The sequence below is a fragment of the Nansenia antarctica genome (genome assembly GCF_963989245.1).
Source record: "Nansenia antarctica genome assembly, chromosome: 4".
In the NCBI taxonomy this organism is placed as follows: domain Eukaryota; kingdom Metazoa; phylum Chordata; class Actinopteri; order Argentiniformes; family Microstomatidae; genus Nansenia; species Nansenia antarctica.
The window spans coordinates 9,050,295-9,111,242 of record NC_137689.1 but is presented as its reverse complement, the minus strand read 5'-3'; the positions used below and the strand labels follow the sequence as shown (position 1 = coordinate 9,111,242).

Sequence of the window (60,948 nt, the reverse complement as noted above, 5' to 3'; positions counted from 1 at the left end):
CCTATCATTCATTCACACCCAGCATTTGAAAGAGGTTTACCCCAATCTCTGGACAGCTCTTCGTATTGCGTTAACCCTACCAGTAACTGTAGCCAGTGCAGAGAGGAGCTTTTCAAAGTTAAAACTAATTAAAACATACTTACGATCCACAATGTCCCAGGAGCGTCTCACTGGCCTTGCGATTCTCAGTGTGAATCATAAAATAAGTGAGAGAATCTCATACAATGATGTAATCAATGATTTTGCTGCTATGAAGGCACGTAGAGTCAAGATCTAATATATAGGCTACTGTGAGTTATATATAGGCTACTGTGAGAAATATACTGTGATTCATATTGAGAAATATACTGTGAACTACTGTGGGCTATACTGCCAAATCAGCGGTGGCTGGTGAGTTTTATAATTTTGTTATTTATCTATTTTCGATCTATTTTTATCTCTTTTTTTTGAAAGTGTGAATTTTATGTTTATATTTAAAGAATATTTAATAAATCCATATTTTTGTTGCAATTCTACCTGGACTGGATATACGATTTTGTTGGTTTGAATATTTGGATGTGCGTCAAAACCCCTGTCTTGCCTGGACGGTGGTTACAAAATAGTTTGAAGCCACTACAGGCCAAATTGAGATATCTGCCTAACTACTCTCCTAACACTGCTGATTCACTGTGCATTATTGCCATCAGCCTATCAGAATGCTTGTTACATTCCAAAATCACTATCTGCCCAAGTCATCTCTTTGACATAGGCATTGTTGACACTACCTACTAGGATGGCCCAGTGACCAGGTGATTTTTTTTTTACTACGAGGGGGGTGGGGGGGCATTTTCAAGATCTCGCCTGGGGCCCAACAGACCCACGGGCCGGCCCTGCAGCTACATGATGTATAATACTAATAATAACCTTTATTTGTAGAGCACTTTTCCTGCAAACATTGCAGCTCAAAGTGCTTTAATCATTTTATAATCATCATTTAATCATTTAGTCATTTAAAGGCAATATTTAGTCTTGACTTGAAAATATTTGCTGAGGTTGCATCCCTAATGTAAACTGGCAGTGCATTCCACAATTTGGATGCATAACATGAGAATGCAGCCTCACCAAATCTCTTCTTTTGTGGTACACAGAGAAAACCAATCAGAAGACCTGAGAGCTCTGTTGGGCTGATATGCTAGCAAAAGGTCTTTCAGATATTCTGGTACTGTGCCAGTGAGAGCTTTATAAAGATGCAGAAGGATCTTGAAATCTATTCTGAACTTATATGAGCTCGTTATATGAGCTCGTCTGCTTGTTTTGGTTAAAACTCTCACTGCTGCATTTTGGACTAATTACAGCTGGCCAATAGCTTTCTGAGAGAAGACCAGAAAGGAGACTGTTACAATAGTCCAAAGTTCCAAACGTGTAATAACAAAAGCACGCATTAACACTTCTGCATCAGCTTGCCGGAGAAAATGTCTAACTTTAGCAATATTCCGTAGATGATAAAAAAAAAAAAGCATTTCTAGTGATAGATTTGAAGTGAGGCTCAAAGCTTAAGTCAGAATCTATAAGTATAATCAACACACCTAGATTCTTAGCTTCATGTTTGCAGTTTGAAAGCAAGGTTCCCATGATATTCGACACATTTTGTCTTTTGGTGGTTTTTGGTATCGGCTACCGGGGTTGTGCATTCGGTCCAATTGTATTTGATACATGCATGATTGATTGACAGCTATCGGAGCCAATCAGCCCCCAGCTCAGGTGAATGACTGTTAATAGCAGCGCCTTGTCAGCGGGGTTTCCTCGCCATCACAGCACGGGTAGTTGGGGTAGTGATAGTGATTCATCCAGCAGAAGGCAGCAGCATCAGAGTTTCTTAAGTGAAGAAAAACCTCCAAAACGACCCTGTGAAAAAGCAGTGAAAGTTTTCAAAACAAAACAAAGAGGTTTGGTGTTCTGTTTCATGTGTAAAGGAGTATGATGTTATGCAACGAAATGAGAGTGTAACCATGAGCTAATATTGTGTTCGTCTCGACTCTCCCGTTCCTCCGTCGAGGCCATGTGCTGCTAACTAACACGACCTGGGTCACTCCGGTTGGCTATGTTCGTAGCTTAGGCCAGTGACCTAGATATCCATTCAGATAACATGAACATAGCCACAAACATGTTCAGTTATTAATGTTGGGGGGTGTAAACGTGGTCGCGTCTGTCTGTCTGTGATTAATGCAGTTTGAAATACGTCTCGTCGCCTCGCAATGAAGCTAGCTAGCCTCGACGATGACCTTTCTAGAATATACAGTACAGGCCAAACGTTTGGACACACCTTCTCATTCAATGCGTTTCCTTTATTTTCATGACTATTTACATTGTAGATTCTCACTGAAGGCATCAAAACTATGAATGAACACATGTGGAATGATGTACTTAACAAAAAAGTGTGAAATAACTCTAAATATGTCTTTTGGCAGGGTTAGAGGAGATGGTTAGTAGTAGGGGAGGTTGTATGTATGTCCAGGGGGGGGGGGAGGTGGCAGGGTTAGGGAGGTTGTATGTGTGTCCAGGGGGGGAGGGGGGGTGGCAGGGTTAGGGGAGATGGTTAGGGGTAGGGGAGGTTGTATGCATGTCCAGGGGGGAGGGGGGTGGCAGGGTTAGGGAGGTTGTATGTGTGTCTAGGGGGGGAGGGGGGTGGCAGGGTTAGGGAGGTTGTATGTGTGTCCAGGGGGGGAGGGGGGTGGCAGGGTTAGGGGAGATGGTTAGGGGTAGGAGAGGTTGTATGTATGTCCAGGGGGGGAGGGAGGTGGCAGGGTTAGGGGAGATGGTTAGGGAGGTTATATGTGTGTCCAGGGGGGGAGGGGGGTGGCAGGGTTCGGGAGGTTGTATGTGTGTCCAGGGGGGGAGGGGGGTGGCAGGGTTAGGGGAGATGGTTAGGGGTAGGGGAGGTTGTATGCATGTCCAGGGGAGGAGGGGGTTGGCAGGGGTCTATTTTAGATTCCTCAAAGTAGCCACCCTTTGCTTTTTTGTTGTTAATAAAATAAAAATGTTTTGTTGTTAATAAAATATATAATAATAATATTATATATATATATAATAACATATTATTATTAACACATATTATATTTAATATTATTATTATATATTTTATTAACAACAAAAAAGCAAAGGGTGGCTACTTTGAGGAATCTAAAATATAAGACATATTTAGAGTTATTTCGCACTTTATTGTTAAATACATAATTCCTATGTGTTCATTCATAGTTTTTAGAGATGCTCCGATCAGGGTTTTTGGTGCCGATCACCGATCACTGGAATCAGTGATCTGCCGATCCGATATCACCGATCACCGATCACAGCGTCGAAAATGGCAATTGAAGCATTCTATTTATTGTGTAGCATTATTTATGTTTTTAATTATTCTTAACACCATTGACATTGTATATTAAGTATTCAAATGAAATTAGGAGATGAGAAAGTATCATGAATTGACAACCATCTGTTTTATTGAATTCACAACCACCTGTAGCTTACTTCAGGAAAAACAAATAAAATGTGAAAATAAAAATCATAATAAATAAAATGTACACTGTCACATCAAATGTGCAACATTCCACTCGAATGAGAGGAACTAGGGGCTCTTAGAGAACTTGGAGCTTATACTGTAGCTTTCCTGAGGAACAATAAACATACCCAAACTAAACTGCAACATAAACAGGCTATAGCCAAATATAAAATACTGTTTCAAGTCAGTCAGTTTCAAGTCATATTTAGGAGGAGATAAGACAGCAAGTCAGCAATAATCAATAAAACAAAAAAACAAAACATTTCACCTAAGGAGATTTCAGACTCAAACCTTACTTCTGATTAAGCAGCATCACTGTCAGATTAGCCTTGAGAAATACAAGCATCTCAGCGTTTTTGGCACTCAGCCTGTTCCTCTTATCATCTCAAATATGTCCTGCTATGCTGAAAAGTCGCTCGCTATCTACACTTGTGCAAGGTGCACAGAGAAAGACCTAAAACTCTCGCGCTAATAGTTGTTGTTGCTATGGACCTTAGTCTAGCTTAGTGACTTCCTGCTCGCGGGGTCACATGACGTCGCTGAACACTACCTACACTACGCTCGTGAAGTCGCGCTGGAACTCTGACCAGCACTCGTGGAACACCTCTCGTCCAATCAAAGCACTCGGTCCCTTTATGACGTCGAGCCCAGTGTGCGCTTCGGCGCTCTCGGAGCGAATCGACGAACGCAGCAAATGCCGTATGATATTCGTGGTATTGAAAGTCCTTGCGTGCGTTCCTCCGCGAGGAATTTCTTTTGCGCAGACATTACAAACTGCATATTTGTTGTCTCTTTCCGACACTGTGTAATATTTCCAGACTGGCGACGCCATTTTGTTAACTGATCGGTCGTGTTTGATCGGCCGTTTTGAGAACTCCGATCAAGGCCATATCGGCCGATACCGATCGGCGCCGATCAGATCGGAGCATCACTAATAGTTTTGATGCCTTCAGTGAGAATCTACAATGTACCAAATAGTCATGAAAATAAAGGAAACGCATTGAATGAGAAGGTGTGTCCAAACTTTTGGCCTGTACTGTAAATAGATATATATTTCATATATCATTCATCATATCGATGAAATCAACTATCTAGGCAAGGGGTCGGCCATAGACGGCGACCCTGGAGCAATTAGGGGTTCGGTGCCTTGCTCAAAGACACGTGGCTGACCGGGGTTCGAACCGCCGACCTCGCGATCATTAACCGCCGGCTCTACCTGCTGAGCCACTGCCGCCCCTAACACTAGCTTGACAATTGTGGAAGCCCGTTCACCTATTCAAAATAAATGCACAGGATATAACAGAAAAACATTTTAGTTTTTTCGTGAAATTTAATTGACGTCGGATGCCTTTTTGTTTGGATTTTCCCCAGTAAGTAACATTAACCATTTTCTTTTCAATTTTAACTTAACAGACATTGCATGTGAGAGCCATCTGGAATGGATCCAAAGAAGCCTCAGTTCCCAGGCCACACCAGTACTTGGCAGCAGCAGGCGAGGGGGCGTGGACGCCTGTCAGATGAGTCCGCCATAGGAAGAGGTGTGCCTTATGGGAGAGGTGTGCCTTATGGGAGAGGTGTGCCTTTCCCTGTGTGTGAGCCTCCTGTCGGCTTTGCCAGGGGCCTCCCCCAGCCATCCAGAAATGATGGACTTGGTCGTGCCAGAGAGCTGCCCCTCTCCACAGCTGAGCCAACGGTAGGGGTTGCAAGAGGAGCTCCCCTACTTGGCCTGGCGCCTCCTCCAAGGCAACCCCCTCCCGGTCAGACCATCACACACGATTTACCTGAAGAGATGCCAGGGCTGCAGGCAGTAGTGAGCCAGCAGGTTGGTGATGTTTAACGTCGGGCCGGTCGTCTGATTGGTGGTCTACTGATTATTCCCCGTAGCTCTCTCACAAAGTATTCTAATTGTGTGGAATTGACAGACCATTCATTCATTCATTCATTCATTCATTCAAGATGCGTGGGCATCTCCTCGACCTGGGATCGCCTCTGGTGTCCATGTTCAGAGGAATGGGCATAGAGCCCTCGCAGGCCTCGTGGGCCCGGGGAACACCGGCAGTGGGTGAGTATATTAAAGACTAGAATGAAGTGTTTTTGAATTAATTTTATTTATATACATTTTGTTTTTGTGCGTAGTTTTTTTGTTTTGTTTTGTCTCTCACTCGAGAGTCTGGGCTGGGTGGGTGTTTAGGGGTAAAAAAAAAGAAAAAAAGAAGGTGTTCTAGTTCTCTGTTCGAACACCAAATGGGGGATAAAGAAAAAAACGGTGTTCATTTACTTATTTTGAAGTAAATTCTATAACTCGTATTTGACATTTGTATATTCTTATACCTGACTTATATGCTTCTATTCTCCAATAAAACCAAAAAAGACTAGAATGAAGTCAGGCTGGGATGTGGTTATCTTCGACCCCCCCCCCCCCCAACCCAGAGTTAAAATGAGTACTCCACATTGAATAACATTTGAATATGGAATCTCCCATCTCCTAAAGTCTCTTTTTTTTTTTTACAAATCGTATTATTGCAAACAATCATTAGCACGTGACAAGAAGTAATAGCAGTCTTTGTTTACATTTTTATTTTTTATAATTTTTTTAATAAAGAGGAGTGATACTAAGTTCTTTGATATGGTCTAATAGGGGATCCCAGGTAGTGTGGAAGGATTTCAGAGATCCTTTTAATGAAAATCTTAACTTCTCCATTTGAAGGCATTGTAAGACATCCCGTATCCATTGATCATGTGTTGGTGGGGAAGCTTGCTTCCATTTGAAGAGAATAGAACGTCTAGCTAGTAGAGTAGTGAAGGCAATGACACGGCACATAGTAATGGGCATATTCTCAGATGGGGGGAGGCCGAACAGTGCAGTCCTAAAGTCTATTATTGATGTACAGAGTCATCTTCAGTAATCAGTCAATTCTCTTGTGTCTGTGGTTGTGAGCATAAATGTGAGTTAAATGTGTAAAGACTCAACGGTACGGCTGCTTGCTGTGATTACCAATGTTCCCAAGCTCTAGAACGGATGAGACTGATGAGACTGAGTGCTGAATCCCCTGTGGTGTATTCTGCTGTTGTTTTTGGGTGAAGGACGGGGGGTGACTGGAGATTTCGGGGGGGCAGAGCTGCAGCCCCAGACAGCCCCGGTCAGTGTCACCAGTGGCCCGGGGGGAGACGGAGCCCCGGAGGAGGTGATGGGGAGAGGCAGCAGGTAGGGAACGGGACACGGCTGCACACGAGCTCCAGCTCTGCCTAGCCGTCGGCTGACTAAGGCCAACGCCTCACGCTGTGTTAGTCCGGGTGACGCGTTCTACCAGCACCACTGCCTGACGTCCAAGGACCTTCATAGCGCGAGGCATTGGCCTTAGTGCAGAGTGCACCCTCCTACAGATCCCTCACTTCATTTCTGCACTTGTTTCTGTCGGAATTACCTGTAGAAAGTTTCTTGAAGTAAATGCGCAGGTAATCGTTCCGTGTGATCGTTATGCTGTATGCCCGCCTGCCGGAAATGTTACCAGCTATGTGTTGTACGTTCACACCCAATCGGGGACGGGAGGGTGTTTTAGGACGTTGATATTGGACCTGAGGTCTGTCTGTTTACAGCTTCCTCGGCCGAGGCTTTGCTTCTCAGACGGTGGGCGTTGGAAGGTCGGCGCTGCCCCCGTGGGGTGTTGGGAGAGGGCCTACTGTGCCGCCCGCTCTCCCCCCTGGTCCAATGCCGTCTCCATCCTCCGCCGGTGCCCCTCCGCCGTCTCCATCCCCATCTCAAGAGGCTTCCATGCCTGCAGGTAGACCGCCGCCCAAGGCAGAGCTGAAGATGGAAGCGGCTCGGTAAGCAACCGTTCACATGGTAACAACCAATACTGTTAGCTCAGACCGTATCAGGAAGTAAGTGATATTGCTGTCATTATGCGTGTACCGCAAATTGAATTCGTCTTAGGATGCCAAGATCTAAAATGGGATGTATTGTTATTGTTATTGGTCTGTATGTGTTTGTTTTCTCTCTCTCTCATTGCAGTGAGCCATTGCATAAGACTGGTGTGCAAGGAACTCCACTGCCCATCGCTTCAAACCACATCACCGTCAGTTGCAAGAACGAGGCCGTCTACCAGTACCACGTCACGTTCACGTAAGCATTACGACCAAAACTAGCCTCTTGTTTATCCAATTGCAGGTTATATTCAGAGGACAGCGATTAGGAGCTGAGTAAATGTAACTTTGGCCTGCTGTTGAGGAGTGAAACGTTTTTCTCAATTTTCGTCCCGCTTCACAGTCCGAACGTTGAGTCCATGGGTATGAGATTTGGCATGATGAAGGACCATCGCTCAGTCACGGGGGAGGTCGTCGCCTTCGACGGCTCAATCCTCTACCTGCCTGTGCGGATGGATGAGGTGTGTCTAATAGAGGTTTTCTATGACACCTGGCTGATTCTAATTGTGAATATGCACTTATAAGCCCTAACGAGGACAAACAGCACCCGTTCTGATGTTAACCCGCGGCCCCTTACAGGTGGTTCACCTAAAGAGCGAGAGACGGACTGACAACCAGGAGATCGACATCAAGATCCAGTTGACCAAGATCCTAGCTCCCAGTTCTGATCTGTGCCTCCCGTTTTACAACGTGGTGTTGAAGAGGTACGGAAAGCGCAAGCCCTTAATCCCATTCATGACCACTGCACATTGACATTTGGAGAGACCTTGTCTGGGCTTTTTTGTTTAGACAACCCCTCCTGTTGTCCTCTCTGTGGGAGCCCTGTTTGTTCTCGAAATAGAATGATTATGCTCGCTCAATAGCTTCTACAAAAAAAAAAAAACTGTTTTACACAAAGCCAGACTTAGATTTAGAAACGATCCATTTTCGGACAGCTCCTCGCCAAAGTAACTAATTATACAAATTATTATTATTTATTATTTCTATGTGTAACCATAGGAAAAAAAGGGATGTCTGTACCGAACGTTCAATTGAGCTTGATTGAATTATGTCTGTCCCGTGTGTGTGTGTGTGTGTGTGTGGGGGGGGGGGGGGTCAAGGGTCATGAGGATCCTGGGCCTGAAGCTGGTGGGGCGGAATCACTATGATCCGACCAGCGCGGTCATACTGGGGAAACACCGGTAAGTACTAGTAATGAGTTTGGACTTCAAAGAAACGCATTTTAAACTCTTTTTTTCTTTCTTTGGTGTTTTTTTTCCCATGCTAACTTGCAGCTGACCCTCTGTCCCCACAGGCTGCAGGTGTGGCCAGGCTACTCCACCACCATAAAGCGCACGGACGGAGGCCTGTACCTCGCAGTGGACGTGTCCCACAAAGTGCTGAGGAACGACTCGGTCCTGGATGTCATGTGAGCAGCACCCTGCGTCTGTCACGGCCTCCCTCCCTGAAGGGGTGGTCACATTGGGCTTACCGTACGACCAGAGCGCTTGCCAAGACACAATGTGCTGCAGCGAATTGTACATGATACAACTTTTCATGGAAGTGATGCATTTTTACTCACAGTGCTTAGAATGTTCATCCACATTTAAACACACATTATGCCTTGTCCCTGGGCATACAGACCACACAGTCTTGGCACATTCACTGATACAGTCATATATACTCACTTCATATATATGTTTAAACACAGGCATCATTTTCAATCTGTGCAGTGGCACGGATTTAGACACAAGGATAGGATAGAATAGGATACAACTCAAGGATACAAAGTCCTTGGCTTCAATCACTTTAAGCCCACCTACGGGGCTTGTAGCTTGTAGATAGACTGACAGGTGGATGCGGTAAGACAGTGAGCGGTGACAGGGGGACTCATGGGCCCTTCTGCTTTGAAGGAACGTGATCTTCCAGCAGAGCAGAGAGAGCTTCCAGGACGAGTGCACCAAGGAGTTGATAGGCAGCATCGTCATCACCCGCTACAACAACCGCACCTACCGCATCGACGACATCGTGTGGAGCAAGTCCCCCAAAGACACCTTCACTATGGCCGACGGTTCCCAGATCAGCTTTGTGGACTACTACAGGTAGGTCTGACTGTTCCCAGATCAGCTTTGTGGACTACTACAGGTAGGTCTGATGGTTCAGAGATCAGCTTTGTGGTCTATACAGGTAGGTCTCTCTGACTGTTCCCAGATCAGCTTTGTGGACTACTACAGGTAGGTCTGATGGTTCAGAGATCAGCTTTGGAAGGACGAGTGCCATGCCACGTTTGAATAAAGTGTTTTTCTTTTAAAATTATTTTTAATATATTTTTAATGTCCATCAATCAAGCTTTATTTATATAGAGCCTTTCGTGCAATACAAGGGGCTTAACAGTAAAATGTAAATATGACAGTACAATTCTAATACACAATAAAGTAAACATGAACAACAATACAATTAAACTACAGCAATACAGTCAAAATGAACAATACTACAATTAAATGCAGCAATAAAAATAAATAGTCTAGTGTATATTCTAACCTGCTTTCCTTCTTATCTCAACAGCAAAAACTATGGCATCACTGTAAAAGAGGGAGACCAACCCATGCTGGTCCACCGCCCAAAGGAAAGGTCCAAGCCCGGAGAAAAGGTCAAACTATCGTCCTAGTTCACATGAAATGCAAAGAAGGGCACTAGATTTCTGTACCTCAATGCAGCTGTTGTTATTGTGCTACATACTCATGGTGTGCAATATTCATCTCAAACTAGGATTTGGATCACAACATCTAGACTTTATACAGGACTCGTCTAAATTCTTAAAAATCAATGCCACCTACTGTCTGTGCTGAGTATTGAACGTAATTTCAGCATGTGTGGGCTTTTCATACCTCTATTGTATTAGCACATTTACCTCCTAGACAGTGGTGTAGTCTTCGTGATATGCAGGACTACGCCGTATACCCACTATAGCACTATAGGAAAGGCCAAGGATTTCCGTATAACCACTTAAAAATGTGTGAGGATACGTAACAGCGTTTTGTGACAGAACTTTCACACTTTCATTCATAAAATTCACCCCGTCTGTGTTATGACTCACTTGGCTTTTGGACCACTGGGACTGACTATAGCGTCATATATCATCAACGGGGGGGGAGAAATGCGACCTGAAATATGTCAAAATGCAGCACTATCATGCACAGATCAGCCTTATAACATGTAATGTTAGATATATAACGTTAGACAGAGAGCGCAGATTTATTTATATGGCGTTCCGGAATTAACGATATGAGGCTGGGAGGGAAAAATCACAGTATACCCACTAGAAAAAAACTAGACTACACCACTGGTGCTAGATAATGTTACGGGAACCTATGTGTCTTACAGCAAGTCATAACCCGCGAGATCCTCCTCCTGCCCGAACTGTCCTTCATGACGGGGATCCCTGACAGGATGAGAAAGGACTTCCGGGCCATGAAGGTAAAGTCGTCGTGTCAGCCGCTCAGGCTCCGCCTGGGGTGGTGTCCCTTGACCTCCACCGTTCATGAAGCCCTGTTCTTTTTTTTCTTTTTTTTCTATCACTTGAGTTTTTATTGGGTTTCAGCATAGACATGGACAGGACATCATATCTCCATCTTAAATGGTAAAACAAAGGGTAAAGAAACAAAGCATGGCCCCTCAACAGAGGGGTAAAAAAGTGAAAAGAAAAAGAAAAGGGAGAAAAAAGGGAGAAAATAAGAAGTCCGGAGGTGTTTCAATAAACATGTTACTGGTAATATATTCTGAATGGGTATTAAATTAGAAGATGTCACGTTTCATATAAATGTTCAATTTTTCCCCAGTATTTTTCAAATATATTGATTTTGAGTCTCAAAAGGTATGTCATCTTTTCCATAACAAAAATGTCTCAGACAATGTCCAGCTACTGTTCCTGTATGAAGCCCTGTTCTTAACACAGTCATTGACGGTAACAGTAACTCGGCCTTGCTTTTGTGTACCTAGGACCTGACCATGCACATCAACGTGAACGCTGAGCAGCACACCCATTCACTGAAGCAGCTCCTGAAGCACATCAACACTAACCAGGAAGCCGAGACAGAGCTGGCTCGCTGGGGGCTGGACGTCAGCCAGGACATCCTGGTGGTGAGACCTCCACACACACACACACACACACACACACACACACACACACACACACACACACACACACACACAACCTCCTTACTCTCTGGCCCTTCTGTCATTCTCTCTCTTCTGTCACTCTACTGTTTCTCTGTCGTTACCTGTAACTGTCTGTTCACCAAGCACAAAAAGCTGTACTCCACAACCTTTCTAGAATCTATAACAGGGTTTCCGCGGATCCTTAAAAAGTCTTAAAAAGTCTTAAATTCATGTATATAAAATTAATGCCTTAAAATGTCTTAAATTCATTACAAATGTCTTAAACTGGTCTTAAATACTTTACCCAAACGTCTTAAAATTGTCGGGGCAGGACTATTTAATTTTACTTTTTCTCGCGGCATTTTTCTATTGAGCAAACGTTTAATTTCATTGAGTAGCGCGCAGACTCCTCCCCCTTGCGTTCCTTTGGTTATAGTCAGCTGCAGTGCTTGCTACCTAGCATTAGCCAGTCTGCGAGATGGGGAAGTGCAAGTTCAACGAGAGGTGGCTTGACGACAGAAGATTTTGCGATTGGCTTAAGTCCACCGGCTACCCAGAAGAAGCAAGATGCACTGTGTGTAGGAAAACATTCAAACTCGGCACCATGGGCATTAAGGCGGTTGAGAGCCACCTAAAAAGCGAGAGGCATAAAACGGCTGCTAAAGGCCAACAGCAGACGCCAGGAATCTCCCAGTTCTGCGTGTCTGCCCCGGGCTCAGCGCCCCAGACAACGGCTGCCGCTGCTAGCAGCACTGCTAGCGATCTCAGAGCAACGTTTGGTGGAACACCTACACTGAAATCGGAGATTGTGTGGGTTCTCAATACAGTGGTAAAGCACCAGTCCTACTCCTCCAACGAGGGGATTGGAGATATCTTTCGGATTATGTTTCCCGACTCCCAAATCGCCACTACATTTGCTTGTGGAAAGGACAAGGCGTCATACATAATACGTTTCGGATTAGCTCCTTACGTCAGAAACGAGCTGATCGCGAATGTGAACGAGTCAGTTTTTGTTCTAATGTTTGACGAGAGTTTGAATCATGCCACAAAAAACAAGCAACTCGACGTGCACGTGCGGTATTGGGTCGGCGATCAAGTGGAGTCGCGTTACCTGGGCTCGCAGTTCATGGGACACGCTAAAGCTCAAGATTTACTGCAACACTTCAAGGTAAGTGCATTTTGTCAATGACAAAGTATTAGCTTTACATTAATTTTGGCAGATACTGGCAATGTCATGTAGATTCAGTATAATAGTAGGCGTACCATAGGGAATGATGCGGTGTAGTCTAGTCATTTCCACGTTATAGAGAGCCACAGAGAGGGAGAGGGGACGCGGGAGCGGGCGGGGGGATGGTGGGGAGAGAGAGTATCTAAGGGCGTAGGGAGAGGGAGTAGATGGATGAGTTATAGTTTGTTAACTGAGGATGTGTGCAGACAGAATGTTAAAGTACATTGAACCATTGGCAATCATGCTATTATTATTGTTATTATAATCATCATTATCATCATCATTTATTATTATTGTTATTATTCTCATCATATTCATGTCATTCTCAGGAGTGTGTGGAGAGACTGAACCTGAGGAACATGGTGTCCATCTCCATGGATGGACCCAATGTTAACTGGAAGTTTCTGGAGCTTCTACAGCAAGAGCATGCTGAGCAGTATGGTGGTGCCCAGCTGGTTGTTGTGGGTAGCTGTGGGCTCCATACCCTACACAACGCATTCAAGTGTGGATTCTCCATGTGGCAACTGGAGAAGGTAAGATGATTATAACTATGAGAAGTAATCTTTCATTTGTCCCACAAGGCAAATTGGAATATTACAGCAAGTGGACACTTGACAGGATTTAAAGAGAGCATGAATTTACAGATGTTTCATACTATTAACTCCTAAGTTATTTTTCTAAGGGTTTATGCAATCAAAAGTGTCTGCACACATTATGTGTACAGTTCAGTCATTCTGTCAGTTTAGTTCTGGTATGTGTCTGTGTGTGTGTGGTCTACTGGGGAGCGCTGCTGGTTGAGCAGTCTGATAGGGCAGTGAGGAAGGACCTGCAGTATTGCTCCCTTACACACTTTGTGTCATTCCCCATGAGAGATGATGGCTAATTCAGCATTCTCCTCTCTCCCACCAAGGTGTTGAGAGCAATGCACTTTGTTTTCCACAATACACCAGCGAGGAGGGATGACTTCATTGCCCTCACCAAATCCTCAGTCTTCCCATTACCATTCTGTGGCCATCGGTGGATTGAGAACCTGCCAGTTGTGGAGAGGGCTATAGAGGTAATTAAAATCTTGATTTATATAGCACCTTTCTAAACAAAGTTACAAGGTGCTGCACAATGTATGATAAAATAGACATGCATGATAAAATAATACATACACATGGTGGAATTAAAGGTATGGCCATCACTGGTGAAGTATGTGGATGCAGTGAAGACAAAAAAGTTGCCAAACCCTGGGACAGCGTCATTTGACACCATCGAAGCAGCCCAGGGAGATCCGCTCATCTTGCCCAAGCTACAGTTCTTCATGGCCATCTCAAGGACCTTCACTCCCTTTCTCACAAAGTACCAGACTGACACACCAGTCATGCCATTCCTTGGCAAAGATTTGGCTGACTTGTCCAAGGTAATCAAATTAATAATGAACAATCAACAACAAAAGCAAAACAAGTTGAGTGTGTGTGGGCATGCTGAATGTGTGTGTGAGCAGGGAGAAATGGCAGATGCTACTGGGTGGCTTGATTAATTAAACTCGTCCTTAGTCAATACATAAAATTACTGAAAGATTATGTTTTGGCTAAGTAAAGGTTACTTATCATACTGTTATTGATATATTGCATATGTGATATGATATTATTTTAAATAACTATATAGAAATGCATTTCATGGTTAATGTGGTTATCAAAGGTACTTGCTTTACAATCATCATGCATTTTCTTGTTACCCTTTCAGAGTGTGCTGAGGCGTTTCGTCAAGAGGGAGCATCTCAATGACATCACTCCACTGCAGCTGGTCAGGCTGGATGTCGCTGATCAGAAGAGCTGGGTCAACCCGAAGGAAGCCGACATAGGCCTGGGTGCTGAGGCAGCCCTCAAGGTAATTTAGATGTATTACTTAACTTTATATCAAATGATGGTCCATATACAGGCAGGAGAGAATACTGTGTTAGGCCATTCAGTTGTATTTAAAACACATTACCCATCTGTCAGGACCTCCAGAGAAAGGGGACCGTAGGGGAGCTCACTGCCCTAGAGTTTAGGAAGGACTGCATGACGGGTATGTCAAATATCCTAAAGAAAGTCCAGGACAGGAGCCCCCTGAAGTACCCCATCGTGAGACAGATGGCATGTCTGGACCCCACAGTCATGTACGCCAACCCAGACGGATGCCAGGGAAGAATGAAAAGTCTAGTGCAGAAGTTACTGCAAGACAAGCAGTTGTCTGGAGGTGTCTCTGCTGGTATGAATAGTTAATAGAAAAGCTGGAAATGTTGTCCCTGATTATTAGCCAATGGACAATTGGACATAAGCCTGTCTGCTAATCAGGATTAATCATGTAAATAATATTTCACATATTTCCTTTCATCTGTTTTGTTATAGGTGATGTGATTATCCAACAGTTTGGGAACTTCCTGTCTGTTGAGGCTAAAAACGAGCACTTCCTGTCCTTCCGGCCCATGGAAACCAGGCTTGACGTGTTCCTGCATGGCTACCTCAGCCAACCCTACCCTGAGCTCTGGGGTTTCTGTCAGAAGCTTCTTCTCCTATCCCATGGGCAGGCGACAGTCGAGAGAGGCTTCTCCATTAACAAGGAGGTGGAGACCGTTAACATTCAGGAGGACACTGTCATTGCCCAGAGACTGGTCTGTGACTATGTTGCAGTTTGTGGGGGGGTTGCCAATGTCCCTCTCACCAAGGAGCTGCTAACTTCGGTGGGATCAGCAAGGTCAAAGTACAGAGAACACCTAGACCTGGAGAAGAGGAAGAGGCAAAGCGCTGCACAAGGGCAGAAAAGAAAAGCAGCAGAAGAGCACATCATCGAGCTGAAAAGGAAGAAGCAAACTCTTCTAGTGGTATCTGATTCTCTGGAGAAGGATGCAGACAAGTTTGCTGAGCAAGCTGAGGGGAAGTCCGGCACCTTGATGGCTCAGCTCATCACAAAGTCTAACGTCCTCAGGAAGAGATACAAAGAAAAAAATGTGTGATTTGAAAAAAATAGAGGCAGAACTGGAGAGTAAGGCCACAGAATTGAGGCTCATGCCGTGAGTGTGTTAAGTAGATGGGGTTTTTTTGTTAGATGTTTCCGACCAACTAATTGCACTTTTAATTTAATTAAGTTATTGAACCAGAGCTTTTATGTTCAATAAACAAAACAAGTAAACTTGAATGAGTCTCATTGATTGACATGCTATGCTTGTATTGTAGTACAGTGGAATCCCCTAACCATCGCATATATATATTTTTTCGGTCTTAAATTCCATTTAAAGTGGCATTAAAAAGGTCTTAAAAAGTCTTAAATTGAACTTGCTGAAACCTGCAGAAACCCTGTATAAAGCGTAATGCCTTATTCAGGGTTCCCGCGCTGGTCTTAAAAAGCCTTAAAGTCTAAAATCCAACAAAGTTAGTTATTCAGTTATTCGGTCTAAAAATGAGGTACTAAGTCTTAAAAATGAGATCCTGCAAGGAAATCAGTCCGACCACATCTATTTATGCAGAAATTAATCAAGCTGGAACCAAAAAATAATCAAATTCGCTTCCTTTTTTGTCTGTATGGCAGTGAAATCCCTAATTTCATCACCTCAAGGATGACACAAAGCGATCATATGGGGTTGCGAATAGGTCTAAAATTCTATTTAAAGAGGTCTCCAAAAAGGTCTTAAATTTGACTTGTAGGAACTCTGTCTAGGCCTAAATGAAGAAGTCAAAGTCAAAAGTCACTTTATTGTCCCATCACTGGGAGATTTGTATTGGGCTTGCACCCCACAGCAGCCAACAAAGAGCAACAGACAATACAGAATGTTAACACACAAACAGAAGGCAGCCCTGATTAAAACAGGAGTGGAAATAAAACGATAAGCAAGATATGTTCACATTCATCTGGTGCAGTTTAAAAGTTTCGACATTGTTTTATAAGCTCCCAGACGATAAAAATAATGAACAGTAGTCTTGCTAAAACCATCATCTCGTTACCACACAGGTATGAATACAGGCTCACACAGCGTTAAACTGCTAAAAACACGATAAAACAAACAAACATCTAGGACGAGGCAGCCCGGGTCGCTACAGAGCAGCGCCACCGGAAGTTAGGATCCTTAGAAAAGTGAAGGAACTGATGTAGACGAGAGGGGGGGAAAACTCCTCCCCTAAAGTGGCTTGTTAGAGGGCTGTCCTCCTTAATCAACTAAAAGCAGTGTACAGCGAGAAGGGTAAGAGCTATTCTCAAGAGTCCCTCCCCGCTGATGATAGACAGCTGGCAGGACTCCAGAGGACTTTCTGACATCTCCTAATGGATCAGGACAGCTGCTGAAACACAAACACCTAACGAGTTACAGAGGACTCTACGGTGAAGGCGAAAGAGCGTTTATGCATAGCCCCTGACTCCTAATCCTTCATGCACATATGCACAAATCCACAACCTGGTTTTACGAGCACCTGGGACTGATTTCCCACTTGAAACATTTAATGCACACAAACTCGCGACGAGCACCAATGTCGATCATTCGATACGCTATCGATATATCACAAATATAACTCTCTCCTTCCTCTTTATTATCATGTAAACATTGTTGGTCGCAAGGGTGCATGAACATTTCCCCGGCCAGTCAACCATTAAGCTCACAGAACAGACGTACGTAACCGACTGGTAGAAATACAAATGTAAGTTGATTCCTTTGGTGTTCAAAATGTATCCTATTTGCAAAGATGGGTTTCTAGCAAACTTTAAAACTGCACACATACACTGGCTCCCCGCTGGTGGAATGAGCTTCCCACGGCTGTCAGAACTGCAGAGTCACTACCCATCTTCCGTCGTAGACTGAAGACCCATCTCTTCAGGTTACACCTTAACTGCTCCTCCTGAGACATCTACTGCCCCCCAGCACTGCGTCTCCTGAAGACACCCGCTTTTCCCCTCTACTGTGTCCCCTAAAAACTTCTATTGACCCCGTTGTACTGTTTCTCTGTTTCTCCAGTGTCTATATAAAAAAAAAAACGTAAGAAAAACCGAGGTTTAGAAGAAGGTGATAGAAGAAGGTTTTCCTTCTATCAATGGCCCCGGGCCTGAGCTGGATTACTTTTCCTGCTACGACTGGTGGATTGATGATTCACTTGCTTAGTCAAATGTATTGATTGTAAGTCGCTTTGGAATAAGCCGTCTGCTAAATGCCCAAAATGTAAGAAATGTAAATGTAAAAAGCATGGGCATGTGAGGTCTTTAGCTGTTGTCAGCATTGGGCTGCGACTTGCTACCGAAGCACGACTTGCTACCGAAGCACGACTTGCACTATATACTAGAAATGTTTTGTTCTAACTAAGTAAGCACCGGCTGAGGAAATGCAACTACAATGATGGACACTGACATGGAAAGTTTCTATCACTAACACAGACCCTGAACCTTCTCTTTGACCGATTTTAACACTTCTCTTTTTTGCGTCAGACTACAGGAAGATCTCTGCCCTTGGAGACCATCTGTCTGCAGTCTGCATCCTTCGTCACGGGCGCTGACGTCAACTGGTCCAGGGAGATTTGCAGGGACGCTTCCATCAGCTGTGTGAGTCTAGGGTCGACCACTGCGCTATCCTGCCAAGGGACTGACTTGTGCATGCGCCGCGATCTTTATCAGAGTTGATTAAAGATGCTCCGTGCCGCCGCGATACGTGGACCCCTCAAACTGTTAATCGACAAAACAAGAGAAATTGAAAACAGCCTGAGGGCCTCCCTGTCACACAAATGTTTTTTTTGTTTATTTGGCTTTCTGAGCGGTAACTCACTCAGCCTGATTAATTGTGTCTGTATCGCTCTCTCTCCTCATTTCATGCTGTCGAGGGCAAATTTCCATTACCGTGTGTGAGTGGTTGGTTTCTTCAGGCTTCACTGATTGCCTGGAGCTATGTCTACCTCTCGGGTTATCTTGGTTGTCAAATGTAGAACAGCCATCAGGTGAGATGTTTATATACAAGTACGTCCTCCTGTCTCACCTGCACTTTTTTATTGCCACCGTTTACAGGTTATTTTTTTCTGAGTGGGGCAGTCCCACTCATATTTGTCATTTCATTGGACAGAGATAGTGAAGACAGACAGGAGAGTAAGGAGAAGAAGGGTATGTCAGCAGGGCATGGGTCTGATTCGAACCCAGGCCGACATGGGCGCATGTGTGCACTGTAGAACCGTGGTGCTACTCCCCAGGCCACTTTCTTGTCTTGTTCAATGTATTATTTGTTTCAAATAAGATAGAAAAAGTGTAGAGCGTTCGGTTTTCATCCGCTCACTGTCCTGGTCCGTTTGTCTCTCAAGATCCCCATGCGCTGCTGGGCCATCTTCTACCCCCCCCGCTGCGCCGACCAGACGGAGGAGCTGGTGGCCACCTTCGGGAAGGTGGCGGGGCCCATGGGTCTGCGTCTGGACCGACCCATCCGGGTGGAGCTGAGGGACGACCGCACGGAGACCTACGTCAAGAGCATCCACTCCCAGCTCACCAGACAGGTAGGCGGGGGGGCCGACAGGCGTCTGTCTGTCTCACTCCGCGAGGGTGTCGTTCATAACACACGGACGGTAGTGCCTGCCGACTTGAGACAAGTGTTGTGAAGTAATGAGTTTATTGATTTGATTGAGTTTATCGTACAGAACAAAAGCCAGTGAGTGGGGTGGTTCAGGTTACCATAGTGACTGTATTCATGAACTTTCCCTCTCTCTCTCTCTTTTATCGTGGCGCGTTTCAGCCCAACGTGCAGATGGTGGTGTGCATCATGACAGGCAACAGAGACGACCTCTACAGCGCCATCAAGAAGATGTGCTGCGTCCAGAACCCCGTCCCCTCGCAGGTCCGTCACGCCTCTCACCACTGGGATCACCACAGACCCAAACCCCTTCAATGTTCAAAGCAGGGCTCACCACAGACCCAAACCCCTTCAATGTTCAAAGCGCTTAAAGTACTCGAATTTGACGCTCAGAAATTAAATGTAAGACCTTGAAAATCTGACAGTTTCTCAGTTGGGTCTCGAAGTTCGAAGTTCCCCGGGTTCCATGAGAATTATCCTGGAATATAATTTCAGATGTTGTTGTTTTTTTTGCGAGCAATATATAACCACTTCGGTTTTGTTTCCCGCTGTTTCAATTGACGAGTGCTCTGCTGCCCTGTTACGCATGCTGTCGTCGTGGTAATGTAGATAGACAACATGGAGTGCGATAACAGAACCACTACATGGATGTAATGTGGGCTTGCTTCAAGGAGAACTAGAACATAACCTAGGTGAACAGGCCTCCATCCATCTGTGTAGGCACTACTTTGGTTTTAAATCCAGCAAGAACATACACGTTTTGATCTGTATTTGAAAAAACTATAATTAGACAATACTCACATTCTTCTTCTTACATATGTAAGAAATAGAAAATAAAAATGTTAACGCCAAAGAGCACATTTTGACACTAGAAGCCCGGCCCTCCTTACTAACCAACGTACCCAGGTTTATGTCTGGAGCCTGCCATTCCTTAGTGTATCAGTGGAATCATTGCAGGGGTGCAAACTTGTCACCTTTCTGCTAAATTAACAGTTTTCACCTTAAAATAGGTCATCCATGTGAATTGTGTCGATCTGCAAAAAAAATATTTTGGGTGGGGGGGGTCTAAGTGTCATCCAAGTCTCATGATGCGCGAGCTAACTAATCTTCCTGTCTGCTGAACTCCACTACTGTTGAAATAACTTTTAGCTTCAGGCAGCTAGGTACAATTCCTGACAGCGTGGAGAACAACAGTCACAGTAAACTGTTTTCGAAGTAATTCTGCAGGTGTTAAGGTCAGGGCTGCCGCTACTTACACGCGCCTCATTGTTAGACCACCGTTAGTGCTAGCGATATCCATTTAGCACTATTAGTGCTAGCACTACCCCCCCCCCCCCCCCCCCCCCAGGAACCTCTAAGGTTAGCCACGCATTGATCATTTTCTTAGTTTTCAGGCAAAAGTGTCACCTTTTTGGGCCATCACCAGTTTGCACCCCTGCATTGAATTCGGTCAATACGATGTTGCAAATAATGAACTGGCGGTGTCAGGTCAGGACTTAGGAATCATTAGAATATCATTTTAAAGAGCTTCCATATTGAATATAACATTGACGGACATCGTTGGTGTAACGGTAAATAGCCTACTGTAAAAACAACAACAACCTGCAGTCAAATGTGACGTCTGGAGTGAAACTAATGTAATTAGCGTTTGGAAACACCGGTGTGATGAAGGGCGCATGGCGGTTCTTCACATGCTGCACTGGGTTTTATGTCATCGCTTTGATCATGCAAATAATGATAGCCTGTCTGTGTTGCTGTTGAGGTTGAAATGGGTAAGCCATTCATAACTGTAGTGTCAGCTTCAATTCATCATCATGAGGGTCAAAGCTAGACTGAGAGTGCAAGCGGTCCATTTGCGCCTTTTGGGAGCAGGCGTTAACCACACCTCAGGACGTGACTAGGAGAAGTCGGCGATCAAAAAAAGCTGTGGTAGTCATGGAAATGCCTCCCGTTTTCTTTTTTCTGTGTGATTTTTGACATTGGAATAATTCTATTATGTTAAAAACACGATTGGGGTAAAATGGGGGATGGAGGAGGGCATGGGCTTCACAATGGCAGAGTTGTTTTATTATAGTCTCACCTCGCACCCGCGGGCGTCCGTTTGGTATGATGTGTTAAAGTAGTCCTGTGGGATTTGGATAGTTAGTTAGATGGTTGTATAGTTTGACTGAAGCGGTATATTTTCTACGATAATTATAAGAATATAATAAATGACAGATGAGAAAACGGTCTCCCATCACAGTTATATCCTTTCAGATAATAATAATAATAATAATAATAATAACTTTAATTTATATAGCGCCTTTCAAAAAGCCCAAGGACGCTTTACAGGGGAATGATCGGACAGACAAAACAGAAAACAAACAAAAGCAAAACTGAAACAATGACTAGGGGCCAAAGGCCTTGGAGAACAGATGAGTTTTGAGGGCTAGTTTGAAGGAGTCCAGGGTGGGGGCGTTGCGGATCACTGTGGGGAGGGAGATACAGTATGTGTAATGAGGGAGATATGTGTACGCCGATAATATGCATGGAACTTTTCCTGGATACATGGTGTACAGGTTTTTCGCCCTTGCTTGCTTGCTTTGCGCCGGTGGTCCTTGGGCCTCCCCTTGGGGGCCCCCGGCTGCCCGGTGTGCTTGGTCTGTTCCGCCGCCGGGTCACCTGCTTGGCCGTCCTTGTGCGGGGCCTTTGTGATCTGTGCTTGCTTGGCTGGGCCGGGTGTGCTGGTGGTGGGGCGGGCTGGGTGTGTGGGGCGGCGGGGGCTCCCCGGGGGGGGGGTGTGGGGGCCCACCGCTGGGTGCTGGTAGGCCAACTGGCTAGTAGTCGCTCTATGTATAGAGGGCTGCAAGGGAATTTTCCTGGCTACATAGTGTACAGGTTTTTACTTTTACTTTTGCCTGCTTGCGGCTCTGTCAGTATTGATTGATTGATTGATTGATTGACTGAGAATGTTCATTATGTGAAGCGCATTGAGTTGCATCTTGTAAGAAATGCGCTATACAAATAAAATTTGATTTGATTTGATTTGATATGTGAATGCTGGGAGTAGGGGCTAGGGACAGAGACTGTACACAAAACCAAATGTTTCTCAACTGCTTGTTCAGTCAAACCCAAAGGTTTAATCACTTGTGTTTGTTCACATTGTGTAGGTCATCAATATCCGGACCATCTCCCAGCCTCAGAAGCTGAGGAGCATCGCTCAGAAGATCTTGCTGCAGATGAACTGTAAACTTGGGGGAGAGCTGTGGACTGTGAAAATCCCTCTGGTGAGTATGAAACTCGTATTATGCTGGGTGTCCACGAAGGTGACTATGGTAAGATCAATCAATCAGACTGTATATATACTATAATGCAGGACAAGTAGGTAAAAACAAAGAGATATCAAAAACACAACAAGATAAAAACAGAGAGATATTAAAAACGATATTAAACAAGATAAAGATGTTCTGTAAATATTAAAATATTAGTTTTTCTGTGACAAAAGACGAGACAATAACTGAACGAAAATGCACTGCTCAAAGAAATGAAGGGAACACTTCGAGGATATGCCTCCCCAGATCGTCACTGACACACCAAACCGGGCATGCTGGATGATGTTGCGGGCAGCATAACGTTCGCCACAGCGTCTCCAGGTGCTTTCACGTCTGTCACATGTGCTCAGGGTGAACCTGCTTTCATCTGTGAAGAGAACGGGGCGCCAATGGCGAACCTGCCAGTTCTGGTGTTCTCTGGCAAATGCCAATCGAGCTGCATGGTGCTGGACGTCCCACTAGAGGACGTCTGGTCCTCATGCCACCCTCATGGAATCTGTTTCTATTTGGTCAGAAACATGCACATGAGTAGCCAGCTGGAGGTCATTTTGTAGGGCTCTGGCAGGGCTCCTCCTGTTCTTCCTCACATAAAGGAGCAGATACCGGTCCTGCTGCTGGGTTAGCCCTGTCCAGCTCTCCTTGTGTAATGGCCCATCTCCCGGGTATCTCCTCTACGCTCTTGAGACTGCTGAGAGACACAGCAAACCTTCTTGCAGGGCTTAAAGTTCTCCGGCACGGTGCCGGATTTCCGGCGCGGGGGAATTTTGAGCAAAAATAAATAAATAAAATCACATGCTTTTTGTGTACATCGTAATTTAAAGAGTCATCTTCAGCAAAGAGACAGTTCCGCCTACCAATGGTATCACATTGCTCAAGCCAACCAACGACTTCTAGCCAATCGGAGGCAGAGTAGTGGGGCGGGCCTTAAGAAGTTTGAATGAGTGTAATGTTAGCTTGTAGAGACGTTCGCTTTTAGCAGCCCGCTATCTCGCTAACTTTAGTAAGAGTCTATTAAAATGGAAGCCAAGTTTCTTAAACCTGGCGAAGACACAGCTATACTAGAACGAGGAGTAAGGAATAAATGGCGCTGGGCATGGATAGAGGAGAGTAGCAGGGTTTTTCCTGCATAGAGAACTATGAGGCGGCTGCCTCCGTCCCAGCTCTCGACAAAACTCTGACAGTCGTATTTTCTACAAGCTTCATTTCTAACTGCAATTGCGGCATTGCGCCGACGTGGTGGCGGGGGCGCTGTTTCACAAATAAGTTAGCTTTCGCGTTTGCTAGCGAAACAGCTGATAGTTGATGTTGACTGCTCAAGGAGAATACATATTTGAAAGTACAGAATGCCTGAGAGCCTTATATTGCATTATATTACATTATATTTTGAATGGTCATCTGGTGCCTGAATATTGTGTTTTCCTTTACATATATAATGACATTTCCACCATAAATTGATGGAGAAAGGGCACAAATGTGACACGATCTGGTGGAATGACCAAAGAGGGGGCAACGTCATTTTTCAGTTTTTTACATATGCTTAAACTACAGATTGTAAGCTTTCAAATGATGCATCATACATTGAAATTGGAAACAAATTGAAGACGACATGAGTATTTGAAAGTTGCTACACCTGAAATCACTAAGCAGAGAAAATCCCCTTCAAAGATGTTGTTTTTTTCTCACCTTCACAGCCAGGTAATGGGCGGTAACAATATCTGGTTAACTCCACCCCCAACCACTCAGCTGTCAATATCTGTCAGTGTTACTCACTGGGTCAGACAGCTACAGTATAGCTAACATTATTACCTAGCAAGGTATTACCTAAGCTAATTAGCCAGCTTATCATTATGGAGGCTTTATGGTTGTTGTAACTATTATTCTTTTAATGAAACAAAAAAGTATTGAATCAGAATATGAATTTATTTTACAGTACACAATAATACAACTCTTTGGCTGTGGTTCTTCAACATTAGCTTTGCAGCAACATAATCACATAATCACAACAATACCATCATCACAATAATCACAAGTAAATAATGAATGAATGAATGAATGATCTTTATTGTCATTGCTATAGTACAGGTACCAAACAACGAAATTTGGGAGGGGGGGGCTCCCCTGGTGCTAGGAAAAAAAAAACTAAAAACAAGAAGGGAAAAGAGCTGGTTTACATAAATAAAGGCTATGTACACTATCCACTATACTATACAAATAAAACACTGTGCTGTACTCTATGCTATGCTATACATATCCTAACATTTCCTATTCTCTGAACCTTATGTACCCTAGGGTTGTCATATTGCACATAGTGTTATTGCACATTCATTTAAAGTGTCGCAGTTTGCAGGTTTGAAATGTTCACAGTTGTGTTTCAGTATTACACTTGATTTCAATCTAGTAGCTGGCTGCCATCAATTTGTCTAGATTGTCCAGGGCCTAGAACCTAGGTCTTTGCTGTGTTCAGGGCCTGGATGGCCCTGGGGTAGAAGCTGTGCTTCAGTCTGTTTGTCCTTGCGGCCATGGTCCTGTACCGCCTTTTCGAGGGCAGCCGGGCAAAGTGTTCGTACCCAGGGTGGGTTGGGTCTCTGGAGATCTTGGAGGCCTTCCTGAGACAGCGTGTGTTGTACAGCTCTTCCAGAGAGGGGAGGGGGGCGCCGGTGATCTTCTGGGCTGTTCTCACGACTCTCTGTAGCGCATTTCTCTCCGCGGTTGTGCAGCTGGAGAACCAGTTGCAGATGCCGTAGGTGAGGATGCTCTCCACTGCGCCGCGGTAGAAGGCCACCATTATCTCCTGCTTGATGTGTTCCTTCCTGAGGACTCTCAGGAAGTAGAGCCGCTGTTGTGCCTTCTTGATGGTGGCTGCTGTGTTGTTCTTCCAGGACAGGTCTTTGGGTCCTGGGTCTTTGACTTGTTCAGCAGCAGGTTGTTAACCTTGCACAGCCTAGGGCGTACTAGGGCGTGCTGCCACTAGGGTGTGCTGCCACTAGGGCGTACTAAGGCGTGCTGCCACTAGGGCGTGCTGCCACTAGGGTGTGCTGCCACTAGGGCGTACTAAAGCGTTCTGCCACTAGGGCGTGCTGCCACTAAGGTGTGCTGCCACTAGGGCGTACTAAACCGTGCTGCCACTAGGGTGTGCTGCCACTAGGGCGTACTAGGGTGTGCTGCCACTAGGGTGTGCTCCCACTAGGGTGTACTAAAGCGTGCTGCCACTAGGCTGCAGAACAGACTGTCCTGCCACCGTGGTGCCTGGTGGCTCGGACTGGAATAATATTGCTGAAAGTTTGACTACATTCTGGATGAGCTGGAGTGCTTTGCTGCGAGGCACAAACTTAATTCCAGATTCACCCCAGTCTGACGTCATCCATGTGTTGTTGTTTGTAATGAAAAATCTATATTTTAAAGTGAAGGAGTTTTCTCAATAGAAACACCTGATGGTGATCGGGGTTGACGTCCACCACGACACCAGCAAGAAGAACCGGTCCGTCATGGGCTTTGTCGCAAGCCAGAACAGGTAAATAGGATATAACTTAATTGTCCGATTCAAGCCGGAAAATGTTATTTGTTCTTACTTAAGACATAATCATATTGACCCATACAAAGGATACAACATATCTAGGAACATACACAATTACTTTTGCCTTTATGTAAATTATGTTTTTACAAGCCATTGACATTCTCCTCAAATGACATAGCTACACACTAAGGGTAGTGAATGCAATTAAAATGGTTAAGAAAGCCCTTCAGACTTATTTGTGACAGCAACTGGTAGTAGGTAGTCGTGGGGATTACTCAGCGAATCCACTGCATTGCAATATTTTGGCGAGTGCGTCATTGATTTCCAACAACGTTGAAATTGATTTACATTTTTCCAGAATAAAATTCCGAACATTTTGCCGGTTGTCGAGTTGTTCCTGCGTTCACCAGCTGCCGTCACATGTTGACATTGTCTCCTAACCTTCCTCTCACAGCCTGATGACCAAGTGGTACTCCCAAGTGACATTCCAGAAGCCCAACGAGGAGATCATCGATGGATTCAGGGAGTGCCTGCTGGCTGCGCTGGAGAAGTACTACGAGGTAACCATCACAAAGTCTCATGGAAGTCAGTGTTTGTGTATGATAATAATTATTATGTATAGAAAACTAGTTGGGTTTTTCTCGCTTAATTTCCTAGCATAAATGCCTGATGCAGTATTTACTTTATAATCTTAGAAGTGTCATTTGTCTATATGCTCATGGCGGGAGGAGGGGTGCTCTGGCATGGTTCTACAACCATAGTAGCCGCATGTGGCTGGAAAGACAACGGTAAGCAATAGCACACGCGGCGTTAACAAGGAGGACAGGGAAGGATAGAAGCCATCGATGCTGGCCAGCTTATTGATAAAAAAAGATGCCAGAAGTGAAAGCTGCCATTACTTTGCTTATAAACTTGCTAATACTTGACTCACAATCCTTATTATAGCGTGTGTACAATGAGTACATTGCCTTTGGAAGAGAAGTTGGAGATAAAACGTTTAGGGCCACACATAAAGTGACCCGTACATCCAAAGAGGAATGGTTTGACAAACAGAGACGGCTAACGGTTAGCACCTCGAAACATGTACTGCTCTGTTTCCCGTGTATGCTATTGGTGGAGATGTCATGCCAGATTATGTCCGCCTGCCAAATAAAAAAATGGCATGCTAGCAGGTGTTTTCATATAAAATGGCCATGCCAACATAAAAGCTATGGCTGACTAGTGAGCCCGTATCAACCTTAATGCTATTCAAGTGCAATAAGACTAGATAAGTGCATAGCAATGGCATTCGAAAAATATTGATTACATCAGACGGACACTATTTGGCCAGGTCAGACTTAATCTGGCATCTGTTTGGCCATTGGATGTATTCAAAGACATGAAACATCTGTCAGAAGAACAGAAGCATGAAAGCTCTGCGTCCGATCTGAATAGTGCCATAGATGGTGCATATCGCCATAGCATCGCGGAGCACAACAAACAGACCTAGGAGAATGTGTATGTTCTGGGCTGTATGTTCATAGACCTCCCTGTTAATTAGCCTAGCCTACTTTGCGTGTGTTAACACTAGGACCGCGGCGGATCGCGACCTTATTCAATCGCGATGAGGTGTGATTCAGCACTATGATAGTTTAACATAGAGAAGAGTGTACTGACGCACAAAGATCGCTGGAGGGCGATGTCACACAAGGCCGTCTGCCAGGCTCCGACGCCTTTTCCCAGAATGCATTTCGCACCGGCAAGCAGAAGGCGATTTGAATCCTCCATTTTTTTTTCAAAAAAAAAAAAGCTGTAATTTTGCCTTTACAAGTGTTACCATGTCATTTTATGAAGTTTTAATATGTTTTCAGGTGAGAAAGTACCAATATATATTCCCAAAATGTGTCCAGTTTATCAAAATAACCCGTATATCTCCTCTGACGATTTTCGTCGTCGAATTCGCTAGCATGCGTTCGTAAATTTGCCCTGGAAATCTGGTCAGCACCCATGGAATGCCTCTTGTCCAATCAAATTACCTGGTCCCTTGATGACGTTGAACCCGGTGTGCGCTCCGGCGCTCTCATAGCGAATTTACGAACGCACCATGCGGTTTCACTTTCATTCATAACATTATGATACTAGACTAGCACATATGATACTAGACTAGCATATATGATACTAGACTATGATACTAGACTAGCACATATGATACTAGACTAGCATATAGGATACTAGACTAGCACATATGATACTAGACTATGATACTAGACTAGCATATATGATACTAGACTAGCATGATACTAGACTAGCATTATGATACTAGACTAGCACATATGATACTAGACTAGCACATATGATACTAGACTATGATACTAGACTAGCACATATGATACTAGACTAGCATATATGATACTAGACTATGATACTAGACTAGCATATATGATACTAGACTAGCATTATGATACTAGACTAGCATATATGATACTAGACTAGCATATATGACACTAGACTAGCATATATGATACTAGACTAGCATATATGATACTAGACTAGCATATATGATACTAGACTAGCATATATGATACTAGACTAGCACATATGATACTAGACTAGCATATATGATACTAGACTAGCACAAATGATACTAGACTATGATACTAGACTAGCACATATGATACTAGACTATGATACTAGACTATGATATTAGAGATCCAGAGCGCTGTTATAGAGGATGACAATATCTTTGGCAATATTGAATCTGTTTCAATCTCTACAATTGACAGAGTGCTTAGGAGAAATGAAATGCGCATGAAACAACTGTATAATGTGCCATTTGAACGGAACAGTGACAGAGTGAAGGAGATCCGTCACCAGTATGTACCTCGTAAATAAACCAGAATAACTCGTTTCTAAAGTCAGTTCCATTCACTTGATATAATGGTTGAAGCATGGGGGATGGTAATCTTATTCTTCTTGATTGTCGCAGATCAGCCAAACAAAGGATTTCCATCCCCCACACCTCCCAAGGGGAGCCAAGCGGGTTTCAAACACGGCTCTCAAGCTTATAGCAGTTTTAGGGGCTGACAGGCTGACATTACAGGCACGGCTAAATTCAAAGGATCTAAAACAATTGTGGCTTGTTTTTCAATGAAGCCAACAAGGTCTTTGAATTTAGCCCTGCCATGACTAATCTCAAGTATATTGCAGGCAATAGACCTCCATTTATCCCTATACTTGTAGGGCAACTTAGAAACAATAAGCCTGAGGTTTGATGGGCTATCAAGCTCTTCCAGATAGTGCAAGTCTTGCATGGCATTGTTGCATCCTCTCAAATACAGTGCATAGGCCTGTAGTGACTTTCCATCTTCAGCCTTTATGCTTGGCCGGTTCAAGGCTTTTTCCATGTAGGCACTGGTTATCTTGATTTCATTTCCAAAGTTCTTTTCAAGTAGCTTCTTAGCTTCAGCATAGCCTCTGTCTGGTTGCATATGCATGCAGCTACGCACCAAGTCTCGTGACTGTCCAGTGGTGTACTGTTCCAGGAAATAAAGCCTGTCTGGATTGCTACTTGTCTTGTCCTCAATACAATGTTCAAAAGCACGCATAAAGGGTAGGAAATTCATTGGGTCTCCATCAAATGTATTCATTTCCCTCACAGGAAGTAAAGCAAGTTTCTGCTGAGTAAGAAGGATATCAGCGATGTCATGTTTTTGCTCTACATTGGACATGGTGTCTTGATTGATAAGATTATCGATTGTTGACTGATTATTCATTGTTGACATTTGATCATGTTCTCTTTTACTGTGCAATGTGTTAGTAGGCTTTGGATGCTGCCTTTGAATAACAACCTTTTGAAGTGGGGTTTTAGGCACTGTTCCTATATTAGCATATTCAACCGGTGATTGTTCAAGATTCATAGACACAGATTGTCCCTTTTGCATATCATCATAATAGGCATTCGTGTCATCATGTTCTTTACACATTACATAACCAAGATTTATTTTGCAATCACAACAATGTCAACACAATCACAACAGAATCTTATTTAATCCAATCAGGTTGTATATATAATCTATATATATAATCTATATATTGGTTTCAATATACCTCCATAGCAGTCTACAGTCTAATTTAGCTATATCTATAATTACATTATGAGAACATCAGTATTTTTACGCCTTTGGTTGTATTGTCTGAACGAACATTGATTGGGAGACATACTGTACAGTTTATCATTTTCATAACTGTCTGCACATATACATATCTTATTTTGATTGTTATTGTAGCCTATATATAAACACAAATATCAGTCTTATGCACTGTGTCTCATTCAGCACTGAAGCCTGAATTTGAGCACAGTGTGTGCCCCCTTGCTACCTCTGCTGATATAAAAGAGAATTGCAGGCTTGGAGAAAAAGATGGCAGCCACAAATACACAGACACACACAGAAATACTGCTAAAACGCTTTATACTAACTCGATTTTGAAAATGTAAAAATGCTGGGTGGTAGAACGCACATATCTAGGAAAAGTCATGAAAGGAGGGTCCTGAAATGTGATCGAGTGCAAAGGTAGATTTTTTTTGGTACTCACTGGTGCTGTTTAACACCTCACGGCTGTTCTAGTGTTAATGCTTTGGCTTTTGTAGTGTGTTAAAGCCTCTGCTCTGATGATATTTGACATTTAAAGAAATACAATTGATAAAAACGTTCCTACATGTTAACAATGTGCTCCATGCTTGTATTTCGATAAAGCATGCGAATTATTGAAGATATAAAATATGAAAATAAAACACTGAAGAATAGATGACGGGTCAAATTTAAGACATTTATTCCCCCATAATTATTTCGGTCATGGACATGATCGAACAAACTCATACATGTGGTCACGTGACTTACACAACTTAACATTACGTTATGTCTGACTCCAAAAGACATTTCATGGTTAATAATGATTGACAATGCTTTGCTCATCCCTATGTGACAGACTCGATCATATCGGATCCTAGATTCCATTAAGAATACTCAAAATGCTATTTCACCATGCCCTCACGTTAAGATAAATCGGCTTGAGTAAGTTTACACTCAGGCCAGTAGCTGAAACTGCTGACTCTCTCCGTCTCATTAACAATGCATGTGAACATTAGACATTGATGGTAAACTCTGTGATAACTCTGTGATAACCTGCTGATGTTGTGCTGTTTTAACAGAAAATTTGAATAATTAATCAACAAAATATAATAACCAACGTAATAGTTTCAAAGCAACATGTGACTAAGTTTTAACCATGCATTAACGTGCGTCAAGAATAATTTTAATTTTAAATTTTAATAATTTTGCCATTTAGCAGACGCTTTTAATCCAAAGCGACTTACATTTACGAATTACAGGGACATTCCCCCTGGAGTAACTGAGGGCTAAGTGCCTTACTCAAGGGCACACTAGTAGTGGTGTGGTTTCAGGCGGGATTTGAACTCACAACCTTCCGATCACAAGACCAACTCACTATCCACTAGACCAGTGTTTCTCAACCCTCTCCTCGGGGCGCCCCAGCCGCTCCACATATTTGATCTGTTCCAACACCAGCTCACCTGATTCAACTAATCAAGTACAAACCATAATTGCTTTGCACTTGATTAGTTGAATCAGGTGAGCTGGTGGTGGAACAGATCAAATATGTGGTGCGGCTGGGGCGCCCCGAGGAGAGGGTTGAGAAACACTGCGACTAGACCACCACTACCCCACATAGACCACCACTACCCCACAAGAACACACAGGAGAATGAATGGTGCCCGCGACAGGCCTAACCCAAAACTCCAAGAATAACGCTGTCCCTCAATTTAAATATAATTTCCAACCAAGGACAAGGTGTGAGATACATTACACATAGGGGTGGCCAGGGTGTGATTTCCTCAGCCACATTACAATCGCAAAGGAATTGACAAATGGTGTGGGTGTGACTTCTTCAGGATGTCCGCCAGGCTCATTCAACTGCAAATAGTTAGACACATTGACATCGACGATGACGCCCAAAATCCCTCTCCAAAGACACGTGTCTGTCTCGTCTTTTTACTTTGTTGCAACCTCAATGTAGCGTTCTGTCGCGCTGAAGCATATGAAGCGTACTCAGATCAAATCTTTCTGCTCCCTGGTACTCACAGCGCAGCCCCATGGCATATGCCTACCGTGGACTACCTTTATTTTTTGTGGGCCATACAGACGTCATCCAAAACTTCCCCTCCTGAAATGCCATGCTAAAATCGCCCACTGCATACACTAATGCACTTCATTTTTTTTTCTGCCAGGTGAATCACAATTTCCCAGAGAAGATTGTGGTGTACCGGGACGGCGTCTCGGACGGCCAGCTGAAGGCGGTGGAGCTCTACGAGATCCCACAGCTGCTCAAGTGCTTCGAGATGTTCCCCAACTACGAGCCCAAGCTCGTCTTCATCGTGGTCAAGAAACGCATCAACACCACACTGTACTCCTGCTCCGGAGACCGCTTTGGTACCGCCCCACCCGGGACCGTACTAGACCACACCGTCACCAACAGGGAATGGTTAGTCCTGTTCCCTTTCCCCAGCAGTGGCTGCTAGCAGCTATTAGAGAGAGTCTTTCTTCCCTACTTACTTTTGACTGCTCGCACCTATTGTAGAGAGTCACTTACTTTTGGCGGATGAACTTAATGTAGTTCGCTCTGGATAAGGACGTCCGCCTAATAACTGGAACGTCAGGCTGATTTGCACTGAGAACAAGACCGCATGCACTGTTTCTATTATTACTTTTATATTAGATGTTATACTTTTTTCTGTCATACTTTTTTAAGTCCTCCTATAATGCCTTCTCATATATCACAACATTTTATTATTCTCCAGGGTGGACTTCTTCCTGATGGCACATGTGATCCGACACGGCTGTGGCCTCCCCACCCACTACATCGTCATCTACAACACGTCCGATCTCAGTCCAGACCACCTGCAGAGGTAATGGAACCAGTTGGCGGTTGGAGAAATAACGGTTTTCACTTATTAGTTATGGATGATGTCATAGGTTGGTGGATGAAGTGGGTACGTTTGTTGTCGCCGAATTAACATCATACAACCCTTGGGTCTCATGCCAGGCTGACCTTCAAGATGTGCCACCTGTACTGGAATTGGCCCGGAACCATCCGTGTGCCAGCGCCATGCATGTATGCCCACAAATTGGCGTACCTGTCAGGCCAGTACCTACACGCGGTGCCAGGGAGACAGCTGGCAGACAAGCTCTACTTCCTCTGATCTATGCCTCTAGAGCGCTTCCTCGCAGGCCTCTGCCGGACAGGAAGGAAGTGCAAGCAGCATCACACCCCCTAGTTATACACATATTTTGTACTGTGCTTTTCAGAGGTACCTATGCTGGTTTAGAAAGCAACTTAATGTTCATGTTTCCTTTTTTATCATTTAAAAATAAATAAAAAGAAACCTTGCTTTAAAATGTGCAGAAAGGTGTCATGTTTAACTTTGTAGCATTTAGTGTTCAGGTTTGCTTTCAATCACTTGGAGATTCATTGTAACAGACATGCCCACATTTTTGCACACACCTGCGTGTGTGTGTCAGTGGAAAAGGAAACTGTTATCACTGTTCACAGCTCCTAGAATACGTGTGAGAAAACCACAAAAAAAGCAAGGTGGTTACTTTGAAGAATCTAAAATATAAAACATATTCTGGTTTGTTTAACACTTTTTTGTTTACTACATAATTCCATATGTGTTCTTTCATAGTTTTGATGTCTTCAGTATTAATCTACAATGTAGAACATAATACAAATAAATAAAAAACATTGAATGAGAAGGTGTGTCCAGACTTTTGACTGGTACTGTACATAATTTGTTTGTGTTTCTGTGGGCATGTAAGTTATAATGGGAAAAAAATGTTTGCTCCCAGTGAGCGGGCCGGCGCCTTGGATGGTAGCTTGCCGCCATTGGTGTGTGAATGTGTGTGTGAATGGGTGAATGAGAGGCCGTTGTAAAGTGCTTTGGAGCAGCAAAAAAGGCGCTATAAGTGCAGTCCATTTACCATTTATAATGGCCTGTTAATGTGTACACTGTATCTCCTCCAGACGCAAGGGTTTGGGCAGCGATACACAAACCCACTGAGTTATCAGGACCCAGCAGACCTGTGGATCAGATCAGTTCAGTGGAATGGAAACACGACAATGGAAATTCAACTAAACTATGTCTTGAACATAAAATGTCTTCCGAAACAATATACTTCCCACCCTGCAAGGGCACTGCACTCTTCCATCCTCACAATCAAACCCTTGTTCTGGAGTCAGTCAAGCCAGAGCATGAAGGCGTCTTCGAAGAAACAGTTATATTTCGGAATTCATCAAAGATAACATTTAAGATATTACTGTCAGTCATTGGTAAGTTACCACCACATTTTCTCTAGATTTTTTTTTTCAATTTCATATAATGTTTGAATGAAAATGGCTGAAAATATCTTTATATTTAGCCTATATTTAGTCTGTCACATCTTGAGTAGATTTAGATTTAGAGAAATTGTCAGTAATGGTGGATAAATCATGTTATATATTGAGTAATGTTATATACTGAGTAATGTTATATACTGAATAATGTTATATATTGAGTAATGCTATATATTGAGTAATGTTATATACTATATATACAGTATATATACAGTATATATATATATATATATATATAACATTACTCAATATATAACATTACTGATGATGCTGGTTGATCAGAAGAGAATGAGCCCAGCCCCCGGCTGGTCTATTTGTCAACAATAATATGTAAATACAGTTTCAAATAATGGCCCTATCACATTCACTGCAGAGATGCTCCAGGTGTGAAAACTAGGCAGACTTTTCATGATGTCACTTGGGTTATAGGTCAGGGGGTAGGGCACAGACACAAAAAGCCATCTTAGAAAGGGTCGTAAATATCCTATCCCTCCAGGCTTATATATTCTTATATAGTTCATGCATGTGTGTGTTAAGTAAAATATACTACAGAAACCTAGGATAGAGAGGGAAACCTAGGATATATGAAGCTAACAATATCACTCTACCATATCCAATGTGTCTCTTTGGGCAGACTCCCTGTCCTCTGTGTGTGGAGAAACAGCCACGTCGCCCTTCGCCCAGAGAGAAATCTGCCTCATGGTGATGGTGATCAGCGGTGTCTGCAGTGTCATCATTCTATGCAGTCTATGTGTCATCATTGTCTGCATCAGAAGACACTGCCAATGTAAGTGTTCCCTTTTCTCAGAAACCCCTTTCACACCCAAACCCTGCTTTTACCAGGGATCCAAAACCCAGGTTGTCTCCAAAGGCCGGACTGTGAACCCAAGAATTCCCCTGGTTGTTTGTTTTATATTCATAATATATTCATAATATACGGTAACAGGAGGTACAGGACCCCGGCCGCTAAGACAAACAGACTGAAGAACAGCTTCTACCACAGGGCCGTCAAGGCCCTGAACACAGAAAAGGCCTAAGTTCTGGGCCCAGGACAGTCCGGACGGATTGTATGGCAGCTAGTGCTGAGGCACAAACATGTACATTTTCAAGCCTGCAAACTGTGACACTTTAAAATAATGTGAAAAAATACTTTCTTGTGCAATATGACAACCCTAGTTGACTATCTGTGCAGTATAGTACAGTGGATTGTGTACATAGCCTTTATTGATGTAAACCAGCTCCTTACCTTCTTGTGATTTTATGCATCTATGCTTTTTCTAAAATGTGTTTCTTTTTCCTTTCCTAAACACCAGGGGAGCCTCCCCTCCTAAATTTCGTTGTTTGGTACCTGTACTGTAGCAATGACAAATAAAGTCTATCTATCTATCTAATACATGTTCCATTTGGACAGGTCTTTGCAACAAGGAACAAACAGTCAGGAAGAGAAGAGGTAAGTAAGACCAAAGGATAAACTACAGACAGTTTCTAGGCTTTCTAGGAATGTTTCAATCCTAGCCTAAATGCTAATCTTAATCTTCTACTATAATCTTAGCGCTCTATAATGTTTTTAAGACACTGTTGTTACCAATGAATTATGTTTTAGGGTGGAGAGGAAGAGACAGCAGTGTGACCAGAGAGAACCAGCTGTATGGCCAGATAGACCAGCAGGTAGACCAGCAGGTAACATGCTCTTGTACTTGTACAATGAAAGTGCCCACTCTGTTATTCATTCAGTATTGATATTCATTCAGTATTGTTATTTATTGCAGTTTCATTATTCATTCAATCTTATTACTGTTAATTCTTAATGCTTCAGCCATAAACATGAAAAGAGTACATACATACAGGCTTTCTTTCCCAACTATTGCATTTGAGACAGCATGAGCAGAGACATTCAGGCAACTACGGTATGAGTTGTGAAGGTAATGTAGAGAGAGTCACGTCTACAGTATCTATCCAATTAAGCAGCCATAAGCTCTATTAAACTCGATCATTAATATATATCTATATCTCTATATAGATATGGATGTATTCAGCACTCAAGTTGTAAAAGAAAATCAGGGGGGATGGTGGATTTTTATCATATGGGGACAATTTTAGCATCCCCACAGCGTCAGTGACTTCAGTGTCAGTCACTTGGTAAAATGTCATTGCATGTGTGCGTGCCCCCCCCTCGCCCACAGTATTTTACTCAATATGCCCAAAGTTAAATGTTGAAATAACAGTAATACCACGTTCATTGATAAAATGACATGAGGGATGGAAAGGGAGGATAGCAGTTTTAGAAGGGGGATGATTTTGACCGTTTTTATTTCAGGGGGGATGCCATCCCCCCTCATTCCCCCTCAACTCAAGTGCTGTCTATATCTCTATATAGATATGGATATATTAGATTTAATTTAGCTGATATGCGTTTGTGTCCAGCTGGCTTTATGTCCTATCCTGCCACACGGACTATGTGAGAAAGGGAGGCAACACGTGTTCATTCTGATCTGTGTCGGTGCGTTAATCCGACTCCTGTGCAAATGTACTCATGTGACTTCATTTGGGCTTATGGCTGCGTCATGTTTAATTGGATAAAGCCTGGTCAAAGCATGGCCTTCGTCTCCAATAGGTTTATCTATAGATAGTGAACGGCTTTCAGGTGCATGATGCCATCTATTGGTGCCAATAAATAAGTGACTGACTCGAAACAATGGAGCTGAGTTGATACTGCACACTCCAGCAAAGCAGGTGGCAGTGAACCACCAACATCTGAATGTTACACTCACTCAAATCAAAGAAGATGAAGAAGGTTGACTACATGGCACTCCCCATAATCCCAGCTGATTAAGGGGAGTGCGCCCTCTAGTGATCATAACTATGGCTTCAGCTTCGTGCATACTTGTTGTGTAGACCCATCTCTTCAGGTTACACCCTAACTGCTCCTCCTGAGACATCTACTACCCCCCAGCACTGCGCCTCCTGAGACACCTGCTTCCCCCTATACTGTCTCTCCTAAGATTTCTACTTCCCCCTCTTGTACTGTTTCTCCAGTGTCTTTTTTTTTCTTTTTTAAATGATATCACGACTACTGCCAATGGCCCCTGGCCTGAGCTAGATTACTCTTCCTGCTGTGACTGGTGGATTGATGATTCACTTGCTTAGTCAAACGTATCGATTGTAAGGCGCTTTGGAATAAGGCGTCTGCTAAATGCCAAAAACATAAATGGAATGTAAATGTGTGTGTGTGTGTGTGCGTGTCTCACCTCTAGGGCCAACTTGCACCACAGGCGATGATCCCACTGGAGTACATCTACAGTACAAACATCCTTCAAAAGGGAACGAGAGCAGAGCCGCAGGAGGAGGACTTTGGCTACTCCACCATTGGGTACACCACCGCTGGGCCAGCGCAAGGGCCCACCGTCATCTAAATGATTCGAAGACCAATAAGTCATGAATGGTTACAGTCTTTCTCCAGACAGACTTTACAATAATTGCCTTAAAACTGTTAGTCTGGGGCGCTTGGGTGGCGTAGCGGGTAGGGCGCTGACTGTGTGGCCGCGGGGTCCCCGGTTCGATTCCGGCCGGGGACATGTCCTGCATGTCATTCCTCCTCTCTCTCTCACCCATCCTTCCTGTCTAGATCTTCGCTGTGGCTGTCAATGAAGGAGAGGAAAGAGTGTGAGTGGGACTGCCCCACTGTTAGTCTGAGGCGTAGACTGTGACTACAATGATTGCAGTCACTTGCCAGATCTCACAACGCTATATAAGCATTTAAACGTTAGCTTACCGCATCGTAGAGCAGATCTGAAGAACCACTCAGGAGTCGATGACGTCCTCAGCACCAGCTGGCTGCAGTGTAGTGGACCTGGGACGACCTAGCCACGATTTGTGACTGGACAACCTTTTACATGTGATAAAATGTTTTGTTGTTGACGTCTAGTCAAAGGTTGGTCATTGTTTGTTGTTGTTCATAACTGTATTAGGCCTAACAGTATTGGAAACATTGTTGGTTGCTAATGTTAACAAAAGCTGTCTGTGTCATGAGATTTCTATGATGCACACTGTTGGTGACTTATTTTTTATATATTGTATTGTAGTCAGTTTGAATGAAGAAATAACCAATGATCCATGTTTCAGATTAAATAATTAAACCAATTCTTATAAACAAGACTCACCACATCATGAACGTCATTAAAGGAAAATCCAGGCTTATTTTTGATAAATCTTGTTTTAATTTATCACATATTGTCATTCATTCATTTCATCAACATTTTGTGTAACATTTCTAAAATAATAAACAAATAATTCTAGTATTATAATTAGTTTACTACTACTGGTAACTACCAGGCTAGGGACACATTTGAAGTCTGAAAATGAAATGATGGACATTTACAGAGGCGATGCTGATGTATGCTGTATTTTAACGTGCATAATTGAATCAATGTTAAACGTGAGGATCAAAAGGCCATTACCTTCACATCCCTGCCTGTATGCAAGGCCATCGAACAATGGAGCTAATGCATTTCAACACAATATAACACTTTATTTATTTGACTTATCTGTTAAGGATTGGTATTACATGAGAGCAGTGTTACGTTTTTGAAACATTTAAAGCTATATCATTTATTTACTTAAATGACAACACAAACTAACACTGGAGTCATTGGTCATGATAAAGAAAGGTGTCCTAGAAAAATATTTAGCAGTCATAATCATCATAATCAATGGCCATATTTCATAATTTCAGAGTACTAGAAATATTACTGCCAGTGTCAATTACTGCCAATATTACTTTAATACTGGGACACATGGAAGTGTTTGATGGAACCCATATCGTTAGCCTCATAGCATAATAATTGTCATGCTTCACTTGTGGTCAGCCGAGCCATCTTTGTATGTAGTGTCAAAAATGCCTCTGTCAAAGAGATGACTTGGGCAGATAGTGATTTTGGAATGTAACAAGCATTCTGATAGGCTGATGGCATCATAGGCAATAATGCACAGTGAATCAGCAGTGTTAGGAGAGAGAGTAGAGTTAGGCAGATATCTCAATTTGGCCAAACAATTACTTCGGCAATTATGCTATGAGGCTAACGATATCACATGATGTTTGAAGAAAAGAGATCAGGCAGGCCAAGGTGTTTAATATAGGTTACTTTAATAGGTGTTCAAGGAATAATAGTTGCGTCAGCAGACAGTGTTATGACATACGACTCAGTGACAGGGGACTGAGGGGCGATGGCTAAGGGATCCCTCACTACGCAGAGGCTCCAGTAAGGCAAGGCTGCATTGATTGATTGATTGAAAACTTTATTAGAAGATTTGCAGAAGTAGGTACATGAAAGTACATATTACATACAAGATCATCTAAAAGGATAAAAAAAAACAAGAAAGCCACTGCCTTATTTCAATTGGGGTCCTTGATTCTCAATTCATCGTTACATGTAAGACAGACAAAAAAACTAGTACTATCTACAAGATAATACAGACAAATAACTATTACTATCTACAAGATAAACATACATCCATCATGGGAAGAACAATACAACAAAACATAAGGTATGTACAGCGGGTAGGACAGGTGGGGACATACACCACAGGTGGGGGCGGGGGACAAAGCACAAAGTATGTACAGTGGGTAGTTCGGGTCTTTTAATCTGATTTTTGATTTAGAGGGTCCAGTTACGGATTGCAGCCTCCTGTAAATGTTTTTTAAGAGTTTTTTTTTTTTTTTTTTTGAACAACTGGGCTGTAACAATCAAATCCATACATGTTATTATGATACAGTACTATTGACATAAATTAGATCAAGCACACAATTGTACAAACTATCAGAGGAAACATCCTCATAAGATCAGAACCTCTTCACGTGAAAACGAAAGGGAATCCGTGATCTACTGTAAAGGGAAGGAAAGTTAATAGTTTTTCTTTTCTGGGTGCATATTTAGTTGTTATTGTTTTTAAAACTAAAAAGGAACAACTTGGACAAGGAAATGTAATAAATACACTGTATACAGAGAGGGTTTGGCAATTGTTCTTTGTAATTGCAGGAGTGTCCCTGTGGTCTGGTTTCACCCTTTCCTGAAGTGAGAGCCTTAATTTACTGCAAACCCCCCCCTCCCCCCCTCAAACCAAACCAAATATACATCTATATCAAATAAGGGGGAAATCTTGTCCCTCATGTTGAATTAAAAATAAAAATAAAATAAAAATCTCTTGAATATCAGTTGAACAACGTTCGTAGGTTAAGTCAGAATCTATAAGTATAATCACACCTAGAGTCTTAGCTTCATGTTTGCAGTTTGAAAGCAAGGTTCCCATGATATTCGACAATTTGTCTTTTTTGTGGTTTTTGGTATAGGCTACCGGGGTTGTGCATTAGGTCCAATTGTATTTGATACATGCATTAATGAATGATTCTTATTGCGTCCAGATTGATTGACAGCTATCGGAGCCAATCAGCCCCCAGCTCAGGTGAATGACTGTGTCTTGTGCCTTGTCAACGGGGTTTCCTCGCCATCACAGCACGGGTAGTTGGGGTAGTGCGCTCCAGCAGAAGGCAGCATCAGAGTACCTTACACTTTTAAGTGAAGAAAAACCTCAACACGACCTGTGAAAAAGCAGTGTAAGTTATCAAAAACAACACAAAGAGGTTTGGTGTTCTGTTTCATGTGTAAAGGAGTATGTTATAATGCAACGAAATTAGAGTGTAACCATGAGCTAATATTGTGTTCGTCTCGACTCTCCCGTTCCTCCGTCGAGGCCATGTGCTTCTAGCTAACACGACCTGGGTCACTCCGGTTGGCTATGTTCGTAGCTTAGGCCAGTGACCTAGATATCCATTCAGATAACATGAACATAGCCACAGACATGTTCAGCTATTAATGTTGGGGGGTGTAAACGTGATTAATGCAGTTTGAAATACAGCTCGTCGCCTAGGCAATGAAGCTAGCTAGCCTCGACGATGACCTTTCTAGAATATACAGTACAGGCCAAAAGTTTGGACACACCTTCTCATTCAATGCGTTTCCTTTATTTTCATGACTATTTACATTGTAGATTCTCACTGAAGGCATCAAAACTATGAATGAACACATGTGGAATGATGTACTTAACAAAAAAGTGTGAAATAACTCTAAATATGTCTTATATTTTAGATTCCTCAAAGTAGCCACCCTTTGCTTTTTTGTTGTTAATAAAATAAAAATGTTTTGTTGTTAATAAAATATATAATAATAATAATATATATATAATAACATATTATTATTAACACATTATATTTAATATTATTATTATATATTTTATTAACAACAAAAAAGCAAAGGGTGGCTACTTTGAGGAATCTAAAATATAAGACATATTTAGAGTTATTTCACACTTTATTGTTAAATACATAATTCCTATGTGTTCATTCATAGTTTTGATGCCTTCAGTGAGAATCTACAATGTACCAAATAGTCATGAAAATAAAGGAAACGCATTGAATGAGAAGGTGTGTCCAAACTTTTGGCCTGTACTGTAAATAGATATATATTTCATATATCATTCATCATATCGATGAAATCAACTATCTAGGCAAGGGGTCGGCCATAGACGGCGACCCTGGAGCAATTAGGGGTTCGGTGCCTTGCTCAAAGACACGTGACTGACCGGGGTTCGAACCGCCGACCTCGCGATCATTAACCGCCGGCTCTACCTGCTGAGCCACTGCCGCCCCTAACACTAGCTTGACAATTGTGGAAGCCCGTTCACCTATTCAAAATAAATGCACAGGATATAACAGAAAAACATTTTAGTTTTTTCGTGAAATTTAATTGACGTCGGATGCCTTTTTGTTTGGATTTTCCCCAGTAAGTAACATTAACCATTTTCTTTTCAATTTTAACTTAACAGACATTGCATGTGAGAGCCATCTGGAATGGATCCAAAGAAGCCTCAGTTCCCAGGCCACACTTGGCAGCAGCAGGCGAGGGGGCGTGGACGCCTGTCAGATGAGTCCGCCATAGGAAGAGGTGTGCCTTATGGGAGAGGTGTGCCTTATGGGAGAGGTGTGCCTTTCCCTGTGTGTGAGCCTCCTGTCGGCTTTGCCAGGGGCCTCCCCCAGCCATCCAGAAATGATGGACTTGGTCGTGCCAGAGAGCTGCCCCTCTCCACAGCTGAGCCAACGGTAGGGGTTGCAAGAGGAGCTCCCCTACTTGGCCTGGCGCCTCCTCCAACGCAACCCCCTCCCGGTCAGACCATCACACACGATTTACCTGAAGAGATGCCAGGGCTGCAGGCAGAAGAGGAAGCAGTAGTGAGCCAGCAGGTTGGTGATGTTTAACGTCGAGCCGGTCGTCTGATTGGTGGTCTACTGATTATTCCCCGTAGCTCTTACAAAGTATTCTAATTGTGTGGAATTGACAGACCATTCATTCATTCATTCATTCATTCATTCATTCATTCATTCATTCAAGATGCGTGGGCATCTCCTCGACCTGGGATCGCCTCTGGTGTCCATGTTCAGAGGAATGGGCATAGAGCCCTCGCAGGCCTCGTGGGCCCGGGGAACACCGGCAGTGGGTGAGTATATTAAAGACTAGAATGAAGTGTTTTTTGAATTAATTTTATTTATATACATTTTGTTTTTGTGCGTAGTTTTTTTGTTTTGTTTTGTCTCTCACTCGAGAGTCTGGGCTGGGTGGGTGTTTAGGGGTAAAAAAAAAAGAAAAAAAGAAGGTGTTCTAGTTCTCTGTTCGAACACCAAATGGGGGATAAAGAAAAAAACGGTGTTCATTTACTTATTTTGAAGTCAATTAAATAACTCGTATTTGACATTTGTATATTCTTATACCTGACTTATATGCTTCTATTCTCCAATAAAACCAAAAAAGACTAGAATGAAGTCAGGCTGGGATGTGGTTATCTTCGACCCCCCCCCCCCCAACCCAGAGTTAAAATGAGTACTCCACATTGAATAACATTTGAACATGGAATCTCCCATCTCCTAAAGTCTCTTTTTTTTTTCTTTTCGAATCTTATTATTGCAAACAATCATTAGCACGTGACAAGAAGTAATAGCAGTCTTTGAGCAGTCTTTGTTTACATTTTTATTTTTTATTATTTTTTTAATAAAGAGGAGTGATACTAAGTTCTTTGATATGGTCTAATAGGGGATCCCAGGTAGTGTGGAAGGATTTCAGAGATCCTTTTAATGAAAATCTTAACTTCTCCATTTGAAGGCATTGTAAGACATCCTGTATCCATTGATCGTGTGTTGGTGGGGAAGCTTGCTTCCATTTGAAGAGAATAGAACGTCTAGCTAGTAGAGTAGTGAAGGCAATGACACGGCACATAGTAATGGGCATATTCTCAGATGGGGGGAGGCCGAACAGTGCAGTCCTAAAGTCTATTATTGTCGGAATTACCTGTAGAAAGTTTCTTGAAGTAAATGCGCAGGTAATCGTTCCGTGTGATCGTTATGCTGTATGCCCGCCTGCCGTCTCCACAGCTGAGCCAACGGTAGGGGTTGCAAGAGGAGCTCCCCTACTTGGCCTGGCGCCTCCTCCAAGGCAACCCCCTCCCGGTCAGACCATCACACACGATTTACCTGAAGAGATGCCAGGGCTGGAGGCAGTAGAGGAAGCAGTAGTGAGCCAGCAGGTTGGTGATGTTTAACGTCGGGCCGGTCGTCTGATTGGTGGTCTACTGAAAAAGCATGGGCATGTGAGGTCTTTAGCTGTTGTCAGCATTGGGCTGCGACTTGCTACCGAAGCACGACTTGCTACCGAAGCACGACTTGCACTATAAACTAGAAATGTTTTGTTCTAACTAAGTAAGCACCGGCTGAGGAAATGCAACTACAATGATGGACACTGACATGTAAAGTTTCTATCACTAACACAGACCCTGAACCTTCTCTTTGACCGATTTTAACACTTCTCTTTTTTGCGTCAGACTACAGGAAGATCTCTGCCCTTGGAGACCATCTGTCTGCAGTCTGCATCCTTTGTCACGGGCGCTGACGTCAACTGGTCCAGGGAGATTTGCAGGGACGCTTCCATCAGCTGTGTGAGTCTAGGGTCGACCACTGCGCTATCCTGCCAAGGGACTGACTTGTGCATGCGCCGCGATCTTTATTGTCATGGACAGAGACAGATCTTTTCATTGGACAGAGATAGTGAAGACAGACAGGAGAGTAAGGAGAAGAAGGGTATGTCAGCAGGGCATGGGTCTGATTCGAACCCAGGCCGACATGGGCGTATGTGTGCACTGTAGAACCGTGGTGCTACTCCCCAGGCCACTTTCTTGTCTTGTTCAATGTATTATTTGTTTCAAATAAGATAGAAAAAGTGTAGAGCGTTCGGTTTTCATCCGCTCACTGTCCTGGTCCGTTTGTCTCTCAAGATCCCCATGCGCTGCTGGGCCATCTTCTACCCCCCCCGCTGCGCCGACCAGACGAAGGAGCTGGTGGCCACCTTCGGGAAGGTGGCGGGGCCCATGGGTCTGCGTCTGGACCGACCCATCCGGGTGGAGCTGAGGGACGACCGCACGGAGACCTACGTCAAGAGCATCCACTCCCAGCTCACCAGACAGGTAGGGGGGGGGGGCCGACAGGCGTCTGTCTGTCTCACTCCGCGAGGGTGTCGTTCATAACACACGGACGGTAGTGCCTGCCGACTTGAGACAAGTGTTGTGAAGTAATGAGTTTATTGATTTGATTGAGTTTATCGTACAGAACAAAAGCCAGTGAGTGGGGTGGTTCAGGTTACCATAGTGACTGTATTCATGAACTTTCCCTCTCTCTCTCTCTCTTTTATCGTGGCGCGTTTCAGCCCAACGTGCAGATGGTGGTGTGCATCATGACAGGCAACAGAGACGACCTCTACAGCGCCATCAAGAAGATGTGCTGCGTCCAGAACCCCGTCCCCTCGCAGGTCCGTCACGCCTCTCACCACTGGGATCACCACAGACCCAAACCCCTTCAATGTTCAAAGCACGGCTCACCACAGACCCAAACCCCTTCAATGTTCAAAGCGCTTAAAGTACTCGAATTTGACGCTCAGAAATGAAATGTAAGACCTTGAAAATCTGACAGTTTCTCAGTTGGGTCTCAATTGATTTCGAAGTTCCCCGGGTTCCATGAGAATTATCCTGGAATATAATTTCAGATGTTGTTGGTTTTTTTGCGAGCAATATATAACCACTTCGGTTTTGTTTCCCGCTGTTTCAATTGACGAGTGCTCTGCTGCCCTGTTACGCATGCTGTCGTCGTGGTAATGTAGATAGACAACATTGAGTGCGATAACAGAACCACTAGATGGATGTAATGTGGGCTTGCTTCAAGGAGAACTAGAACATAACCTAGGTGAACAGGCCTCCATCCATCTGTGTAGGCACTACTTTGGTTTTAAATCCAGCAAGAACATACACGTTTTGATCTGTATTTGAAAAAACTATAATTAGACAATACTCACATTCTTCTTCTTACATATGTAAGAAATAGAAAATAAAAATGTTAACGCCAAAGAGCACATTTTGACACTAGAAGCCCGGCCCTCCTTACTAACCAACGTACCCAGGTTTATGTCTGGAGCCTGCCATTCCTTAGTGTATCAGTGGAATCATTCAATTCGGTCAATACGATGTTGCAAATAATGAACTGGCAGTGTCAGGTCAGGACTTAGGAATCATTAGAATATCATTTTAAAGAGCTTCCATATTGAATATAACATTGACGGACATCGTTGGTGTAACGGTAAATAGCCTACTGTAAAAACAACAACAACCTGCAGTCAAATGTGACGTCTGGAGTGAAACTAATGTAATTAGCGTTTGGAAACACCGGTGTGATGAAGGGCGCATGGCGGTTCTTCACATGCTGCACTGGGTTTTATGTCATCGCTTTGATCATGCAAATAATGATAGCCTGTCTGTGTTGCTGTTGAGGTTGAAATGGGTAAGCCATTCATAACTGTAGTGTCAGCTTCAATTCATCATCATGAGGGTCAAAGCTAGACTGAGAGTGCAAGCGGTCCATTTGCGCCTTTTGGGAGCAGGCGTTAACCACACCTCAGGACGTGACTAGGAGAAGTCGGCGATCAAAAAAAGCTGTGGTAGTCATGGAAATGCCTCCCGTTTTCTTTTTTTTGTGTGATTTTTGACATTGGAATAATGCTATTACCGTATTTTCCGCACTATAAGGCGCACTTAAAAGCCTTTAATTTTCAAAAAAACCGACAGTGCGCCTTATAACCCGGAGCGCCTTATATATGGATCAATTGGTTAATTTGTTGATCCATACTGGTTGTACACGGCGCTCAAGGCGCTCTGTCAAAATGTTTCAGTACGACTGGTAAACTACAAAGCCGCACCGCTTGCAGCATTACGGTAATCAGTAAACACCGGTATACTGTGCTTACTCACAGTCCCACACCACTTGTGTAAGACCCCAAGTAAAGAAGACTAAACAGAGTTTCCGAGGGAACAAAGTGAGATTCTTGGTGCTTTCAACTTGAAGTTTTAAAGTACCCACTCGATATAATAAACAACAGTTTAACGATCACTAAACACTTAGCATTTGTGTATTGGATTCATTATTCTCGTTTGCCGGAGGCTACCGGTAAGGGAGGGTTGATTTGTAAACAAAGTTTCGTTTTAGCTCGTGTTCAAAAGCAAGAACTGTGTGTTCATCTAGTTATGTGTAGTTATGTGTTTTTAGATAGATAGATAGATAGATAGACTTTATTTGTCATCGCTACAGTACAGGTACCAAACAACGAAATTTAGGAGGGGAGGCTCCCCTGGTGTTTAGGAAAGGAAAAAAGAAACACATTTTGGAAAAAGCATAGATGCATAAAATCACAAGAAGGTAAGGAGCTGGTTTACATCAATAGAGGCTATGTACACAATCCACTGTACTATACTGCACAGATAGTCAACTAGGGTTGTCATATTTCACAAGAAAGTATTTTTTCACATTATTTTAAAGTGTCACAGTTTGCAGGCTTGAAAATGTACATGTTTGTGCCTCAGCACTAGCTGCCATACAATCCGTCCGGACTGTCCTGGGCCCAGAACTTAGGCCTTTTCTGTGTTCAGGGCCTTGACGGCCCTGTGGTAGAAGCTGTCCTTCAGTCTGTTTGTCTTAGCGGCCGGGGTCCTGTACCTCCTGTTCGAGGGCAGCTTGACAAAGTGTTCGTGCCCAGGGTGGGTCGGGTCCTTGGAGATCTTGGAGGCCCTCCTGAGACAGCGTGTTTTGTACAGCTCCTCCAGAGAGGGGAGGGGGGCGCCGGTGATCCTCTGTGCTGTTCTCACGACTCTCTGTAGATCGCTTCTCTCCGCTGCCGTGCAGCTGTGGTACCAGTTGGAGATGCCGAAGGTGAGGATACTCTCCACTGCGCCGTGGTAGAAGGCCACCAGCATCTCCTTCTTGCTGTGTTGTTTCTTGAGGCATCTCAGGGTGTATAGCCGCTGTTGTGCCCTCTTGATGGTGCCTTTAGTGTTGTCCTTCCAGGCCAGGTCATCCCGCATGTTGTGTCCCAGGAATCGGAGGTTTGAGACTATCTCCACGCTCTCTCCGTCGATGAGCAGGGGCAGGATCTCTGACTTTTTCCTCCTGAAGTCTACGATGAATTCCTGGGTCTTTGACTTGTTTAGCAGCAGGTTGTTAACCTTGCACAGCTTGCTCAATTGCTCTACCTCATCCCTGTACGCCGCCTCGTCCCCCCCCGAGATACATCCCACCACGGTGGTGTCGTCTGCAAACTTTACGATGTAGTTGCTGGGGTGGATGGGGGTGAAGTCGTGGGTGTAGAGGTTGTAGAGGATGGGGCTTAGCACGCAGCCCTGGGGTGACCCAGTGCTGAGGCTGAGGGCTGTGGAGGTGTGGGGGCCCACCCGCACCCTCTGGGGGCGGTCGGTCAGGAAGTCCTTGATCCACGCACATATAGAGTGTGATAGACCCAGGTCTAGTAGTTTGGTCACTAGCCTGTCTGGAAGGATGGTGTTAAAGGCGGAGCTGAAGTCCACGAAGAGCAGTCTCGCGTAGCTGTTTCCCCTCTCCAGGTGGGATAGAGTGGCGTGGAGAGTCGTCGCTATGGCGTCCTCTGTGGACCTGTGGGCTCTGTAGGCGAACTGGTATGGATCCAGGTTGGGCGGGAGGCGTGTGAGTATGTGGGCCCGGACTAGTTTCTCGAAGCACTTCATGATGATTGGTGTGAGTGCCACCGGGCGGTAGTCGTTTAGGCAGCTCACCGTGCTTTTAGCATGTCGATGTTCTCCCAGTATGTTGTCATGTTATTAAAATACAGTTTAGACCTTCGTAGCGATGTGTTTTGTTAGCTGTTAGCCGCTAGCAGCGTTTGTTGTGGTTTGGTCAGAGTCACTTTTCTCCCATTCAGTGTTTGAGGTGAACCAACATTCAAATACGCCTGTCGTGTTCAATCTTTCTCTGATTTGAATGTATGACACATCATTTGAAAGCTTACAATCTGTAGTTTAAGCATGTGTAAAAACTGAAAAAGTACGTTGCACATTTCACCAGGAGCTGTCACATATTGGTTGTTGGTTATAATTGTATAGCCTATTGGTTGTTTTCTGGTGTTGTTTTGCTCTGTTTGTAGTCTACTTGATGTATTTTTATCAGCTGTTAAATCACCACAGCGGTTAATCCACTAATAGAGATAATAGCCGATTGAAAATGCTTGTAGCTAACTACTCTATATCTCGTGGTTGCAGCTATTGCGAATTGCTATTCACGCGAGTCAGCTGTGAATCACCGCAGGTCCTTGACGCTTGTTGCAAAAATGGATGACGAACGGCTGATACTTGAGGTGGAAAAATATATATTTTTGACAGTGGAGCAGGTAGAACGTTGACGGTGACAACGCTCAGGTGGAGCTTGGACAACGGGAAGTTGACACAACACCGATGGAGAGGTGACGCAACGCAGTAGGTGGAGCTTGGGCGTAACGCAACCCCAGTCAAACGTTTGACTGCAGTATCTATTCTATGCGCCTTATAATCCGGTGCGCCTTATAATCCGGTGCGCCCTGTATATGAAAACAGTTCTAAAATAGGCCATTCATTGAAGGTGCGCCTTATACTCCGGTGCGCCTTATAGTGCGGAAAATACGGTATGTTAAAAACACGATTGGGGTAAAATGGGGGATGGAGGAGGGCATGGGCTTCACAATGGCAGAGTTGTTTTATTATAGTCTCACCTCGCACCCGCGGGCGTCCGTTTGGTATGATGTGTTAAAGTAGTCCTGTGGGATTTGGATAGTTAGTTAGATGGTTGTATAGTTTGACTGAAGCGGTATATTTTCTACGATAATTGTAAGAATATAATAAATGACAGATGAGAAAACGGTCTCCCATCACAGTTATATCCTTTCAGATAATAATAATAATAATAATAATAACTTTAATTTATATAGCGCCTTTCAAAAAGCCCAAGGACGCTTTACAGGGGAATGATCGGACAGACAAAACAGAAAACAAACAAAAGCAAAACTGAAACAATGACTAGGGGCCAAAGGCCTTGGAGAACAGATGAGTTTTGAGGGCTAGTTTGAAGGAGTCCAGGGTGGGGGCGTTGCGGATCACTGTGGGGAGGGAGATACAGTATGTGTAATGAGGGAGATATGTGTACGCCGATAATATGCATGGAACTTTTCCTGGATACATGGTGTACAGGTTTTTCGCCCTTGCTTGCTTGCTTTGCGCCGGTGGTCCTTGGGCCTCCCCTTGGGGGCCCCCGGCTGCCCGGTGTGCTTGGTCTGTTCCGCCGCCGGGTCACCTGCTTGGCCGTCCTTGTGCGGGGCCTTTGTGATCTGTGCTTGCTTGGCTGGGCCGGGTGTGCTGGTGGTGGGGCGGGCTGGGTGTGTGGGGCGGCGGGGGCTCCCCGGGGGGGGGGGGTGTGTGGGGGCCCACCGCTGGGTGCTGGTAGGCAAACTGGCTAGTAGTCGCTCTATGTATAGAGGGCTGCAAGGGAATTTTCCTGGCTACATAGTGTACAGGTTTTTACTTTTACTTTTGCCTGCTTGCGGCTCTGTCAGTATTGATTGATTGATTGATTGATTGACTGAGAATGTTCATTATGTGAAGCGCATTGAGTTGCATCTTGTAAGAAATGCGCTATACAAATAACATTTGATTTGATTTGATTTGATATGTGAATGCTGGGAGTAGGGGCTAGGGACAGAGACTGTACACAAAACCAAATGTTTCTCAACTGCTTGTTCAGTCAAACCCAAAGGTTTAATCACTTGTGTTTGTTCACATTGTGTAGGTCATCAATATCCGGACCATCTCCCAGCCTCAGAAGCTGAGGAGCATCGCCCAGAAGATCTTGCTGCAGATGAACATTAAACTTGGGGGAGAGCTGTGGACTGTGAAAATCCCTCTGGTGAGTATGAAACTCGTATTATGCTGGGTGTCCACGAAGGTGACTATGGTAAGATCAATCAATCAGACTGTATTTATACTATAATGCAGGACAAGTAGGTAAAAACAAAGAGATATCAAAAACACAACAAGATAAAAACAGAGCGATATTAAACAAGATAAAGGACAAAGATGTTCTGTAAATATTAAAATATTAGTTTTTCTGTGACAAAAGACGAGACAATAACTGAACGAAAATGCACTGCTCAAAGAAATGAAGGGAACACTTCGAGGATATGCCTCCCCAGATCGTCACTGACACACCAAACCGGTCATGCTGGATGATGTTGCGGGCAGCATAACGTTCGCCACAGCGTCTCCAGGTGCTTTCACGTCTGTCACATGTGCTCAGGGTGAACCTGCTTTCATCTGTGAAGAGAACGGTGCGCCAATGGCGAACCTGCCAGTTCTGGTGTTCTCTGGCAAATGCCAATCGAGCTGCATGGTGCTGGACGTCCCACTAGAGGATGTCTGGTCCTCATGCCACCCTCATGGAATCTGTTTCTATTTGGTCAGAAACATGCACATGAGTAGCCAGCTGGAGGTCATTTTGTAGGGCTCTGGCAGGGCTCCTCCTGTTCTTCCTCACATAAAGGAGCAGATACCGGTCCTGCTGCTGGGTTAGCCCTGTCCAGCTCTCCTTGTGTAATGGCCCATCTCCCGGGTATCTCCTCTACGCTCTTGAGACTGCTGAGAGACACAGCAAACCTTCTTGCAGGGCTTAAAGTTCTCCGGCACGGTGCCGGTTTTCCGGCGCGGGGGAATTTTGAGCAAAAAATATATATAAAATCACATGCTTTTTGTTTACATCGTAATTTAAAGAGTCATCTTCAGCAAATAGACAGTTCCGCCTACCAATGGTATCACATTGCTCAAGCCAACCAACGACTTCTAGCCAATCGGAGGCAGAGTAGTGGGGCGGGCCTTAAGAAGTTTGAATGAGTGTAATGTTAGCTTGTAGAGACGTTCGCTTTTAGCAGCCTTCTATCTCGCTAACTTTAGTAAGAGTCTATTAAAATGGAAGCCAAGTTTCTTAAACCTGGCGAAGACACAGCTATACTAGAACGAGGAGTAAGGAATAAATGGCGCTGGGCATGGATAGAGGAGACTAGCAGGGTTTTTCCTGCATAGAGAACTATGAGGCGGCTGCCTCCGTCCCAGCTCTCGACAAAACTCTGACAGTCGTATTTTCTACAAGCTTCATTTCTAACTGCAATTGCGGCATTGCGCCGACGTGGTGGCGGGGGCGCTGTTTCACAAATAAGTTAGCTTTCGCGTTTGCTAGCGAAACAGCTGATAGTTGATGTTGACTGCTCAAGGAGAATACATATTTGAAAGTACAGAATGCCTGAGAGCCTTATATTGCATTATATTACATTATATTTTGAATGGTCATCTGGTGCCTGAATATTGTGTTTTCCTTTACATATATAATGACATTTCCACCATAAATTGATGGAGAAAGGGCACAAATGTGACGCGATCTGGTGGAATGACCAAAGAGGGGGCAAAGTCATTTTTCTGTTTTTTACATATGCTTAAACTACAGATTGTAAGCTTTCAAATGATGCATCATACATTGAAATTGGAAACAAATTGAAGACGACATGAGTATTTGAAAGTTGCTACACCTGAAATCACTAAGCAGAGAAAATCCCCTTCAAAGATGTTGTTTTTTTCTCACCTTCACAGCCAGGTAATGGGCGGTAACAATATCTGGTTAACTCCACCCCCAACCACTCAGCTGTCAATATGTCAGTGTTACTCACTGGGTCAGACAGCTACAGTATAGCTAACATTATTACCTAGCAAGGTATTACCTAAGCTAATTAGCCAGCTTATCATTATGGAGGCTTTATGGTTGTTGTAACTATTATTCTTTTAATGAAACAAATAAGTATTGAATCAGAATCAGAATTTATTTTACAGTACACAATAATACAACTCTTTGGCTGTGGTTCTTCAACATTAGCTTTGCAGCAACATAATCACATAATCACAACAATACCATCATCACAATAATCACAAGTAAATAATGAATGAATGAATGATCTTTATTGTCATTGCTATAGTACAGGTACCAAACAACGAAATTTGGGAGGGGGGGGCTCCCCTGGTGCTAGGAAAAAAAAAAAAAAAAAAAAGGGAAAAGAGCTGGTTTACATAAATAAAGGCTATGTACACTATCCACTATACTATACAAATAAAACACTGTGCTGTACTCTATGCTATGCTATACATATCCTAACATTTCCTATTCTCTGAACCTTATGTACCCTAGGGTTGTCATATTGCACATAGTGTTATTGCACATTCATTTAAAGTGTCGCAGTTTGCAGGTTTGAAATGTTCACAGTTGTGTTTCAGTATTACACTTGATTTCAATCTAGTAGCTGCCATCAATTTGTCTAGATTGTCCAGGGCCTAGAACCTAGGTCTTTGCTGTGTTCAGGGCCTGGATGGCCCTGGGGTAGAAGCTGTGCTTCAGTCTGTTTGTCCTTGCGGCCATGGTCCTGTACCGCCTTTTCGAGGGCAGCCGGGCAAAGTGTTCGTACCCAGGGTGGGTTGGGTCTCTGGAGATCTTGGAGGCCTTCCTGAGACAGCGTGTGTTGTACAGCTCTTCCAGAGAGGGGAGGGGGGCGCCGGTGATCTTCTGGGCTGTTCTCACGACTCTCTGTAGCGCATTTCTCTCCGCGGTTGTGCAGCTGGAGAACCAGTTGCAGATGCCGTAGGTGAGGATGCTCTCCACTGCGCCGCGGTAGAAGGCCACCATTATCTCCTGCTTGATGTGTTCCTTCCTGAGGACTCTCAGGAAGTAGAGCCGCTGTTGTGCCTTCTTGATGGTGGCTGCTGTGTTGTTCTTCCAGGACAGGTCATCCTGTATGTGCACCCCCAGGAATCGGAGGGCTGAGACTCTCTCCACGCTCTCTCCGTCGATGAGCAGGGGCTGGACCTCAGACTTTTTCCTCCTGAAGTCCACGATGATTTCCTGGGTCTTTGACTTGTTCAGCAGCAGGTTGTTAACCTTGCACAGCCTAGGGCGTACTAGGGCGTGCTGCCACTAGGGTGTGCTGCCACTAGGGCGTACTAAGGCGTGCTGCCACTAGGGCGTGCTGCCACTAGGGTGTGCTGCCACTAGGGCGTACTAAAGCGTGCTGCCACTAGGGCGTGCTGCCACTAAGGTGGGCTGCCACTAGGGCGTACTAAACCGTGCTGCCACTAGGGTGTGCTGCCACTAGGGCGTACTAGGGTGTGCTGCCACTAGGGTGTGCTCCCACTAGGGTGTACTAAAGCGTGCTGCCACTAGGCTGCAGAACAGACTGTCCTGCCACCGTGGTGCCTGGTGGCTCGGACTGGAATAATATTGCTGAAAGTTTGACTACATTCTGGATGAGCTGGAGTGCTTTGCTGCGAGGCACAAACTTAATTCCAGATTCACCCCAGTCTGACGTCATCCATGTGTTGTTGTTTGTAATGAAAAATCTATATTTTAAAGTGAAGGAGTTTTCTCAATAGAAACACCTGATGGTGATCGGGGTTGACGTCCACCACGACACCAGCAAGAAGAACCGGTCCGTCATGGGCTTTGTCGCAAGCCAGAACAGGTAAATAGGATATAACTTAATTGTCCGATTCAAGCCGGAAAATGTTATTTGTTCTTACTTAAGACATAATCATATTGACCCATACAAAGGATACAACATATCTAGGAACATACACAATTACTTTTGCCTTTATGTAAATTATGTTTTTACAAGCCATTGACATTCTCCTCAAATGACATAGCTACACACTAAGGGTAGTGAATGCAATTAAAATGGTTAAGAAAGCCCTTCAGACTTATTTGTGACAGCAACTGGTAGTAGGTAGTTGTGGGGATTACTCAGCGAATCCACTGCATTGCAATATTTTGGCGAGTGCGTCATTGATTTCCAACAACGTTGAAATTGATTTACATTTTTCCAGAATAAAATTCCTAACATTTTGCCGGTTGTCGAGTTGTTCCTGCGTTCACCAGCTGCCGTCACATGTTGACATTGTCTCTAGTGTTGTTCCGATACCGATACTAGTATCGGCATAGCCACCGATACGCACAAAAATGCTGGTATCGGCGAGTACGAACAAATAATAACTCCCGATACCACGTTGCGTTTTTCTCAGCTTGTCTGTAACCTGACACCGCCTTCCTAACACAGACATGCGCAGACATGCCCAGGCATGCTCCTCCCAGAGCAGCTGCTCTCAACCAATGGCGTGGCAGCTTTTGTTTTCACTTCACTATCGCGGAAAAACAAACACGCATGCTATAGAGGAAAACATGTCGGCGGTTTGGAGATATTTCAAGGTGGATAGTCCGGTGTGTACAACGGCTAAATGCACAATTTGCGGTCTCAATGTGTCGAGGGGTGGCACTAAAGCTGCCAGTTTCAATACTAGCAACTTAATTAAGCATTTAAAGCTAAAACATATTAAAGAGCACGACGAGTTTCTGTCATCTACTGCAGCGACAGCGAGCAAGAGAACGGATGGAGCAAAACAACAAATGCTGAGTAGCTCATTCCATAAAAAGGACCAGTGGGACGCGACGAGTGAAATGGCAAGAAATATGACTGAGAAAATGTCTGAAATGATTGTGCTCTGTGACCTGCCCCTCTCCTTTGTTGACAATGTGGGATTCCGCCTTTTTATGGCTCACGCGGTACCTAAATACAAAATACCAGGTCGCAAATACATCACGGAGACGGCCGTCCCTGCCCTCAATAAGAAGGTGACTGAGCATGTTTCAGATAAGCTAGGAAAGGTGCAGGCCATCAGCTTCACTACGGATATTTGGACCAGCGACTTCTAAAATAGTATTATTCCCTCAGGTAGGCCTACATCTTATGTTAGTCTCAAATGGGCCTTATTTATTCCCTCAGGTAGGCCTACATCTTATGTTAGTCTCAAATGGGCCTTATTTTGTTTGTAAATGTTTACTTGCTGTTGCACTACTTGTACGGTTTTATATCTTAAAGTTATTTTGTTTGTAAATGTTTACTTGCTGTTGCACTACTACTACGACTGTTTTATATCTTAAAGTTATTTTGTTTGTAAATGTTCACTTGCTGTTGCACTACTACTACGACTGTTTTATATCTTAAATGGATATTGCACTGATTGGCATCTGTGAGAGCCACATTTCAGGTTTTATAAGGGGTTGATTTTCTTGTCACCATACCAGGTAGATAATAAAAAAAAGTTCTATAGCATTCACTCTCTGTTGGTCTTTTTTCCTGTTTTACAAAGGTTTTGAGCAGTGCCAGACTAAGTGTTAGCAATAATTTTACATCGAGGTGAGTATGCGTTTTTTTTTCAAAACGCCGTGGTATCGGATCGGTACTCGGTATCGGCAAGTACTGCACGGTCAGGTATCGGTATCGGTATCGGGATCAAAAAATGGTATCGGAACAACACTAATTGTCTCCTAACCTTCCTCTCACAGCCTGATGACCAAGTGGTACTCCCAAGTGACATTCCAGAAGCCCAACGAGGAGATCATCGATGGATTCAGGGAGTGCCTGCTGGCTGCGCTGGAGAAGTACTACGAGGTAACCATCACAAAGTCTCATGGAAGTCAGTGTTTGTGTATGATAATAATTATTATGTATAGAAAACTAGTTGGGTTTTTCTCGCTTAATTTCCTAGCATAAATGCCTGATGCAGTATTTACTTTATAATCTTAGAAGTGTCATTTGTCTATATGCTCATGGCGGGAGGAGGGGTGCTCTGGCATGGTTCTACAACCATAGTAGCCGCATGTGGCTGGAAAGACAACGGTAAGCAATAGCACACGCGGCGTTAACAAGGAGGACAGGGAAGGATAGAAGCCATCGATGCTGGCCAGCTTATTGATAAAAAAAGATGCCAGAAGTGAAAGCTGCCATTACTTTGCTTATAGAGCAAAGTATTGGTGTGCATACATATAATAAACTTGACTCACAATCCTTATTATAGCGTGTGTACAATGAGTACATTGCCTTTGGAAGAGAAGTTGGAGATAAAACGTTTAGGGCCACACATAAAGTGACCCGTACATCCAAAGAGGAATGGTTTGACAAACAGAGACGGCTAACGGTTAGCACCTCGAAACATGTACTGCTCTGTTTCCCGTGTATGCTATTGGTGGAGATGTCATGCCAGATTATGTCCGCCTGCCAAATAAAAAAATAGCATGCTAGCAGGTGTTTTCATATAAAATGGCCATGCCAACATAAAAGCTATGGCTGACTAGTGAGCCCGTATCAACCTTAATGCTATTCAAGTGCAATAAGACTAGATAAGTGCATAGCAATGGCATTCGAAAAATATTGATTACATCAGACGGACACTATTTGGCCAGGTCAGACTTAATCTGGCATGACAGAGACTCTGTTTGGCCATTGGATGTATTCAAAGACATGAAACATCTGTCAGAAGAACAGAAGCATGAAAGCTCTGCGTCCGATCTGAATAGTGCCATAGATGGTGCATATCGCCATAGCATCGCGGAGCACAACAAACAGACCTAGGAGAATGTGTATGTTCTGGGCTGTATGTTCATAGACCTCCCTGTTAATTAGCCTAGCCTACTTTGCGTGTGTTAATGCTTTGGCTTTTGTAGTGTGTTAAAGCCTCTGCTCTGATGATATTTGACATTTAAAGAAATGATAAAAACGTTCCTACATGTTAACAATGTGCTCCATGCTTGTATTTCGATAAAGCATGCGAATTATTGAAGATATAAAATATGAAAATAAAACACTGAAGAATAGATGACGGGTCAAATTTAAGACATTTATTCCCCCATAATTATTTCGGTCATGGACATGATCGAACAAACTCATACATGTGGTCACGTGACTTACACAACTTAACATTACGTTATGTCTGACTCCAAAAGACATTTCATGGTTAATAATGATTGACAATGCTTTGCTCATCCCTATGTGACAGACTCGATCATATCGGATCCTAGATTCCATTAAGAATACTCAAAATGCTATTTCACCATGCCCTCACGTTAAGATAAATCGGCTTGAGTAAGTTTACACTCAGGCCAGTAGCTGAAACTGCTGACTCTCTCCGTCTCATTAACAATGCATGTGAACATTAGACATTGATGGTAAACTCTGTGATAACCTGGTCATGATGATGTTGTGCTGTTTTAACAGAAAATTTGAATAATTAATCAACAAAATATAATAACCAACGTAATAGTTTCAAAGCAACATGTGACTAAGTTTTAACCATGCATTAACGTGCGTCAAGAACACACAGGAGAATGGTGCCCGCGACAGGCCTAACCCAAAACTCCAAGAATAACGCTGTCCCTCAATTTAAATATAATTTCCAAACAAGGACAAGGTGTGAGATACATTACACATAGGGGTGGCCAGGGTGTGATTTCCTCAGCCACATTACAATCGCAAAGGAATTGACAAATGGTGTGGGTGTGACTTCTTCAGGATGTCCGCCAGGCTCATTCAACTGCAAATAGTTAGACACATTGACATCGACGATGACGCCCAAAATCCCTCTCCAAAGACACGTGTCTGTCTCGTCTTTTTACTTTGTTGAAACCTCAATGTAGCGTTCTATCGCGCTGAAGCATATGAAGCGTACTCAGATCAAATCTTTCTGCTCCCTGGTACTCACAGCGCAGCCCCATGGCATATGCCTACCGTAGACTACCTTTATTTTTTGTGGGCCACACAGACGTCATCCAAAACTTCCCTTCCTGAAATGCCATGCTAAAATCGCCCACTGCATACACTAATGCACTTCTTTTTTTTTTCTGCCAGGTGAATCACAATTTACCAGAGAAGATTGTGGTGTACCGGGACGGCGTCTCGGACAGCCAGCTGAAGACGGTGGAGCTCTACGAGATCCCACAGCTGCTCAAGTGCTTCGAGATGTTCCCCAACTACGAGCCCAAGCTCGTCTTCATCGTGGTCAAGAAACGCATCAACACCACACTGTACTCCTGCTCCGGAGACCGCTTTGGTACCGCCCCACCCGGGACCGTACTAGACCACACCGTCACCAACAGGGAATGGTTAGTCCTGTTCCCTTTCCCCAGCAGTGGCTGCTAGCAGCTATTAGAGAGAGTCTTTCTTCCCTACTTACTTTTGGCTGCTCGCACCTATTGTAGAGAGTCACTTACTTTTGGCGGATGAACTTAATGTAGTTCGCTCTGGATAAGGACGTCCGCCTAATAACTGGAACGTCAGGCTGATTTGCACTGAGAACAAGACCGCATGCACTGTTTCTATTATTACTTTTATATTAGATGTTATACTTCTTTCTGTCATACTTTTTTAAGTCCTCCTATAATGCCTTCTCATATATCACAACATTTTATTATTCTCCAGGGTGGACTTCTTCCTGATGGCACATGTGATCCGACACGGCTGTGGCCTCCCCACCCACTACATCATCATCTACAACACGACCGATCTCAGTCCAGACCACCTGCAGAGGTAATGGAACCAGTTGGCGGTTGGAGAAATAACGGTTTTCACTTATTAGTTATGGATGATGTCATAGGTTGGTGGATGAAGTGGGTACGTTTGTTGTCGCCGAATTAACATCATACAACCCTTGGGTCTCATGCCAGGCTGACCTTCAAGATGTGCCACCTGTACTGGAATTGGCCCGGAACCATCCGTGTGCCAGCGCCATGCATGTATGCCCACAAATTGGCGTACCTGTCAGGCCAGTACCTACACACGGTGCCAGGGAGACAGCTGGCAGACAAGCTCTACTTCCTCTGATCTATGCCTCTAGCCAGCGGCCCCCACCCACCACAGTCAATACAACAAACGGATCACAAGTTCTGTTGAGCCGATGTTAAAATAATGTCTTTCCTGTTCGTCTTTTTTGGCAGACAATTTTTGGTTGTTTTCTTTGCTCCGCTCTCAGTGCTGTTCAATGCTTGTTTGTTTTTACTTGGAGTTCGGTTGCAAATTAAAACGTTTTCTTAGATCCGGCTTGGCTTTGGTCTGTTATTTCGGCTCTGGAAAAACGCAGCTCAGTGCTGTAATATGACATTGGAACATTCGACATCCTTCCTGCTTACATATATCCATATAAGACCAGGGTAGATGTCTCTACCCAATGTCTAATCATTAAGTAACCAGAAATCAGCTGAAAAGGACTCGGGCTTCCTACTGAATCCAAACATTGAGGGTTGTGAAAGGGAAAGTGGGTGGCATTGTACAGCAGCATATGTATACAAGGCAGGCTATAGCTACGACAGTCTCCCATTAACACAGAAAACCTTTTTGTCTTCACATAAATAAGAGTATTGTACGTTGTTTATCGCTCAATAAAATCGATTGCAAAAAAGAGAACCCGACCAGGGTGTCATGATTGCATAACCGGAAGCATAGATGACTTTCACAGGAAATGTAACTGGGCTATTATTGTTGCCAGAGAGCTGCGAAAATGGCGGTGTCTCGTCGCTGCTCGCAACAACAACAGCAGGGTACCCTGCAATCTCCGCCACGAAACAGCACTCTGTCGGCCAGTCCTCCGGGATCCCCACCGTCAATGGCTCTCGTTACGCGACTGTTGTGCCTTCGGACGGCGAGCGTGAATGCAGCGGAGGTATGGAGATCTCTCCGGCCTCGCCTGATCCTCCAGCCCCGGCCCTGGGTGGGAGCAGCGCCAGCTCCGCCACCACCACCCCCGGCGGGGGGAGCAGCAGCGTCTCCAGCCCCGGGGACAGCGGCGGCGGGGGGGTCGGCGGGGCTTTCAGGGAGCTGTTCGAGGCCTGCCGGAACGGAGATGTGTCTCGGGTGAAAAGACTAGTCGACACTATGTGCCCATATTCACACACACCTGCGAGCGCAACTGTGTTCACAACTG

The 60,948-nt window shown here is 44.0% G+C and overlaps 2 protein-coding genes across 2 annotated transcripts; both read left to right on the top strand.

Annotated features, from left to right (window-relative positions):
- Positions 1–5,491: 5,491 nt before the first annotated feature.
- On the top strand, positions 5,492–33,457 carry LOC308154894 (piwi-like protein 2; the record flags this gene model as incomplete). Its single annotated transcript, XM_080528111.1, has 21 exons — positions 5,492–5,597; positions 6,620–6,740; positions 7,133–7,360; positions 7,548–7,658; positions 7,803–7,920; positions 8,039–8,163; positions 8,560–8,640; positions 8,754–8,867; positions 9,352–9,540; positions 10,004–10,088; positions 10,823–10,915; positions 11,438–11,578; positions 18,258–18,371; positions 19,115–19,303; positions 19,540–19,641; positions 22,527–22,643; positions 26,111–26,199; positions 26,657–26,762; positions 32,486–32,739; positions 33,056–33,163; positions 33,301–33,457. The coding sequence occupies 21 exons, from the start codon at positions 5,492–5,494 to the stop codon at positions 33,455–33,457; spliced, it is 2,748 nt and encodes a 915-aa protein (XP_080384237.1).
- On the top strand, positions 11,958–15,807 carry LOC308154807 (uncharacterized protein; the record flags this gene model as incomplete). The annotated part of the gene is made up of 6 exons (XM_080528026.1): positions 11,958–13,357; positions 13,735–13,881; positions 13,999–14,229; positions 14,556–14,699; positions 14,813–15,062; positions 15,203–15,807. Exons 1-6 carry the CDS (start codon positions 13,184–13,186, stop codon positions 15,805–15,807), a joined length of 1,551 nt encoding a protein of 516 aa, XP_080384152.1. The 5' UTR covers positions 11,958–13,183.
- Positions 33,458–60,948: the final 27,491 nt, after the last annotated feature.